The sequence below is a fragment of the Squalius cephalus genome, assembly GCF_949319135.1.
Source record: "Squalius cephalus genome assembly, chromosome: 1".
Lineage (NCBI taxonomy): Eukaryota > Metazoa > Chordata > Actinopteri > Cypriniformes > Leuciscidae > Squalius > Squalius cephalus.
The window spans coordinates 39,773,906-39,845,994 of NC_137122.1; the positions used below are offsets into that span (position 1 = coordinate 39,773,906).

The 72,089-nt window shown below is 39.1% G+C and overlaps 3 protein-coding genes across 4 annotated transcripts; 1 reads left to right on the forward strand and 2 right to left on the reverse strand.

The window, feature by feature from the left end:
• Nucleotides 1–919: 919 nt before the first annotated feature.
• Nucleotides 920–4,723, reverse strand: fzd2 (frizzled class receptor 2). Its single transcript, XM_079879003.1, has one exon. It carries the CDS (start codon nucleotides 4,508–4,510, stop codon nucleotides 2,858–2,860), a length of 1,653 nt encoding a protein of 550 aa, XP_079735129.1. The 5' UTR covers nucleotides 4,511–4,723; the 3' UTR covers nucleotides 920–2,857.
• Nucleotides 4,724–5,591: 868 nt separating this feature from the next.
• moto (minamoto) lies at nucleotides 5,592–22,701 on the forward strand. Of its 2 annotated transcripts, none has more exons than XM_079878794.1 (8): nucleotides 5,592–5,816; nucleotides 6,293–6,406; nucleotides 6,702–6,841; nucleotides 7,992–8,105; nucleotides 16,550–18,284; nucleotides 18,522–18,656; nucleotides 20,130–20,310; nucleotides 21,398–22,701. In XM_079878794.1, exons 1-8 carry the CDS (start codon nucleotides 5,811–5,813, stop codon nucleotides 21,598–21,600), a joined length of 2,628 nt encoding a protein of 875 aa, XP_079734920.1. In that variant the 5' UTR covers nucleotides 5,592–5,810; the 3' UTR covers nucleotides 21,601–22,701. The 2 variants fall into 2 exon arrangements, with proteins under 2 accessions (XP_079734920.1, XP_079734921.1); XM_079878795.1 differs by having other exon boundaries at nucleotides 16,553–18,284.
• A 7-nt stretch (nucleotides 22,702–22,708) lies between these two features.
• Nucleotides 22,709–28,338, reverse strand: ccdc43 (coiled-coil domain containing 43). The gene is made up of 5 exons (XM_079879135.1): nucleotides 28,114–28,338; nucleotides 27,604–27,694; nucleotides 26,951–27,086; nucleotides 26,763–26,806; nucleotides 22,709–26,559 (listed from the first exon to the last, which is right to left on the reverse strand). The coding sequence occupies exons 1-5, from the start codon at nucleotides 28,285–28,287 to the stop codon at nucleotides 26,372–26,374; spliced, it is 633 nt and encodes a 210-aa protein (XP_079735261.1). The 5' UTR covers nucleotides 28,288–28,338; the 3' UTR covers nucleotides 22,709–26,371.
• Nucleotides 28,339–72,089: the final 43,751 nt, after the last annotated feature.

A 72,089-nucleotide genomic window follows, 5' to 3' on the forward strand; every position in this document is an offset into this window, starting at 1 on the left:
CACAGCAGCCGATATAGGCTTTGTAGTTCGATATTATACTATTTGAGGTATCTGCACCCTCCATCATCTCTGTTGGATTGTGTGTGTGTGTTTAAATAAATGTAATGGAGACTGGAGTGTGTATGTGTAAAGCAGCGGTTCTCAGCTGGTGGGCTGTGGCCAAAACATGGTTTATGCTGACTACACTGTGTCTTGTGGTGAATTGTTAGCTGCATTTCAGGGGGTTATATGTCATTGTTTGATTTTTAGAAAACTTTTGTTACTTTTGTACATTAAACAATTTTGGTTTGGTCTTCATTTGATGTCAATTGTAAAGTCCTGAAGCAAGTTTAGTATTACATTTTGTAGCAGACAATATCTTGTGAACATATAGATGAATGTTAAATAATAAAGAAAAAGAAAAATTATCTATACCACCGGCACTATAAAGGCCCTGAGCGTGGACTGTACAGTATCATAATGATATCATGCTTTCAAGATGTATTTGCAGTTATTTTGGATACTTTTTGGATATTTTGAAGCTTAAGCTTATAGCATTACTTGTGCCTTCTCAGCTGATGTAATTAATTTACATGTTATTCTTTAGTTGCTTTTATTAGCAAGCATCTGCTGAGAACATGAATACATGATTACAAAGTTGACATGAAATACTATTAGAACTTTTACGTAATGTTTATGTAATGTTTATATGTATATATATATATATATATATATATATATATATATATATATATATATATATATTAGAATAAATTAATACTTTAATTTTGCTCGGATGCATTATTGTTCAAAAGTGTCAGCAAAGACATTTATAATTTTACATAATAAATGCTGTTCTATTGAACTTTCTGTTCATCAAAGAATCCTGAAAAAGTGTTAGTTATAGGCATTTGCAGCACAACTGCTTTCAAATGTGATATTATTAACATAAAATATTTATTGATCAGCAAATCATCATATTAGAATGGATCATGTGGATGGAGGATCATGTGACACTGAAGACTGGAGTAATGATGCTGAAATTTCAGCTTTTTCATCACAGGAATAAATTACATTTTAAAATATATTACAATAGAAAACAGTTATTTTAAATTGTAATAATATTTCACAAAATTACAGTATTTTTGATCATATAAATGCAGCTTTGGTGAGCATAAGAGACATCTTTCAACAACAACAACAAAAAAAAAATCAAAAAGTTTGATATAGTGTAATATTTAAATGAACTTTCCCTTATACACTCACATAAATGTTAATTCTCACAGGCATTTATTTGATGTATAAATTCTAGGGATACAAACTGGTGAACTTAAGAACGGGGTATGAAGTACACACAGAAATTGGTGCGTGCTAAATGAGTAAGATTTGGCATAAAGGGGGAAGGCAACATTGTATGAAGGGCTGACTTGCTGAGCATGAAATTGGCTGCCCAGGGGCATTAGAAACCTGAGCTCACAAACATACACTCACAGGCTAAAGCAAAGTAGACATGAAAATCAATCAACCTTAAATGGAGACAGAAAGTTAGTGGAATAAAAACCTGCACCGTAGAAAAGCTTTGTATTGATCACAGACCACTACACTCCACCATTTTGGTAAAGCAAGCTGGTTTGTGATGTACACACACACAATCATTTCATCATGTGCTTTCCCTTTTTTCCCACATGCCTCAGCTCTCAGGACCACGCGAGAACCATTTGCTCCTCAACGGCTGCCTACTTCACACCACAATCAAAAAAATACAGCACTCTCTCTCTCTCTGATTCACACACAATCATTCCAAACTCTGGTTTTAGGATAGTGTTTGTGGGACACAGAGTATAAAGATTTGGTAGACAAATGAAGAATATGAATATCAAGACATGTACACTACATATTAGCAGTTAATTAAAGCAATAACTTCTATGACAAAACTATATGCTTAAAGGGATAGTTTATGCAAAAATGAATATTTTGTCAACGTTTACTCACCCTCAGTTCATTTAAAACCTGTATGTCTTTCTTTCTTCATACAATGTAAGTAAATGTAAAACATTAGACCCCACTGACTTCCTTTGGTAAAAAAATAAAATAAAAATAACGCACACACATTTTCAAACCATATATTGTTTTGTGTTCAATAGAAGAAAAAAGTCATACAGGTTTGGAACAACATGATGGTGAGGCTAAAGGCCTTCCTTTAAATCTACAACACACATGATGAGAAGGGGTTTTCTTTCATTTAGGACTAAATAAAGTTTTCAGAGGGAAAAGGAGGAGAAGTATTATGTACAGCAACTTTAATTAGAAACAGAGAGACACACATGAGTATAGAAGTATAGAGTATAGACTAGTGGCTACAAATTCTAAATACAGAAGACTATCAAACTTTGAAAAACACCAAAAGACAGATTTGCATAAATACAAATATATAATAATAATGTTCAAATACAGATTTTTACAAATATGTACATTGTTTTAATTACATTTTGACACAACTGCCTGCCGTATTAGATGACAAGTTTTCAAGCTCTCCTCCCCCCTCGGCTCTCTTTGCTCTGTCGTTTGTTGAATTCCCAGCTGGTATCTCACTTTCCAAGTTGAGTTTTTATGGCCAGCAGCTTATGAGAAAAAACAGAGGTACAACAGAATGGGGGAGGAAAACATTTCTGCACTTGGTATCAAATTGTCTGTGTTTGTTTGGGGAAGCAAAGTGGTTCATGTCCCGTTTCTCTTTCCACTTGAAAGTCTCTGACAGTCTGAAAATAGACAAGTATTATTGCTTTCAAAATACTGACAATCTAAGGCACTTTATCTTTTTCTTATTCGATAACTCAAATGAGTTATTGCAAGAAAACATGGACCACAATCTCCCGTTTCATACGGTGGTTTCCCCTTGCCCGCCACTGGTCAAACGCGTGTAGAACTTCCTCCAAGAGTGCAGCGTCTTTCCCGACCAGATCCAGAACCCCGAAGTGATCCCTACAATGAGAGTCATTAGATACTTGATCATGAAGACGGTGAAGTCGGGGGTCATGTGAGGAGCGGGGTGCATGGGACAGGGGATGGCAAGGCTCTTACAGTTCGTACTGATCCAGCTCTTCTCCCAGTGCTGCCTGAAGGCCTGCTCATAAAAAAAGCAGGCAATGACGATGGTGGCCGGGACGGTGTAGAGAACCGAGAAGACGCCTATGCGGACCATCAAGCGCTCCAGTTTCTCAGTCTTGGTGCCGTCGTGCTTCATGATAGTGCGGATGCGGAACAACGACACGAAACCGGCGAGCAGGAACGAGGTGCCAATGAAGAGGTAGATGAAGAGGGGGGCCAACACAAAGCCCCTCAAGGGATCCAGATTATTCAGGCCCACAAAGCAGACGCCACTTAACAAATCTCCATCAATCTGCCCCATGGCCAGGATGCTAATCGTTTTTACGGCTGGAACGGCCCAGGCAGCCAGGTGAAAGTACTGTGAATTGGCTTCAATAGCCTCATGGCCCCATTTCATACCTGCCGCCAGGAACCAGGTGAGAGACAGGATGACCCACCAGATCGAAGAAGCCATGCTGAAGAAATACAGCATCATGAACAGAATCGTACACCCTTCCTTCTTCGTACCTTGAACTATGGTTTTATAGCTGTCGGGAAAAAAGCTCTCATTGCACATAACTTTATCCCCAAGAAAGTAGCCAGCGATATACGCAATGGACACCATGGTATAGCAGCCAGACAGAAAGATAATAGGACGCTCGGGGTACTTAAAACGTTGCATGTCCACTAAATAAGTGGTTACGGTGAAAAAAGTGGACGCACAGCAAAGAGAGGACCAGATAAGGATCCAAATCCGGGCAAATTCAATCTCCTGGTCCGTGAAGAACATATAGGTCCCATGTGTTCTGGAGGACTCGCACGGAGCACCACAATCCAGCTCGCCCAGGAACTTATAGCTGAGGTAGGACGGCACTTTGAGCACTGACGGGCAGCGGAACGGTTTGTCCGGCGAAGAAAACAGCTGAACGCCCGGCGTTCCTGGAGCGGGCATGTGGACGGGCGCCACCGTGGCCGTGGAGTCGTTCTGGCCCACGCAGATGTGTCCGTCTCCCAGCACTGGGAAAAGCTCGCATCTCAGCCGCTCTGGCCACTGAAAGCCAAACTTGTTCATGAGGGCCTCGCAGCCGTGCTTTGCCCTCTCGCAAATGGAGCGACATGGCGGGATGGCTTTCTCCAAAACTGTGCACACCGGAGCGTACATGGAGCACAGGAAGAATTTAAGTTCAGGCGAGCACTGTACCTTGACCAGCGGGTAAAACTGGTGGACCTCCAGCCCGGCATCCTCTTGGTTGTAGTGTCCGACCAGGTTTGGCATTATGGTTTGGTTATAAGCGATGTCCGTGCACAGGGGGATGGTTATGGGCTGACAGAAGCCGTGGTCGGGGACGGCTATCCCATTATCTCCCTGATACTGTCCAGACGCCACGAAACAGCACGGCAACATCAGTGCCAAAAACAGACACAAACTTCCACTCGCCTGCATTCTCCCGGAAAGTTCCGCCTAACTTTCACTGAATACAATGTGAGTCCACAAACTATGCTTTTGTCGACATATTATTTGATAATCGAAAACAAAAAGTCTCGATAAACTCACGAACTAGTGTAAATCGCATACTCTGCCAGGAATATCTGTTGCGCGCAGGAGCGACTCTGCATGACTTTTCCCCCTTTGTCCGTCAGACTGTTTCAAGCTCCCCCTGGGCTGCCTGTTGCTGACTTTGAAGGGAGTAGGAGAAGGAGGAGGGATTTCGGGGGTCTTGAAACAGGTTTTTACTCTAAACCCCCATCACACAAGGTCTTCAGACCAATTGAATCGCTGAAGACCCATATCAACACCATATGCCATCAGTCATCTGAAAACGAAGAGTATTTTTTATAATTAAAACTATTTTTGTACTAAGTTGGTACTAAGCTAAGTTGGTATAGAGAAATGAGAGAACGTGAACTTGGAAATCATCTTTTCTGCAAAATAAATAAATAAATAAATAAAAAGCATCTATCTATCTATCTATCTATCTATCTATCTATCTATCTATCTATCTATCTATCTATCTATCTATCTATCTATCTATGTTACTGATGGGTAGTGGCGACATCTTGTGGTTTTGTGTTGTTAGTGACATTCATCCTGTGTTATTTCTTTATTTCTTCTTTTTTGCGTTTATGCATTTAATTCAATGTATTTCTTATATTTCACATTTTTTAAATAAGTTTAAAATCAAAAGGTTAGTAATATTGATAACAGCGATAATAATAGTGACATATTGAGGATAGGAATATACAAACAAAGGGATGTAGCATTAATTATAATATATAATTTATATTTATATTAAGAAAATTCTAATTAAGAAAAAAATTAGAAAAGAAAGAAAGCGAGAGAAAAAAAGATCAATTATTGGGACATTCATTCATTTGATAAAAAAAAAAAAAAAAAAAAAAAAATTCTTCTGTGTTCAAGTGCGTTGCTAAGCGTAACTGCAACTCTGCACGCGACCATTACATTGATTCTGATTGGCTAATTGAAGCCGGTTTAGCCAATAGAACTGTCGGCTCGAGACCGCAAAGGCTTCGCGGGTACATCGGTGAAGAGACACGGGCGAGGTTGCTTGATCTTCTCCGAGAAATTTACGTGAAAGAATTTGGCCCGTCGTGAGGTTGACGTCTTTAATTTATTCTCACATTAAATCATCTGATTAATTAGAACAATCGTGAACAATATATATTTATAATTTATATCATTAGTAATTTATAGAGAGGCCCCCTGCCAGCAGAGTTCATTGTCAATGGAGGTAAGTTAAGAGCTTGTTGTTCTGAGGAAAAACTTTTGGCTAGTTCACTTTTTCTGTCTGCTTGTTAAGTTAACTTGGTTACCGACCGAATACAGATATTACGAAGTGTACACATAGACTACCCAATTAAAACATTCATTGGCATAGTAAGAAAAGTAATAGGCAATGATATCGACTCATGTTTAACTGTAAGGAGAACAGATATGTCGTATCATCAGGCGAAAGAAAATCCGCACAAGGCCTCATTTGACTAACGTTAGATTTAATGTACAAAAAGTCACTTGGCGCGTGTTGATAATTATATATAACATGAAAATATATGTTGGGGTGTGTGTGTTATTTGTCTTGTCATTATTGTCCATTTTCATATAACGTTAGTTAATTTTTACCCGTATGCATAATAAAATAATAACTTTCTTCCCTTTACATTAGCACATCATTCAGACATATTCATATAATTTTCTCCTGTGTTTAAGGTTAATAATGCAGTGAAAAACAAAATCAATGTGGATACAAATGGAGCAAGAACGGTCTTTGAACGATTTCATAGTTCAGTTCCAGACTCCTACTTTTCCACCCACAAGCCTCAAGTGAGAAGACCTTCATACTGTCGTTCAAACTGTCAATACATCATAAAGAATTAATACAATTATGATTTTAGAATATTCATTTGCCATTTTACCTTTCTCCTATTCATCAAGTAGTTCCAATGTATAGTAATTGGAACTACTTTTAGCAGTTATTTAGATAAAGATGTCAGATATCTGTCTCCGCCTTAAAAGACCATATGATTTTGAATTTCTTTCCAAAAATTGATGGATATTTTTTTTATCCATTTTTATATGCCTTTTATCAACAAATGCTGTGTTCTTCATTTTTTTACAGCATAATTTCAGTGACAGCAGATTCTTCAATTCGTTCTCGGACTGCACATTGCAAGACTGCGCACCACTACCTTATACAGTTTGGCCAACTCAGGAAGACTGTAAATCAGTGGATTGGCCTCAAGTCATGCCTAATAACAGGTTATTTTTATTTTGACACATATTAATAATACTATATTTGGAACCAACTGTAAGTTATTAACTATATTAACAGTTAAAACTGTAATCCAAAAGGGGTTTGTTGTTAAATTGCAAGCAAGCAAGCCTATTTAATTTACCACTTTTCCAAACAAATCAATGCAGTTCAAAGTGCTTTACATGCAAGAAAGAAACAATAGATACAATAGTTAGTATAAATATATATTTTTTAAAATAAAAATAGACCCATTAAAATACAAGAATAAGAATGAAGTTTATGAGGATTAAAATATAGAACAAGTAACTAAAAATGAAGAAAAATATATAAAGCATTATAAGACATTACAGGAAGGCCAGCCTAAAAAATATGTTTTTAATTTAAATTTAAAACTATTAATATTTTCAGCACATCTTACTTCCTCCTGAAGGTTATTCCAGAGGCGAGGAGCATAACGGCTAAAAGCAGCATCACCAAATGGTATAGTTAAAGAAAATAATCCGAGGATCTGAGAGTCCTTCTAGGTTCATATACTGTAAGCATTTTTGAGAGATAATCTGGAGCAAATTCATGCAATGCAGCTAATAAAAGGTTTTTAAAATCAATACGAACACTAACAGGTAACCAGTGTAACGACTTTAATATAGGTGTAATGTGCTCTCTCTACTTAGTCTTTGCCAATACTCGAGCAGAAGTATTTTGGATTATTTATAGTTTATTAATTGTAGTCTTTGGTTGACCAGAAAAGAGGGCATTACAGTAGTCAAGCCTGCTATTTATAAATGCATGCATTAATTTGTCTGTGTTGCTCAGAGAGAAATGGTCTTATTTTAGCAATGTTCTTTATGTGATAAATTGCTGTTTTGGTAATATTACAATTTAAAATTAAAATCAGATTCAAAGACAACTAAATTTTTCTGAACTTGGCTTGGGTTTAATCCAGTATATTTAGTTTAAGGATCAATTTCTCTTTCTGATCTTTTGATCCAATAATCAAAACTTCTACTTTATCTTGGTTGAGTTGTAAGATTTTGTTTGACATCCAGTCATTTATGTCTTGGATGCAATTTGCAAGTGAATCAGTTTGCCTCAGTGTCATCAGGAGATTCGGCTACATATAAATGTGTATCTAATACTAATGTTTGTCTTGCATAGAAATCTGGTAGATGCCAGTAATTGTGGGAGTGAGGCTGATCTTTATGGATTAGTGTCAGACATCTTGGAAGAACCAGATTCACTGGACCCATACTCCTCATACGTCTCAGAGAAGTAAGTCCCTCTTGATTTGTGTATCAGAATTTAACCTGTAATGCTAATTATTAATAATAAGTGGAAAATTGCTAATTTCTTATTCAAATGACTTTAGTAAACGATGTTTAATATAATTTCTAAGGCTGCCAATGCAATTAACATATTGAGGGAAACTTGTATAACAATATAAACTGACTAGGGTTGTCACTAATGATTATTTTGGTAATCGAGTAATCAGATATTTTTTTTTGTGGTAATAAAAATAGATCTAAGCAAAGACCTGAGCCTTTAAAATGACTTAAAATACATATATAATGACAATGAGGCAATAATATTTGGTTAAAAAAAAGTATCAAAAGCAAGTAATCATATTGTCTATAGAAGAACACTGTTAAAATACAGTGTTTCCCTTAGGATTTTGTGAGATTGTGGTGGGTGGACCTCGGTCCCTCTAGGGGGGTCCCGGGGCATGCCCCACCGTAAGAAAATTGGTCAATCTGGAGCACTTTGAGAGTTCAAAATGAAGAGCTCCAACCCATATTCAGTGTGCAAATTGAACAAAGAAAAGGTCTGTGTACTGACTTGTGCCTGAACTTTAAAGGGGACTCAAACTCTTTTAAATTGTGATATAGTTTCTCAGTCTACATTACACTACATGATACTAATACTAATACTAAGGCCGGCGACACACTGGATGCGTGGCGTGGCGTTTCTGTTGCGTGTCAGCTGCCTGGCGGCTGCGTGGCGTTTTCTGTCTTTGCACACCAGAAACGTGTCTGACGCGGCGCTGCTGCTGCTACGTGACATATAATAAGCCTCATTGGTGATATATTCGACATATGGGGAGAGAGTTGTGGAAGGCCTATAGCCTACTTCATGTTAAACATAAATATATAGCAGCAAAGACAACGTCAGCAGTATTGACGGCAAAATAGGCTACAGAATATTTCGTTATGTATTGACAGGTGCAATATTTAAAAATCGATAATATTTTTTTAATTACATTTATATCTGCATTTATGTCAAAACCTAGAGACTTTCAAACATCAAAATGTCATTTATTAATATGTATTCGTGTCAAAATGACATATAAACATCTTTTCCTTTTCTATTTTGCCTGAAAAGCTTCCAACACGCTTGCGTGTCGTTTTCCGCGCGGCTCTAGCCGCGCCTGAGATGCGCATGGCACACAGGCAGTGTGTAAGCTCTAACGTGTTAACATGGGAGCCGAAATAAAAACGGACACGCCACGCAGCCGAGACGCTCACGCCACGCAGCCAGTGTGTCGCTGGCCTAATAATGTTATAATATTATTTCAATGACAGTAATAGCCATCAGGGGTTTTCCTGGCTCAAAACGAGGCGGTGGTGGTAAAATCCTGATAATTAGAGATGCACCGATTACAATTTTCTAGGCCGATTCCGATTTCCGATTTTTCATTGAGTTTGACCTGCCGATACCGATTTTAGCCGATTTCGATTTCATTTTTCTAACCACTTTACAGCACACACAAATATTTATTTTCTATCTTTTCTTTAATAGAACATTTTACATTTTGCATAGAACATAGATAATTTTTTGAACAGATAATCGTTATAAAATAGAACTATGTAAATTACTCCTGGTGTGGGAAATACACACACACACACACACACACACACACACACACACACATATATATATATATATATATATATATATATATATATATATATATATATATATAGCCTTGCAGTGTAAAGATATTTCTATATTTCTATAATTTCTGGCTAGTTAACTTTTTTTATTTTTTATAATCACAACCATACTTGCAACCAAAACTGAATAATGAAAACAAGTTTAAATGGGTAAATCTTCAACAAATATTTTTGAGTCTTCGTTTTCTTTTCTGACATACTGGAGTTCTTGTTAAAACACACTAGACATACTTATTCTGTGCATTTTGAGCACTTTTTGTGTGAATTCATTTTTAGTTTGTCCATCAAAAGTGTGCTTTCACTTTAATTGAGCGTGAGCAGCGCTGCAAAAATAGACCCGCGCCGAAACCCCCGCTTCACTGCTGCTCACGCGATGCTCCTGCTTGACGCTCACGCACTGCTCCTGCTGCCGGTGTGAATGCACTCATTGATTAACATGCACGCCGAAAAAAATACGCGCTGCTCACATTTGTGGTGTGAAACGGCCGTAATTCACGAGGTTTCCTACATGTGCGTTCCGTGTGCACGTGTGATGCTGATGTTGCGCGATGTTAATCATGCGGCGCCCGAGTGCATTTGACCTGCATAAAATTGGCATATGTCCGACTGACCGGCTGGTCGCGGGTCATGGCCGATCACGTGAAAATCGGCCAATTCCGGTCACCAGCCGATCAATCGGTGCATCTCTACTGATAATGTATTTTAATAATAAGACTATTAAATTTGTATTTTTTGTAGACCATCATATAGCCTACTGCACAGGTGTCAAACTCAGTTCCTGGAGGGCCACAGCCCCACAGAGTTTTGTTCCAACCCTGCTTCAACACACACACACCTGCAGTTTTCAAATAAGCCTGAAGGACTTGATTAGCTGATCAGGTGTGTTTAATTAGGGTTGAAGCTAAACTCTGCAGGGCTGTGGCCCTCCAGGAACTGAGTTTGACACCCCTGGCCTATTGTGTTTCTCACAGTATTTTTGTTGGTTGAGCTCGGTACCTCTAGGGGGGTCCGGGGGCATACTCTCCCGAAAGAAAATTTTGTACATTTTAAGGCGAGACACGGCAGGCAAAAACATCGGGGTTTTTTTTCACTGGTCAATTTTGAGATATTTGTCTTCAATAACATGTCTTCTTTCAGACTTGTGGTGAAAAAAGTCTGAAATACACATTTAGGTCTTTATTTTACTACACCTCGTCTGTTTGCGTCCGTAGATTTCTCAGAAATTCAACAAAAGTTGGCATTCTAAATCATCCTGCTGCTCCGCGATCGCTGTCTGCACCCTGTCATCACATACACCGTTAGAAAGCTCTCTCTCTCTCCTGTACAATGCTGTCGGATCCAAATATGGTCATTTCCTTTTTATCATCAACCAATCGTGAAAGTAAAAGGGGGGATTTAACTCTAAATGCGCAATCTCATTGGCTAATATAAATCTTTAAAGCCCCTTTTCTCAAAATGACTTTTCTCTCATACTCATACCAAGTCCGAAATCTCCACTTCAGTAGCACCAAACATTCCAGTCTTTTACCTATTGTACCTCTGTATATTATTCCTAGCCTGATTTATATAACATTTTATTCCAAAAAACATGGCGAAAATCTATTTTTTAAGGTTATTGACAGTATATTCTGATTTACAGGATAACAAAAGTAGATATCCATAAATCCCTCTGTAATTTTTTTTCCCATCTAACGTGAACACAATGGAAAAAGAATTTTGAACCTGGCTTTATCCAATACACAGATTTCGGTTTTTAAAATATATGCAAATTAGTGCATATTTAATTATATAATGATTAATTTGCATATTTAAACATTAAATTACAGAAAACTTGTAATACATTTTTTCTCATCTTAATGTAGTAATCAACTGGGAAAGTTTCACGGTGATATCTGCTAGTTAAAAATGTTACCCTATTCACCTGTAGTGTCTCGCCTTAAAGATAAATTCATTAATCTGGTGCACTTTGAGTCACCTGAATCCACTGTTAAAAATAAATAATCCATCCGCCAACCGCCCAAACCTATGATATTCTTTGATTTAGATATCTGCATCTGATCATCACATTACAATTATTCAAATTCTCAGAGTTAAGCATGATAATATGGTAACATATCACATTGAAGTAGGCTGATTTAAAAATAACATTTATTTAAATTAAAAGTTCTTCTTTTGGCAAAATTACATTTCCTTAAAGGTGCTCTAAGTGATGTTGGGTGACGTCACTTCTTGTTGACGTTTAAAGTATTGTCAAACAAAACGGAGGCTAGCTAGACCCTCCCTCCTCCTCATCCGCGCACTAACCCCCCAAACCTTTCTTGTCGGTTATTGGCTGGAACAGTTTGTCATCTTTCGTGGTGCAGGTTGGCCCAGTTTGTTTTTGTTACCGTTTGTGGAGCCTGTGGTGTCTACAGAGACCGCGCTTTTTTACAGTGTGTTCAGGTATTATAACAAATAATAGTATAACCAGTATAATCGATAGTATTTTTTTATATTTATAGTTTATATTTGCATTTATGTCAAAACCTAGACACTTTCAAACATCAAAATGACATTTATTAATATGTATTCGTGTCAAAATGACATATAAACATCTTTTCCTATTCTATTTTGCCTGGAAACGCTTCCAACAGGCTTGCGTGAAAAATAGGCATTGGTTCTATTTCTAGCATGCACGCGTTTTCTGTTTTTTCAAATTAGGCGTCCATGTTATTTCCATCTCTTTCGCGGTTTTAAACTAATGAACGCGCGCCCTTTTGTCCGCGCGGTCACAAAAAATGGGAGGCACGCGCCTGTCCGCAACGAGCCTCCGCGCGCACCCCCGATGACGATTTTTACGTCACGCGGACCCTCGCGCCATCGCGGTCGCGGAAAGTATAACAGAGGCTTTAGTAGTGGTCGACCGATATGGGATTTTTAATGGCCGATGCCGATGTCGATATTGAGAAAGCAATCTGGCCGATTGGCCGATATGAGGCCGATACAATACATGTGAATACAGTAAATGAGAGACATAAAGAATATTGGTGAAACTAAATGAACATTTATTGTACATACTATTTATGCAAAATTCTTTTTGCAATAAAAAATATTTACTAAGAAATTAAAATGTAAACAAAAAGGTAAGGTAACACTTCAATAAATAAAGTTTTAGTGCAACTTCTTGTCTGCTTTAATATTTACAGTCATTTTTTCAGTCACATAAATAATGACTACTGCTTACTGCAGGTTACAAATAACATTTATCATTAATGAACCAATCGAAACAATATTCATAAATTAATGACAAAATAGTATGTGAGATTACATACATTTTATGTACAACATAGTTAAATATAAATCTCACATACTTTATTTACACTATTTACTTTAAAATAGTTTAAATAGTTCAACCTTTTTTTAAGGTTGTTTTACTTCAAGTATATTTAAATAATAATGATTTATGTGTTTAGTTTTGCTTGTTTGTTTCTTTAAAACGTTGCAAGCCGTCACATGTATTTGCATGACATACATGAACATATGAAAATGTATACTACACACGATATTACGCCAATCATGGATAAATAAATACAGTAGATAGTGAATAACATTTTCAAGGATTTATTTTCAAACGTAATATTATTACATCGTGTTCTCTTCTCATCCACCTCACGCGACCAACTGATCTGTAATGCACGCGACCCAGCTTTTCCGTGCACGCGAGTCCCTTGGAAAACAGCGTCTAGTTTAAATGTAACCCGAGAACAACGCGCGTATCTGAGGGACAGCCAGTCACAGGATTTTTGACTGTTTGTGAGGTAAAATGTTTTCAGTTTTGTTTGAATTTGTTTATATCACATCTGTGACCCCCACTGGAGCTACCGCTGGGCTGCGGATCTGACATATCATGGTACTGTTTGAATAGACTCTGCTGCACGCCGGAGTGTTTTTGTGTGTAACACAATGTAGCGTCAGGTTAGAAAGCGAATGCGAATGGTCATTTACTGTGTCTGTCAGATGTCTGCTTCACTTCTGAGTGGCTTGTTTTACGGTGCTGGGCGGAGCAGAGCGAGTGTATTCAGTTCATTCACCTCGCTCTGTTCGCGTCAGTGGAAAAAAGCGCTAATGCACAGTCACAAACTGTTTTGAAATATATCGGCCAAACGGAAAGATTTATCGGGCGATACCGATATCTAAAAAATTCCAAATATCGGCCGATATATCGGCCTCGGCGATATATCGGTCGACCACTAGGCTTTAGAGCACCTTTAATAGCCTAAACAGAGGCATTATTGCCAGTCATTGTGTCTAAAATGTAAGTGACTTAATTTTAACTATTTGTTTATTGAACTGTTATGAAATCAGCATCTCTGTTTCAATCGTGATGGTATTAAGGAAAACAGCACTCTGGTCGTGTGATGTTTCTTAACTGTATAATATGTTATAAATAACTGCGCAAGCCTCAACAGCGCAACTTTGTTACCGTCAGTAGGCCTACATTAGTAGGTATATACATTAGTATATCAACTATAGGCTAGGGATGTCACGATACCAAAATTCCAGTAGTCGGTACCGATACCATTAAAAAAAATTCGGTTCTCGGTACCAATTTCGGTACCACAGCAAAATCTGTTGGAACTATTTTTCTATTTTATTTAACTATTTGAAAAAAATATTAAATTCAATTAAATGACTTTATGGCGGTAATCATAAGTAATACATATAAGCATTAAAGGCTACATGCTGTTTAAACGTAAATATTGCTTATAAAAAAATTGCATGGTAAATCTACTGTACAGTAGCCTAATATAATTATTTCTGTCAATTTCTTTGTTAAACCGAACTTTTATTTTGACGGGTTGCCGTGAAGACCTTTTAGTTTCTGTGTGTGTATGATATGACGATAGTTTTTTTCTCAAATTAAACGGTAAAATGCTCATGAAGTGACGAGATGAATTTCATCATGTCATCATATCGTGAGGCAGCAGAGACTGAAAACAGCGCGAGCGTCACTCGTGCTTCAGTGTGTGTGTGTGTGTGTGTGAGGTAAATGAAACCGCACGTCTGCGCCATTCATTCGAAGTACCGGTACTTTGACAACACTACTATAGGCTATCAATCGCCACTTACGTTAAATTAAATAATGTTTTCGGTGATTCCCTAGTAATTATAATTTTTTTTATATTACATTTTTTTTTAATCAGGGCATTTGTCCGGTTGGGCAAGTACAATTATCTTTCACTTGTCCCTTCAAAAAAAAACACGTATCCCGGACAAGCGTTAATGTCAAGCCCTGGCATATGCTTTCCTTGATTGGTTTTCTCTGAAGAGAATTACGTTGTTAAAATCGAAAGTAAAAGAGTAACGCACGTTCATTGCGTTTTACCGTGATGAGAGTAGGGCTGGGTATTGTTCAAAATCTTTCGATCCTGTGCCATTTTCGATACCTCAGTTTCGATACCGGTTCCTAACGATACTTTTTTCGATACCAATTTTATGAAATCCATTTTAACAAGATTACATAACACATTACCTCAGTTTCAGTTTGACTCATGCTCCTTAGCCAGTGCACAAAGGAACAAAAAATGTTTTATAATGAGCTCATGCTCACCAAAGCTGAATTTTTTTTTTTTATAAAAATACAGTAAAACCTGTAATATTGTGAAATAGTATTACAATTTAAAATCTTATCTGAATAGATTTCAAAATGTAATTTATTCCTGTGATGTCAAAGCTGAATTTTCAAAATCATTACTTCAGTGTCACATGATCCTTCAGAAATATGAAAACAGTTTGCTGCTTAATATTTTGGAAACTATGATACATTTTTTTCATGATTCTTTGATGAATAAAAATGTCAAAAGAACAGCATTTATTTAAAAACGAAATATTTTGTAACATTACACATGTTTTAATGTCACTTTTGATAACTTTAATGCATCCTTACTGAAAAAAAAATTCTGACTAACCAACACATTTTTGAATGGCTGTGTACACTCAGTAGGTTATTATTGCAATATAAACACTGTCAGAGTGATCAACAAGGTAGGCTATCTACCAGTCGAAGGCGAAGCAACTTTCTGCTATTATGTTTACTCCGTGGCCGTGCACTGTCAAGGTCTTCATCATATTTGTCGTGGTACCGGTCTTTGCAGCAATTATTTTACCGCAAATACTGCATCGCACGCTGTTGGCATCGAGCCTGGAGAAATGTACCCACACTTTTGATCGACTTTTCCACATCTTCTAAGGTATTATGTGTGTGTGCTCGCGTCTCATGAATATGTGCGCGGAGAGTTTGTCTGTGTGTGCTCGCGTCTCATTGAGTATGTGCGTGAGTTTTGTGTGTGTGCTCGCCCGACCCGCGGATTATGATCCGCGCAGCACTATCGACAAACTATACGGTTTGAGAATGGACACAGGCCGGGAACCCGCAACAGAACCGTCACGGTGGAAAAAGTGTATCTGAGCAATGCATGTGACTGCCTGTCCGAGTTTTGTCGAGAGCCGGAGGCGGCACGAAATTTGACGGAGGCGGCCGCCTTGTAATTCTCTATGCAGGAAAAACCCTGATGACTTTTGGTTGTGTCAAATCATATAAATGACCGTATAGCTTAAAAAATGAGCGTATGTTAAACAATTTATTGTTTTGTGTTAATGTGTTATGTCAGTTTTAGTAATTTTATAATTTAATCCAAACATCCACCAGCTTTCTTTAAGCTTGTTGCATGAACTTGATGCATAACAAAATCTTTATATATATTTTTGTTGTTTAACTGTTTTTAGCAGGCTACCATCTAGTCTGAAAGGTGTCTGGTCTCCAAAGTTAACAAGAGAGGATAGCATGCAGTACTTCAATAATGATGTGCAGATGCCACCCATTTCTGGATTCCCATCAAACCAGACTTGTCCTAAACCCATGACCAATGTCTGTCCTCAGACAGCAGGCAGAGAATCTCATCAGTGGGCTGAACTCCAGAATTACAATGGATTTGATGCTTGTTCACCTCCCTGTAATTTCACCTCCTGTAATGGAGAGGCTGATGCATATTCTCCTCAAGATCTCCCTCGCCCCCCAGGCCTGAACACACCCCCATCGTTAAGCTCTAACCTTTACCAGACCAGGGCAAGTAAACCTGAGCATATTACACCAGAGAAGGATGAAGGATACCGCAGCACCACTAACTGCCTGTCTGATTACAGAAGCACTGTCAACAACTACTGCTGCCCTCCACAAAAAATGGATGACTCCTATTTCAGTTCATCTCATGAATTTTCATCTGTGAGCAAAGATAAAATCAGAAACTCCCAACCTTTCTCTTTGCAGGATGTCAGTAAACTGGCCTTTCTCTTGGCAGAGCAGGATATGAACTACTGCAGAGAATCGAACGGGCTTTTAGCACAGAGGAATCCAGAGGAAATCATGGCAGACCAGAAGAGTCATCCTTTTCAAAGGATGTCAGAGCTTATTACTCAAACACCAAATTTTAAAAGAGATGTGACCCGCAACCATTTGGAGCAAAAAGGATCTAAAGCGGAGGATCTAAAGACTCTTTTACAAAATCATTATAGTCCAAATGAATTTTCAGGGTTTGTGCAACCTAAACCTAAACCTTTTTCACCTACCGTCGTACCTCCAACCTTGCACCCAAACAAAGAAGCCATTCTGATAGGAAGCAGCACAGCTCAAACTGGTGTGAAGCAGTTCCAGCCTGTCCAGTCAAACCATTATCAAATCCAAGCTAACATTTCAGCAAAGACCAACAGCAACAATGGCTCACAGGGGTTTGCAAAGCTCACGTCCACGTCTGGAACGTTTCCATTACATCCTTCTCAACAGTTGTTCCGGGCTGCAGCGAGAGTCCCGGCTGATTTGAGTCAAGGGAATGCAGTAAATCGACATGGTGCAATAGGCCAGGTCAGTTTTGAAAGTTTAAGGAAGAAAGCAGGAAATGTGGACATTACAGATTTTGACCTCCAGCTAGAGAACAACAGGTCGTCGGCGGGCCTCATGGTCGATGGGCATTTTAGTCAGCGATTAAGCATGAAACCCACAGTTCCTGGTTTCCCGAAAGAAGCAGACAAAAAACCAGGACTCCTGCAGAGTCCATACCAGGGGCTGGGCAGTATGTACGGAGGACAAATGAGATACAATGGAGCTAGTTCAAACTCAGCCAAAGCAACACCATCACAGCATTTCCCTTTCCTATATCAGATGGGTGATCCCAGAAAAAGTGCATGCCAACCAGTTAAGTCACAACTCCCACTGCCCTACTGCTCTGCGTCCCTCATCGACAGGAATGAGTGTCAGCCTGCTGAAGATATTTCACCCTTCAGCCCCTATCTACAAGAATATATTGGGCTGAGCCAAGCATCAGGATATGGGTCGTTCTCTGGGTTTCTATCTGCCATGACTTTGCCTAAGTTTGGCAAGGCACTCGGAAGCCCCAACAGTCAACTACACTTTTACCTGGAGGAATGTTACGAGCAGTGGAGGATGCTGGAAAGAGAGAGAAAGAATGTAAGTGTGATGTTCTTGAGACATGAGAGTAGTCATGTATTTCATTCATGAATTTTCAAGTATTATAGCCAAACCAGAGCATTTTTTAAAGAAAATAATTTATGGATTACTTTATCACTGCTTCTATCTTGGTGAATCATGCTTTTAAATTACTAAGTAGTTTGCATACTGAACTATATTTATTTCACAAGCATTATGAGGTAAGAAACTAATGTAATATGGTATTCTTTCTGACAGGCAGAAGCTGTTCTTACAAAGACTTACCCAGGAAAATGTGTGTCCATGATGACCAATAGCGTTTTACCCAAAATGCCTCCAAACCCATCCAGAGTGGACAGGCTCATTGTAGACGAGCTGCGTGAACAGGCCAGGGTCAGCTTTCTGTCCAATATTTTTCATAAAACTAGCTGAGGGTTTTCAAACAGTGGCCCACAAGAGGGTGTTAAGCATGTCTGCCGAAAAAGTGTAAAAATGCAAATAAAATAATAATACATAGATACAAATATTTAATGTAAAATATTATTACTGTTATATTGTACCTTCAAAAATCATGAAATCTTTGAAATCATGAAAGAATAATCACAATGATTTTATTCTGTTGGCATCCATAATTTTATGTTGTCTTCAGGTTTTGCAACAGTATTTCTAACATGGTGGGTAGGAAAAAAGAAACTTTGTCAACTTAATAGAATGTAAATATTTTACACATATGTATATTTTTATTTTATAATGATTTTATATATATTTACTGCACACACACATATATATATATATATATATATATATATGCAAAAATACTGCACGATGTATCATTTTAGCAACGATATCGCGATGTGCGCATCGGGTTCGTAGTTGATCCGTGATCCTTACAAGCTAGCTGTCCCGCGGTTCGGAACGCATGTGATTCACAGATTAATTGCAAAGTTTAACCATCATAGAGTGAGTTTATCATTTTTATGTGTTGTTACATGAAGTTCGTGAACACCGAATTCCCTTCCCTTTCTTATCTATTTGTGCTTGAACGGACATGTGCACGGAAAATTAAGTCGAAATGCCCGTCTCGACGAGTTTCCTCGTAAACTCAGTCAGTTATGAGTTGTAAACAGAAAGAAATCGGATTCTTGTTATTACCGGTATTGGATATTATGTGTATTCGTCTTAAAGTGACAGCAGCCCATATACCCGCAGCTGTTTGTGTCACCACAGTTAATCAAACAACAAAAGAGAAAAGCACTGTTGTGGCTTAAACAAAGATAAACTGAATTAATTATATGAATCATATTTCAATTTATACAGACTATGACTATGAAGACTATGCAGTTTTATTTTACGTTTGATTATTCAATGTCTGTACCTGAATACAGTAATTTACCTGAAAAACACAAAACACTGCTTATTTCATCTGTGTCTTTGTTCTATTGTATTAATCTATGCTTGAAATTCGTTTATAATTTTATATGCAGATGCACTACACTACAAAATTACCCCAATCATCCTAGAATGATTAATTCTTTACAAAAAAAGCCATTCAAATCATCAGTTGAAATTGTTTTTATATCGCGATATATATCACAGAAAAACAAAATATTGCAAAGTCAGTTTTTTCCAATATTGTGCAGCCCTAATATATATATATATCTGAAGACAACAAAAATGTTCTTTACAAGGTGATCATCATATTTGGGGGTACATGGGATGAAAATGTTTTCTTTTTTAACCCTGCTTTTGCCAATTTTTTTATTTTGTGATCATATATTCTAGAGTTAAATGAACATTGATTTAGACTATAGTTACAGATGAGATGTCTCTTCCATATTATAATGCAAAATTGCCTTGTGTTTGTAGGTGGCAGGTTTGCTAGGCAAGATGGAACAGTTGCGGAGTTTTCCGTTTCATGCTAATATCAGCTCAGCATTGGACAGGCATCTCGAGATCATCTACATCACTCAGGCACGCCGCAAGGACGAATTCATCAACGCTAACAGCAGACAGAGGCAGCCGGCGGCCTTCTTTAGAGAGGACAGGGGTTAGTAATGTTGCACTATAACAAAAAGCAGGAAGTACACATCTTGTGTAAACTAGTGTGAAGCCACAAGAAAGTGGAAGATGACAGGGGCTGCAAATGGTATTTCTTACTCAACCTGTTGCTTAGTTAGCGTAGGTTTATCTTGTGCCTATATAATTTGTATTACAAGGTGACAGACATAAAATAATAAAAGTAATGGAAATAAAATAATCCCTGTGCGTTCACACCGCTGCCGGCGAGAGCAGCAAAGTGGCCGGAAGTCATTCATTTTCAATGTGAGCCGGCGGCGAGCTCCGGTGAGAAGCAGCGCAGTGCATCTTGGACGGTGTGGGCGTCGAGGAGAGTCAGGTCAGCTTTATGGTAACGAGCTATGTCGCTGTTTGGAGGCAACCAATCGAAATGTAGAAGTCCTCCGCTTGAGAGGATTCCAGAGAACGCAGTCCTGTAAACTTTGGTTCCGACCACATTAGTTCCCAAGCAAAATAGAGGAGAGGTTGATCATGTGAATTTGATAAGAAGGCGCGCAACACCATTTATAGGCAACATTTTTGCGCTAGAACGCTTGTTTTTCAGCGGGAATGCAAATTAGACTAGCACTTAACCCTGAACACAAAAGCCACGCCACACCACACAAATGGCTTTTAATTGGTTTATTTCGTTAGCAAACTATAATTCACTATAATGTCACTATAATTGTTAAGTTCTTTCCATCGATCAATTTCTTACTTTCAGATTTAAAGGAATCCATTAGGTTAACTTATACCCTGCTTGGTCAGTCTGCACAAATAACGATCAACATGCTTGTTTGCTTTGCGGCCCCTTTAAATAAAGTTTAAAAAAAGACCAAGCATTTTACCTACGTCAGAGCATCCACAAATCTTTCTATGGCATTGTTGGCAGGGCAGCCAGAGCGAATTTTGACGCCATCACCAGTGGCGGTGTGAACGCACAATTATATTATAAAGTATTATGTTCAGTTAATTTGCAGTATTTGCTGATGATGTTTTTGACCCAGAGTAGATTCAACACACACTCTTCCGTAACTCCCCTTAATCACGCTATTTATTTTGTATTTCAAATCTCACAGAGATACTTCTGCTGGCTTCTGCAGTGAAGGACATGTGCAGCAGCACCAGAAAGGCCCGAACTGCTCTCTGGTGTGCATTACAAATGACTTTGCCTAAAACAAGCAGTTACCTAGAGGAGGGACACGTGAAAGGTGCCTGCTCCCCTTTTGGCCCAGACAGTCCTGAGCAGAGCAGCTTGGAGAGAGTACTGACTACCCTGTGATTACTTTCTGGCAGGTATACAGTCTTTGTGTGTGTGTGCGTTTCCGACACAAAGTAACATCGATCTAACCTGTACAAAAAGGCTTAAGAGGTGATAGGATTGCATTTTTTAGAGGAATGAATGAGTTATTTAAGTTATTCCACTATAGTGATACATTAGGCTCAGTTGTGGGCAGCAGATGGAATTCTTAGTTCATTAATATTTATCAGTCTTCTGTGAAAACCACCAATCAGATTATAATCAAATTCTCCAAAATACATGGAATTATGGCAGTAAGATCAATATTGAGCTATTTGTCCAAGGACCCCAGAGGAGCTGCCAGTAAAAACAAGGCGTTTTGAGAGAGTATAAAAAGTTTGATTCAACAGCTGTCAAAGAGAGATGAAATCAGAAGGAACTTTTAACTGGCTAATGGTGATAATGGTACAGAATGCGCAGCAAGAGTAAGGTCTGTGGCTTTGGAGGATAATGGGATATTTTTGCCCAGTTGACAGAAATGTATAAATAGTTACATAGGAAACAAAAAAAGTGTTAACGTTTTTTTGTCAGTTTAATTAGTGTCTCCTACAACCTATACAAAATACTCAGCTAATTTTAGGTCCGCTGATACACACATTCACAAAATCAAAAACAGTATTTATGAACAGCAGGATGTGTTCTAGTTTTCCTGTTATTATTTACCTATTTATTTGTGCATGATCTTCTTGATGTTAGCACTTGGTTTTTAGTGGTCTCACTGAATAAGCAATGATAATCACAATTCTCTTTTAAGTCTGTCTTTTGTTTCCGGAAAATCTGAACGTGATTTTATTTATTTGCAATTTATCTAAATTCTGAATTGAACTCAAGATATCAGTCACTATTTTTCAGTATGTGTATGTGATAAATCTGTCTGCGATGTACCTCATTTGAGGATATATTGAGTTGCTGAGAGTAACATCATTCATAGACTGAAATAAATGATGTGAACAACCTGTTACTGGCAAATGTTAGACTGACATTGTTCATATGACGTGTGCTTGTACTGTTTTGTTTCATTGCCCTTGCTTTTGTTCAAGTTTAACAATTAAAATAACACAGCAGTGAAGTCCCAGAACTCAAAGACTGATGCGTAAAACTACTGTTTATTTAATTAAACATTGATCCAAAATACAATGTTAATCAATTAATGTTGCCCTAATTAAAAAAGCAGATCCCTGTCGTTATAAAATGAAACCACTTGTAAAATAATCCAGTAAAGCTGGTATAATTTTCTGAATTTCTGTTCACTCGGAATAATGTACGTTTTAAAACAGTGTTGCCATCACCTCACTAAAAACAGCTGGTTGGCTAAATAATGAAAGCCATTTGTAAACAAGTCCCTTTCTCTCATTCAGTTCTGAAAATCCTAGGCAAATATATTGTTTCTTTAAATCAAGCAGTTTTGGCTTAACAGAATAAACATTACTGAAGAGTGTACCTCACTTGGTGGTTTCCATCATAAAATCATTTAGACATTAAAGTTTTGAACCCTGAATATGGTCAAGAAACAGATTTGACCTTTACAACATTTAAATTGTATTGATGTAAAGAAAAACATACGAGGTAAGCAAAGCAGTGTTTGGATAGATGAGAACAGATTGTTCAACAGTTTTACCAGTCATCAGTATTCAAGAGTTAGTTCTTATTGCATAAATAGAAGATTCATTGAGAAATGTTAACAGCTTTCAAGCAATCAGCAGTGACACCCAGAGAATACAAACTATAGCTTCTGATGTTCCTTTTGGAAAAACTGAATCTGTGGATAAAAAAAAAAGCATCTACCATATCCTTGCAACATCCCATTTAAAAATCCAATTTGTAAAACCTACATATGACACCAAGTGTATCATATAAAAAGGCAGAACTACATTCTCTGTGACTCAAGTTAACTGGTCACATAGTCAAGAATGAACACGTTCATTTACACAGCTCAATTTATTGTACCAATTTTGAAATATTTTAGCGTACAAAATTTTAAATATTGTTGCTTTGATAAAATAATGCTCAAATCACTTGATCTTTCAAGCTAACAGACAATAAAGGCTTAAAGATATCAGTTTGCTTACAGTGCAGGCCATTGTAGTATCCGAGAGGGCAGTCTACAAGGTGTTGGCACAATATCTAGCAGCTTCAAATGAACAGTTGTCAACTGATATATATGCATAAACATACATAACTTGCATTAGGATCATCTCTTAGGTTCACTGCCCTACAATAAAAAATAAACCACAACGGAGACAGAAACATCCACCACACCAAGGGCCTATACCATGAAGCTGGTATGTTTCAGTTTAGTTTGCGCCAACCCTGGGTTTTAGGCACCATGAAAGTGATTTGGCTTTTAGCAGTGTTCATCGCCATAGTAACTTGCACTCCACGGCTAACCTGGTCCGGGGCAGGTTATGTTCCAGGTAAGAGGTTGCAAAACGAACTTGGACCAATCAGCTCTGAGCAAAGTGACACATGTCTGATGCGATAAAGTCACTCCACCTGTTTCTACTCCAAATTAAAGGTCACTACATAGCAAATGATTTTTAAAGACAAAATCGTCTGGCTTTAATAAATTTGTATGATTTAAATATTATGTAATTATTATACCCTTAATCGATCACACGTGTACAAGTTTAGTTCATCAATTATTATTACGCAGAGTTCAAAAGAAAAAAAATATAAAGGTAATATAAATACGCTTTAGAATCAATAGATGAAGCTATAAAATGACTACATGTGAGCTTAAATGTTCAATTCTCTCTATGCCTTTTTATCAACTGTATAAACTAACTTCACAACGTTTACTTGCACTTATATACAGTAACAAGACTTTTTCTTTTAGTTGTCCTCTTTCATAGATTTTTTCTTCTTGCTGTGTAAATTTGTTTAAATTCTTAGTATTTTAATACTTTTATTTAATAAGTGAATTGAGCTGCTTCTCTCACGAGAAATTAATTTCAGTGAGTTTTGAATGAGTTTCACTCTTTCTCAGCATGTGATTGGCTGTTCGCTACTGATGTCACTCCTAAACTCCTAAACTCAGGATCAAAGCCTGAATTGACAGAGCAAGTTGATGATCAGCATCATGGTACCAACAAAGCCTGGTAGGATCGGTTTGGTTTTGTCAACTCGAAACTAATCCTGCAACCCTGAGTTTGTTCAACTACCATCATGGTACAGGCCCCAAAAGTCCCCCGCTCCTATTCATTGGCAGTAATGTTTCACTGTCTTTGGGTTGTCTCTGAGCCCTCTCCATATATTGCTACATGATAAGAAGGCTTCAGTTGGTTCTGAAAAAGCTTGTGAGCTGAATAAACAGAGATATATTTTTGTGTCTTGAGTAACTTTGTGTTAAAAAAATCACTGGAGTGCTACCAAGAAGCAGCATATGGAAAACATATAAAACAGGTTCACAGGTTATTTGAGTCCCCCGAGGCAATAAGAAGAGGATTTATACTGTTTTTAGATACAAGCATTTTGGTTATCTGCTGGTAAAGGTTAAAGAGTGATTCTCATGGAAACAAGTCCAGGTCACTTTTCACCCTTCAAATTTTATTTTATTTTATTTTATATATATATATATTATATATATATATATATATATGTGTGTGTGTTTTATATAAAGGAACAAATTAGAACGTGGCCACAATTTAGTAAAACGGGAGAATGAATTATGTTGTGCACATGATTACCTTAAAGGGTTAGTTCACCCAAAATGAAAATGTGTTCATTAATTACTCGCCCTCGTTGTTCCAAACCTGTAAGACTTTCTTTCATCTTTGCAACACAAATGAAGATTTTTTTTATGAAATCTGAGACATTGCTGTCCCTCCATTGACAAAGTGTTCCACTGACACAACTACCACTATGACGTTTCAAAAAGTTCATATTGAGATCGCAAAACTAATCCATGTGAATTAAGCAGTTTAGTCAAAAATGTTCTGAAGTGACTCGATCGCTTTATATGATGAACACTGAATTTAGGCTTTTATTCACATATAAATATTCATCAACTCGCATATCAGTTGTGCTCAAGCATGTTTACTTGACGTGCGAGAACCAATTCATTCTCGTGTTACACAGCACGTTTGAGCTTCAGCAACAGGTTTGTTCTCATGTGACACTGAAGACTCCTGTCTTCAGTGTCACATGGTTGTTCAGAAATTCTAATCTCGGTTGAGCTTCTGTTTATGTTCCCTGATGAATGTTTACATGTGAATAAAATCCTAAATTCAAATTCATATGGATTAGTTTTACAATCTCTTTATGAACTTTTTGAAGCGTCAAAAGTGTCAGTTTTGTAGATGTCAATGGAGGGACAGAAATGTCTCATATTGCATCAAAAGTATCTTAATTTGTGAGTGACTGATGACAAAATTAAAATTTTGGGTGAACTAACCCTTTAGAAAGAGGGAACAAATTAGTAAAATCTAGTAGATTTTAGGGTTAAAATGTGACCTGAACATGTTTTTGACGGTTTTGTGCAATTTACCCTTAAACAAGTAGCACAGCAGCCAGCACCTGTAATAAATGAATGGATAACGATACAATTCTCACTCACTTTGCGATTAGTTTTGTACAAACCAAGAAAACAGCTCATTAGGCCTAACATTATCTTTCAATAAACAATATCAGACCCAAAATCGGATATGGATGCATACATTGTTAGTTGGGACAGTGTCTGCTGAGGTCTCTGTTTTTTCTCTTCTAGGTAAATGACCTTGGCCTTATAGTCTGCAAAAGTTTTTCTATTTCCTCTCTATCTCTTGCGCTCTCCCTTCTGAGTGCGTTTCTTCTCTTTGTCCTTGCGCTCCTGCTTGACCAGCTTGTCTTTCTCGCGTTGCATCTTGTCCTGTTCTTTCTTCTTTTGTGCGTCCTCTCTGGCCTCGTCACGCTGCTGTTTGCGGCGGTTTAAAACATCCTCGACATTGGTGTTTTTGAACAGGCCTGGGGCTGGCAGTGAAGGGAACAGTGCATGATAGAGATCTTTAGTCTAAATAATGTAGATCATACTGCAGCTGTTCATACAACAGTACTGGACACTAAACAAGTAATTTAAGCATTATCAGGATATACATATACTATACACTTTGAACATGACCAGAGCAGAGATCTTCTCCTAGAGCGACTGTTTTTATTACAAAGGATACATTTTTCAATGGGTATTCCCATCACGACTTGTTCCTCATCTTCAGTACAAATGTTAAGGAAACTGCTTCACACTGGATCAGCTGAACCGTGAGCTTGAGAGAGATTAAGTGATGATTTGTTCTCAACTGGGTGTCATGGAAATCATAAATCAAGTACAGAATACAACAGATATGTATTGAAAGGATATTCTTCATCATCTGTTACATTAGCATACTGAGCCAGTAGAGCCTCTTTCCTCTTCTTGGATTCCTCTGACGACACCTTCTGTTTGACTACAATCTGTGCCTGCTTCTCTATCAGACTGGCAATGGCCTGAACCTCATCTGAAATTAGAAAAAACTTTTTTTTCCAAACACAGTTTGCATCACTATTATTTTGTATTGTAAAATAATATAGATGGCATTATGAAATGAATGACAACAAAAAAATATTATACAAAGATTCAACAGTGCGCACATCCAACGGGAAAAAAGCTCAATGAGTGTGCTCAGCCATAAAAGAAATTGCAAAGGAAGAGAAAATTGCCACACCACAGCTCAGAAATCTTTCTAATGTGATTTGATACTTACAATTTAAAACAGCTGTGCAACTTTTTGATGCATTTTTTCAGGATTATTTGATGAATAGAGAGTTTAAAAGAACAGCATGCATGCTGAATGTCTTTCCTATCACATCTGCTCAATGTAATGTGTCCTTGCTGAATAAAAGTATTAATATATATTTTTTAAACGTATGCAATTGAGATTATATATAGCATGGAGACACAAATGCACCACACTAGCAGTTTTAAGCTGCTCTATGGGGCCAATGTGATTCAACTTTTCTACTGTCAGCTCTTACCCTCTGCCTGATTCTTCGCTGCAGATCTGCTGCTACACTCAGTCCACTGTTTTAGGATCTGCTGGCAAACCTCCTCAAGTGTGTCTTCTTCCTGTGAGAATTAAGTGACCTCTGTTTACCAATGTAAGTGTAAAACGTTCATGCAAAAGACTGCATTTTAATAGTTGCACTGACTTCCCACCATAACAAAGATCTATGCACAGACCTTACGTAAACCTACATCCAAATATAGTTTCCGATATAAAAGGCAAACGTGAAATTAAGTTACTTATGTTCGATTGTTTTGACTACTTAATACCGGGGAATGGCAACAAGCGTTTGGTCAACTTTCACACTTTAATTGTTCAAATAAACCAATAAAAAATGTACAATACACGAGCGTATTTCGGGTTTATGATAGGTTTGTCGTAACAATATTTAAAGTTGACAATATTCACAACAGCAGAGGCACTCGTGTGAAAGATCTTGACAGCTGAGTTGAGCGTGCAAGTGTCATGCGCGTGCACTGACCAGAAAAGCGGAGAGAATGCCCTGAAGAGCATCCTTCTGCTCTTCATCGTTTTCCTCTTCCTGAAGCACTCCGAGAATATATGCTCCGTAAACTTCTCGGTCTACTTCAAGGGAGTCCAACCGCTCGTTCAACCAGTTTTCAAACTCCTCGGCGATTTGTTTGGGCGCCGCCATCTTGCCTGGCTGGGGTCCTGGTAGTGAGGAGGGATGTCCGCACAGAATGCCAGACACAAATGCGGTACAGCTTTCAAATGAAGCATCGCCACAGATACTTTTCAATGCGAAAGAATTAGCGACCTATTTCATTATTAACATATAATATTTTCTTTTTCTTTTTTTTTTTTTTACATAGATTAGGTTTAGGTTGGTATTCATGAGGACATAAGTGTGAAAACCTTTAAATGCTCATAACTTAGACAGGATTAGGCCATAGTTTAATTAGGGCATTTAAGTAGCTTTTATAAACGTGCCTTATAAAAACCATTACTGGTGTGGTGTGCATCTTGAGACAAAACAATGGCACTGGCATATTTTAAGATGTGCCACTGCATGTTGCTTTCAGTTAAAACAGCTCAAACATTCATTTTAGTCTGTGAAACCGGGGGATCATGTTTTAAACACGTCTTATTTGTATAGGCCTATTGCACACGTCCTGTAGCAACATGAAAACAATCCAGTTGATTTTAAAACCAAAACTCACCACTAGAGGACAGTAGCTGCCAATGTACTACTTTACCTGAGACTGAAGTCACAGGTGCTTGTCCGGATCCAGGTAAAGAACGGTTGGATGCTAGCTATCTTATCTTTTCACTTGGTGGTCTAATGAAGGCATCATATCAATATGCCGAGGCCTACAAACATATTGTATGGTGTGCTTGTGTTTGTTCAATGAACTGTGAAGGCTATGCATGTAGGTCTGCATAAAAGTGTGTTCATGCTTAACACTATATAAAGCCTACTGTCGCATATTTGATACATGAATTTCTAAGGTCTCTAAAATATCAACACAATCAAAACTTTGATGGAAAACCTGTTGTACACAATCTACAACATGCCTTCTGCCCTCTGATTGATAGGTCCTACTTTTTTGTAGCGAAGCAGGTAAAAGGCCTTTTAGGATAACTAAAAATGTCTGTGCTGCTAGACATGCCCTTTTTTTTGGCTATTAAATCTTTAGTGATTTTTATAAATTTCATGTACAAACAACTGATTTTTTTATATGCATTTTATACAAGTAGTCTGTTATACTGTTGTAAAATTCCATTGATTTGTTTAACAGTAGCATATTTTTGTTCATTTTAAAATTAAAATGTATTATTTTTCTCCTCTTTGAGTGTAAACGGCAACACCATATTATCACTAATGTTATATGGGCCATAAAAGCCTAACGGATCAAATACGATACATTTTTTTAAATAAAACATGTATGCAAACTTTTTTTCATTATTATTTTAATATTTTGTCTAAAGGTTCAATAAGCTGATCCATAAAAAAAAAGAAGAAGAAGAAGATTTCTCTGTATATTGTTTTGTAAGTCAGGCTTTACAGGGTTAAATCCGGGCAATTGGTGTTTACAAGTCTCTTGTGTATCCATGCTTACTCTGCTCAACTTCTAGTGGGGAAACCAGTGAGAAAAAAATCCATCAGGCTTTAACAGTATTACTGTAAGGAATAAGTCCATCCATTAACAGCAAACTAACAAATAGGTTGCACACATAAAGGAACATTGTAATGACTTTAGTCTTCCATTGGTTTAGTAAGAAATATGCCCATGTGTTTTTCCTGTTTATTATTATGTTTGTGGCTTATATTGTTCAAACAGCTGAAACTTTTTCATGCCAACTCTGTGATAGTTTTAAAGAGGATATTTTTTTGGAATTGATTTAGATTAATGAGAGTGTAAAGATAAAATGTAAAAAGATACTGCTAGTTAAGGCCATTCCCAGGCATAAGGGTCCAGGGTCGTTGGTCATGATGTTGCTTGTTGCTGTGGGCCTCTATTTTAAGCACTATTTTTATCAAGGGGATGCAGATTGATACAAAGCGACAAGAGCCAGGGGCTGTGGCAGAGCGTGCGGGTGGGCATCTACATGCTCAGGTCCAAAGGCAAACTCTCGTGCTCTCTCCGCCTCTCTTTCAAAGATCTCTATCTCCCACCACCCATCACTGAAGCCCCTCCGGGACCAATACTGTGTCCTCTCTGTCAGTATCCAGGCTATCCACATCTGTATGTGACACAAACCTCCGGCCCACTTCGTGATCAGCGTGTGTTCGTGACCGCTTCCAGGGTGTCCTTAAAATGTATTACAGTCACGTTTAAAAATTTAAGGTGATAAAAGATCTTAAATTTGTTAAAGAGAATAAATGACAGTATGTTTGTGGAGGTTGTAATTTGGAAATAAAAAGGATACATTTCCTGATTATGATTAAATATTTATTTTCCATTCATTTATTTAGTGAAAAACTATCAAAAAATTTGGCTTGATTGTTTTATTCTTTATTGCATTTTAGTTATGCCATGAAATATTTTAATCTTAATTTAAATATTAGAAAATAAAGGGCATACAAATATTGCCAGGTTTTTTTTTTTTTATAAACAATTTTAAGCCCATATATAATATCCAAAACAAATCTGAATTTTTTTTCTTTCAGTTTTTTTTTTATACCTATGTCGACCTTAGAGGGTAGCGCCATATTTATTTTTTTACGGGAATGAAAACGGGGCTGTGAGGGATAGAAGTACAATGAATTTTACTGTTGTTTAACAACAATCCGATTGTTACTTTCAGTAGACAAAAACTCTGTGCAACAGTTTTAAAAGTTGTGCAAATGACGTGATCTTGGACCTTTATAGAGTGCATGCCATTGTAAAGACTCTACGTCTATCCCTCACAGCCTTGTTTTCATCTGCGACTATTAACCTGACTAAGGTCTACTGCAGTAATCACCATTGATAAAGTTTAACTGACCACATTGATAAAGTCTTTAAAATGTTTTCTCTGTAAAAGCCTCACTTTTCTCCTTTAATGACATTCCTGATGCTATTTTTTCATCCTAAAAAAGTCTTGCATTTCATTAAACCTGCAGATACATGCATGTGTTTGTGCATGTAACATGTTAGCCCTGGTGAAAATAATATTTAACTAAACATTTTTAGATTTATACCTTTTTATGTGTGTGTGTTTGCATGCATGTGCTTTCATGTACGTGTGTTAGCTGTGCAACTTCTGGCTATAAAAGACAGTCAGCAGAACAATAGAGATGCAGAAGGTCATATATGTAGCCATTTTCTGGCATATGGAGTGGACGGCAGAGCAGAGGTTATCACTTTTCTTCCTCTGTCTTTCTCAGCGTGACAGCTCTGGCCTACACTATCGCTGTCCTCTTCAGACGCTTGTGTCTTATCTTCAGTTTCACTCCATTCTCCAGGGCTGTCTTCCTCAGAAAGGCAAGCGGCTCCCATTGTTTGGCCATCTTGTCTTATCGCTGTGCCGACCCCTTCTTTGGCTGTTTTCAGTTGTGTTTTTGCTCGTCAGTTGGTCTCGGTAAAACGACAAACTGAGACACAGACAGCGAGAGGAGCCTGTCTAATGGAGTCTCACTCTGAGGAGAGAATAGCAAACAAACAATGGAGGATGGATTGTGTAATTCAGGAAAAGGGCATAGTGGAACACCTCTGAATTTGCATCCTAAATTGAATCAGAGAATAGAATTAGCTCTTCTCCAATTATAGTACATTGAAAATTGTATGGTATATTATTGTTTCTGGTGGGGTTTTGAAATGTGCACCTGTGCACGCTTTTTCAGCTAATGTTTTGCCTTAATCGCTTGCACAAAACAAGAGAGATTACACTTTTGGCTTTATTAATTACAGTGTTCCCAATAATAAAAAAAATTAAAAAGAAAAATGACTTACTAAAAGTCTCTTATGCATTTATCTGATCAAAAATACTATATACAATTATTTTCTATTAATTTATTTGTGATGGCTAGGCTGAATTTTCAGTGTTCAGTGCCACATGATCCTTTAGAAATCAAATGAGTCTAATATGCTGATCTGATGCTCAAGAAACAGTTATTATTATTATCAGTGTTGAAAACAGTTGTGCTGCCTTCCTATATCTGTTTAAATCTATTACTTCCATGTCAAGATTATTTGTATAGTGCTTTTCATACATATTGTTTAGAAAAATATTTGACAAAATTCCCAGTGATTCAGCTAAAGGCTACTGTGACAAGGCAATAAACTTTGTAAGATATTTTGTGAAGGAGATGCCAAATATTATAATGGAGCGCAAATACAAATATGCCCTAGCAATCTCCTTTAAAAAATAATTTTGAAAATCCATATCCTTACCATAATCAAGGTGCCACATTTTTAGATGTATGATATTGAAAAGTTTTAAAAAGCAATTCATTTTATGAAGGTCATTTATTTAGCTAGATGCTAATTTCTTTGTTTACATGCAATCATGCCTTGACTGACTAAGGGGATTTTTGACTTTGAAGAATATTCCATGAAAAGCTGTTCTAGGGCCTAACGAATCTGAGACATACAACATGTCAATCACCAGCAAAGAGTGTAGTTTAAGTATGTAATTTGGTACAGTCTGCAATGCATCAACGCTGGAAGCAAACGACGCGACAAAGCTACAATGTCCCCATTATAATTAACAAAGCTGTCACATCACATACAGTGTAGACAGTTCTGTTGATTATAATTGGAGCACTTTAGTTTTGTCGTGCCACATGGTAGAGTATGAAAGAAGCAAAAAGGTTTGGATGGAAGAAAGAGATGAGGAAGCAATGAAGACCTAATTAGCTTATATTATAAACGTTGATGTGAAGTGCCTATGAGAGATACAGTACAGACACAAGGTCTCTCTCACACACACACACACACATACTCGTGTACAGAGATGATGTCTGGGGTCAAGTGGCTGGGAGGAGTAGTTCGAGTGTGTGCCAGGCAAATCTCAGCTGGCCCTCAGAGGCGAAAAAGTTCACGGCAACTTTCGCTCCCTGCGATCTTGGCACGGTGTCATTAATCCGAATGTGCTGGTGCGTGTAAATACACACGTCCTTCCCTGTAGGCGTGTGCTTGCTCCTCCTTGAATCCACCCGTCCAGCCCTTCTGAAATGTTTCAATTGAATTAAGGCAATTAAATGCAAGATGAATGAGAGACTAGAGAGGAAAGAAAAAAGGGCTAATGAATCTGATGAATATTCAGGTGGCTTCACAGGCTGCTTCTGGTCCAGCGAGAGCTGTCTGTCAGCTCTGATCCGTTTCTTCTCTTTCTCCACAGCAGCACCACAGAAACACAAAGACTGCTTGACAGGTCTCTTTTGTGTGGAAATTTGTATGAAGGGAGGGAGGATCAGGAAAATTAATAAGATAAGGTAATTAATATAGGCTAATTATTATTAAGTCATCGAAAACTCATGGAAATTATATTGAATAAATTGGTCTTATATGCTCTAAATCCACTACCTCCATTAGGCTACTTAGTATTATTATGACCGCCGCTAGCGTAGCTAGCGAAAGCGGTCATATAGGGATTGTCAAAGTTTTTTTTTTTTTTTTTTCCCGTCACCTTACTGAATTTTTCGTCAACGATACCAGGGACACCGAAGCACCGGGGAACATGAAATTTGGTGGGCATGTAGCCCCACTAGACTTCTAAGGAAAAATTTCGTTTGGTCCCCGGGGGCCACTCCCCCCCCGCGCTGGGCCCCCCCAAACCCCAAAAAATGCAGTTTTTCCTAAATAACTACCTGAACCGTGGCACCGAGGATGAAGAAATTTTTATGGTATGTTGGTCTACTAGTCTTTTACGGAAAAATTTCGTTTGGTCCCCGGGGGCCACTTCCCCCCCCGCGCTGGGGCCCCCGTAAATTTTTCGTCAACGATACCAGGGACACCGAAACACCGGGGAACATGAAATTTGGTGGGCATGTAGCCCCACTAGACTTCTACGGAAAAATTTCGTTTGGTCCCCGGGGGCCACTCCCCCCCCGCGCTGGGCCCCCCCAAACCCAAAAAAATGCAGTTTTTCCTAAATAACTACCTGAACCGTGGCACCGAGGATGAAGAAATTTTTATGGTATGTTGGTCTACTAGACTTTTACGGAAAAATTTCGTTTGGTCCCCGGGGGCCACTCCCCCCCCGCGCTGGGGCCCCCGTAAATTTTTCGTCAACAATACCAGGGACACCGAAGCACCGGGGAACATGAAATTTGGTGGGCATGTAGCCCCACTAGACTTCTACGGAAAAATTTCGTTTGGTCCCCGGGGGCCACTCCCCCCCCGCGCTGGGCCCCCCCAAACCCAAAAAATGCAGTTTTTCCTAAATAACTACCTGAACCGTGGCACCGAGGATGAAGAAATTTTTATGGTATGTTGGTCTACTAGACTTTTACGGAAAAATTTCGATTGGTCCCCGGGGGCCACTTCCCCCCTGCGCTGGGGCCCCCGTAAAGTTTTCGTCAACGATACCAGGGACACCGAAACACCGGGGAACATGAAAATTGGTGGGCATGTAGCCCCACTAGACTTCTACTGAAAAATTTCGTTTGGTCCCCGGGGGCCACTCCCCCCCCCCGCGCTGGGCCCCTCCAAACCCAAAAAAATGCAGTTTTTCCTAAATAACTACCTGAACCGTGGCACCGAGGATGAAGAAATTTTTTATGGTATGTTGCTCTTAAGGGCCCACATCAACCTAGCCCATAATCACTCATTTGTGATTTGCGCCCCTCCCATAAAAAATGAAAATGCAATATTATTCTGCTTTAATCGCCCCTATCTTCAGTGGAGATGTTCAGAACTGCACCATATTTCATGTGTATGATTAACTTGACATCCTCTGGGGGTATCCTCTGCTAAGTTTCGTAGAATTTCATCCATGGGGGGGTATAAAATAAATTCATTTATGTGCACATTTAGTGACTGTACACTCATCAGCCTGTAGATGGTGCTGTTGAGCGAAGGGTTGCTGGTTTAGGATGATACTGTCACACACACACATGCAGGAATACAAACAAACGCAAGCATGCACACACACTGACATCCACACGCACAGACACACACCCATACACACACATACAAATCCACATGCACAGACACACACACACACACACACACACACACACAGACACACACATACACAAACACACACACATACACACACACACACACACACACACACACACACACACACACACACACACACAGACAGACATGCACATACTACTACTTTTTTTAGGTATATACATAAACACGCAATACAGCCAAATTACTCCACGTCATTTATTTTTGTGGAAAGCCAGTGCAGGCCTGAGCGGCGGTCATATTTTGTACCGCGATGCGGTACATCTAGTTTGTATAGTGTTTTTTGTCAAATGGTATATATTTTTTTTAAATATTTTTTTTTATCCATTAAATAAGGATAATAATTTTACAAAAATTTACTCCTTACAATTTCTACCTGATAATATATATATATATATATATATATATATATATATATATATATATATATATATATACATACACTGTATATTCATTCAAGTATATTCATTATAAAAATGCTGTTTTAAGATGAAAATTTACAGTATTTGCTTTGTAAAGGTGTTTTATAGATCTAGTGAACAATTAATCTGATGTGCATATTTTCATTTGTAATTATAATTTTTTTGACCTCATCATGTTTAATCAAAATGTCATAACTGGACCTTCTGACAAAAACGGCAGACTTCTCTCTGGTGACGTATATGCAGAACTTCTCCAATCATTCAGTCCAATTAAACCCCGTCCAACAACAACATCCAAGTCATTAGCCAACTCCCTATATTCTGATATTCTATTAAACTCAGACATTCATCACAATAAGAAAGAAAACATCTCTCACTACTTACATTTCATTGTGACTTTAATTTATATGACTCTAGGTCTAAGTCCAATTTTAAATAATTTTAAGTCATCTTGAAGCACCTTTCAAGCTACCCTGTTCGCAGCCGATTGATGATGATGATGATGAAGCACCTTTGGAGAACCACTGCTTTAACTGATATCACTTTAAAATGTCTATTTCTTAGCACAGTCTTATGTTATCTAGTGGCGTTTTCATGTTTAATGTTGACAGGATGTGAAGATATTTGTATTTGGCTATTTTTATTTAACTTTTTATACATTTTTTTTATTCATGAAAATGTATTTTAGTTTAGTCCCCCCCGGGGCTGATGATTCGATGCCAGTAAGACCCTCGGCCTACACGTTGTTAGGAATGCCTCAGCCAGGTCACTGAACTAGTTTTGACCTCTTTTGAGCTGAGCGCTCAAACTTTTCCCAGCCTCCGTTCTGGCCGGCTGTCGCTGTGCCAGCTCTCGTGGTTGATGCAGAGAAGGGGTGGAGATGGTGTTGGCTCGGGAGCTGGAAGGTGATGACGACGGTCACTTAGCAAGAGAGGACATCTCCAGACGGCGATGAGGCAGAGGGCAAATATTTAGCCCAGCCACTTCAGGAGGAGATCCAGGAAGGTAGAGAGGCAGCAGCGTCTTTGCCAAGCCCAGAGACGTGACTTCAACTCGGGATGGAGACCCCCCCCCCCCCCCCCCGCTGAATTTTCTACCCCCGTATTCAGGGTCACGGATCTCATCTCTGGACTAATATCTCAAGCAGTCCACAGATGGGGAATTAAATTGGAGAGCTGGCTCGGTATCAGCCGAAGGATGAATGGATGGACGGATGGATGGAGCGCAGGGTGGCAGAGGGAGGGAAGGTTGCAGAGAGGGAAAGGAGGAGATAGATAAGAGGGGCCTTTGCCGGTGATAGATGAGGAAAGCAGACGGGAACAGTGTTGGCTGAAGTAGGAGGAAAGCGAAGAGAAGCACGCCTCTTTTCACTCAACTCAAGCCTGACTACAAGAAGCATATGCCATATACATGCAGTTCCTGTCCCCCTTATTGCATAACAGTACTGTAGCTGTACATGATGTGGCAAACAGACAACAAAGCAATGGCCAATTAGTAGTACACTGATAAAAACGGTTGAGAAAAGCAGTTCAGTTACAGTTGACCTTAGTCAGGGTGCTGTATTTAATTTTTGATCAAAAACGAGACTGTAAGGGACACAAGTACAGTGTGTTCAATGGATTGTACTGTTGTTTAAAACATACCATTTGTATAATTGACGAAACACCTTTCCAAAAAACCTTCTGTACAGATAAAAACTTCTGTTATTAGTTTTGATCAGTGTGATCAAATGTGTACAGTATATGAAATACCCGTTTGTGATATCAAGCTGAATAACGGACTATTTTTGGACAGGTAAAATAACACCAGACACCAGAAGCCATTCAAGTTACAAATGGATGTGCTTGCTCTTATGTTAAAAATAAATTAGATATACACTTATGTGCGTTAATTTTTCATAAGGGCTTTAAAAGGTTTGTTTTATAATGAGATGCTATTATAGAGTGTTGGAATTATTTCATTGCGTTTATTGTTAGTGTGTAAAAGACAAGGCCATGATGATCACTCTTTTTCTCTGCAAGTCTCCATCTCTCAGTCCCTTACACACAAATACCCGTGCAATGCCAGCTGTTTGCATTCGGTGCCTCAAATATTTGCTCAGCCTGTTGTCTTTGTCTGCACCCAACACTCCAGCTGCACATTGCACATGGCAGTCTCTTCCCTTTCATGCATATTTTTTCTGTCCGTCTCCATTCTCTCTCTCTTTTCCCATTCATTTATTCATTCATTCATTTGTTCATTCATTCATTCATTCATTCATTCATTCATTCATTCATTCATTCATTCATTCATTCATTCATTCATTCATTCATTCATTCATTCATTCATTCATTCATTCCCCCTCTCTATTATGCCTCATTGAATATGGGAGTTTTGATTATTTAGAGAAACCATACATTTGGGTGCCATTCAACTGTGTGATGTGGCAGTTTCTCAACCTTTTGTTCAGGGGTCACAAAATATCAAAACTGCATCTGTTTGTGTAATAAAACTAATATGATGTTAAGGATATGCTTAATGTAATGAAAGTTATTTGCCTTTTTTTGCCCCTGTGTTCAGAAAACATAAAGAGAGATCCTCCAGTAATCTCTTAGAGATTTATATAAGGCCTAAGATGAAAGATAGAGGTCTGAAGGCCCACTAAATAGTATGTGCGCCTTCCATAAGAGTTTTTTTTTTTTTTTGATTGTGTGTTTTTAGTCAAATCAGAGGGATGGCAGCCCTTAGCATTTACTTAATCTGAATCAAATCAGATTTTAAATCAAGTCGCCTATATTCACATGACCCTGAAGTGTCTCTGTAAAATCTTCTCAGAAATGTTAAATCAGATTTGAGAGGTTCTAAAAAAGCCTGCGTGTGAGAGACAGATAGTCACGTATGTTTTGACCCACACACCTGTCTGCTCTGAACACACCTGTTCTCTGTGCAGCTGCCACTCACCACTGCGGGCAGCCAGTCCCGTAACACCTGTGTGCCAACCTTCCAGTTCAACTTGCCCAATAGGAGGCAGGCAGTCTGTCAAAGGGCGGGTGTTAACTCCCCTGTCATTCTGTGATTGGGCACTTTGACAGTCACCCTGACCCTATAGTGGCTCTGAACACTGTGCATACAAATCACTGTCTAATAAGCCTACACAGCAAAAAAAATAAAAAAAATAAAGAAAGAAATAATTCTTCCTCAGTATTTTTGTCTTGTTTTCTAGTTCAAATATCTAAACATTCTTCAAACAAGATACATTTACTTGTCAAGCAAAATTACATAAGATAATAAGTATTGTTTTCTGAAATAATTCTAAAAAAAATTTAAAAACAAGAAAAAAACATCTGCCAATCGGGTAATAAAATGAATATTATTGTTTATTTTTCTGACCCCACTGGCAGATTGTTTTCTTCTAGTTTTATCCAGTAACTCTTTAACTCATTAAGTTTTTTTTTAGAAAATAAGACTTAATATCTTATGTTATTTTGCTTCTCAAGTAAATGTATCATGATTTAAAATTTTTGAGATATTTGTACTGAAAACAATACAAAAACACTAAGAAAGTAAGTCAGAGGATTCACCTTGACACACAGATTTCATAAAACTTCCAGGACTTTAGTGGAATGACTGAAGACAAGAGGCGGAAAGTGCCAAATTAGCATTCTTCGGCTTGTAACAATATGAAGAACCCTTTTTATAAGGTTCCATAAAGAACCATGCTTTGAAAGTGCTATACAGGAGGACCTTAAATGTGTTATAAATAACCTTTTCAACCATATTTATTTTCATTAATATTAGTATATTAGTCGCTTCATTATTAATATAAAATTTTTGTCCTTTATCTGCCTGGTCTTATATCTTGTTGCCTCTATTTGGGTTTTACATAAAAAAAAAATGTTGTGTCAGTTAGGTACATTTATTTTTTATTGACATGGCAGATTGTAGCAAAACTGACAATGCTAACAACAGTTGTTAGCTGAATACATTAATAACAATTGATATTGAACACGAGATGAAATGAAGACCAAGTTCCAGTGAAATATCTTCACAATCCTCTATGATGTCTTTACGTCCTTCATTATGTGTATTCTGAGTGGCAATTTCTCTCTGCAGACGATGAGGTTATGATACGGGACAGCACCTGAAATACACAATTGAGTTTAGAGTTACATTGTGTCTCTTCCATTTGATTTTGTAAAAAAAATGATGTTCATGAAGGCCAAAATTAGCAAAAATGGACAGTATGAGCCCTTTACCATGTTAAAAGGAAAAAGTGATGAAGTCATGGGATAGCTTTAATGTTTTTTGTGACTGGGTGTGTTTAGGCATAAGTCATAATTTAAAAAAAAATCTAACAATATGGATCATAAATTCGGAAAATCTATAAATTTTTAAAGTTAAAATTTATAGACATTTTAAGAAAGAAATCATTTACCTGTTGAGAGTTTGTTGACAGCCTGTGTAGTTGTACAGCTGCATGAGCTCCAGAAAACCAGTAGTGTGGTGGCTTTGACAGTTACAGATTTGAAAAACAAAAGGCGGGAATAAAGAACCCTAAACTTCGACACAAAGGACCATATAAAGGGTTCTTCAGGACGATTTCTTTACGATTTATTGAACTCTTACTACATGTAAAGAACCTAAAGAACCATCTCTTTTTTTTTAAGTGTAGCCTACTATTAAACTTCAGAAATTTGGATGCAGCCATGTCTCTCCCCCACTCCTGCAGTGTAAGGTCCTAACAGGTGTGATCATCCAGTACTTGCATATTCAGTAATTGCACACCTGGATGCCGCCAGCATTCATTCTCTTGTGTGATGTGATCTTCCTTCAGGCTCATGTCAGAGGGCATCTGTTTTGACATCTAAATCACAGGCACTTAGTTCTACACTAACACTGCCTGGAACCAGAACCAGAGTAACCGGGGAAGTTTTTCGCTGCTCAGGTTCTAATTGTTCCCCTGAGGGAAGACTGTGGCGTTCGTGCAGTGAAGATATGGATGTTCCGACACTAGAACCTCACACGCCAGTGCTCAGCTGTCAGGCCAGGGGAACATGTTGGATTTGGATTGGATAATTTGATCTGAAATGTGAGACGCAGCAGTGGAGGGGAAGCCTTATTTATAGATTTCGCCGAGTGGTCTTAGAGGCTGGGAGGGAAGACTGGGATGGCAGGAGAAGGAGGGAGAATTGGTGTCATGAATATGAAAGAGAGATAGGAAGGGTATGATATGCAGACATGTTCGGATAATACAGCCGGTAGTTAGGGAAGACAGTTTGAGTGGTGATCTCAGACAGTGTTTGTGAGCGTGTGCGAACCAAATGTCCTTCGCTCTCACTTGTTTTTCTTCCCTCGATCCTTCTTTCTCGACGCCATGTTTTTCCATCGAAGTTTTCATAGCCGTGTGTTAAAAGTTATTTACTATACTATTTCAGCTTACTCTGCACTTTTCATGAATACGGTACACCTTGGTGTCCCATTACTTTTTTTTTATGAAGCCATAGAGGCACAAATTCCATGCTTTTGTTGTTTTTGTGAAAACGATTACATGCATTAGATAAATTATCTAATATAAAATGAATCTAGCATGAATTCTAGCTAAGCAAATCAAATATTTGTAAGTCTCGTTTGAAATTATGATTTTTTTTTCTCTCACATTTATGTATTTATTTGGCCTGTCCCAGCTCAGAGGTAATGACATTCCTTGACATTTGAATGCCTTTTTATCAGTGTTTACAAATATTATTGTGATGACTATATTTGTAAATGTCAAAACAACATTTGGTCCCTTGTTAGCTAGCTCCATACTGAATGATATTTTAATTTATGGTAATTTGTTTTGTTTTGTTTTGTTTTGACCGATCCAGAGTTTGACAATCTGTTGAAAAAGAAAAAAACATATATTTCATATTTTAAGAGCTTCAGTCCCATTTTGTACCCTATTCAAAGAAAGTGACTTTTTTTGTTAGTGTGGGAATGAGGAACGGTCAGCTCGATATGTTTGTGAGTGGAGTGAGATTGAATCTAATGATGTGGTTTATTGCTGCCATCTCAGTGTAACGTCCTCTGAAAGCCTGAAGACATCTAGAGAGACGGATAGCGATCGGAGACAATCATACACACAGACGGCGCTATAAAGGTCTTTTCAGCCAGCTCCCATCTCTGCGCTTCTTGTGTGACGCACTGAGGCAGTTGTGGTGTGGCAGGGCACATCATCCACACTTCTTCAGTATTTTAAGCTCTCCACTTTTCTCTCAACACCAGTATGCACCATGAGCTTTTATCACTGACCTTCCCAAATTCTCCAGCCTGGTCAGCACAGCCCAACGTCTCATCCAGCCACTTAATCCCAACTGTATGATGTCTTTATATGAGACTTCTCCTCATCTTCACCTCCTGTGTATCCTTTACCTGCTTTCTTGCTTTGTGAGAATATTTCATCCTCAAACCTGGGTCATAACAAGAGACACGTTTTTTATATCTTGACTGTCCATAATACGTTATGGTTTTAAATGTTACAGTTAAGTGTTCAAAAGTTATAGGACCCCACCATCTCGGCCCATATAAGGCATACATAACAGTATGAATCTACTAACAGCCCATCTAAACAACAACAACAACAAAACACTGCAAATTGAAATCTGATCTTTCTTTTCAGGTTAAGTAGCCAGAGAGTGTCATCCCATTGTAAATTTAAAAGAAAGTATCACCAATTATGTTCATATTCATCACATTTATTTGTAGAAGCAAATAAAAGGTTTACTGAGATTTGCAGGCCCTGTTTACATCTGGTATAAACATCCCATCTCTGATCAAGTGGTCAGTTGAAACAGATCTCTTTTTACATCTGGTAGTAACATGCATCTCTAATGCGTGTCCTGTGAACAATTATGAGTGGACTTCGAGGGGAGCGCAAAAAAAAGTTAGCTTAAAATATATTTCCAAATTTGGTAAAACTTTATTTCGATATAGTCCACCACTAAGTAAATTTGCAACTATGCCAACTACCAGTCATAAAAGTAATCATTATTATGTAATCATAGTGGAAGCAAAATGACAAAAAAAAAAAAAAAACAACAACAACAAATTACACAGCCATGTTATCTTTGCAAGCACAGACTATTTAGTTTAATCAGTCTCTCTTTTTTATTATATAATTAGCATCAAACAAAAGATATAGTTATTATTCACAGTGATTAAAGATTATTAAACGAAAAGATTGAAAAATGATTGCACAACCATCAAATAGATGGCGATATGCACTAAGTATGTAAATCAGCATTAAACAAAAGAAGAATAAAGTAGTATGGCGCGCCCGTTAGTGTCCGTTTCAATGGTAACTCGTCGATTAGACGCTCTGTTGAGAATGTCTGGTGTGTTTAACCATGAACGTAGGCTACTCCCGGACGCGTTTTTTTGGAACCAGCAAACGTCGAGTAAGCAAGGTTTTGTTTAATCAACCGAGATGCAGGATATGTTTTACGGTAAGATAAACTTGCTTTCTGGAATACATGCCATGTCTGATTGATTCTACTAACACTAACTGTAATCCTAACCTTAATCTAACAGTCAACTAATACTCTGACTAATAGTTATAGTTAGTTGACATAGTTGTTGCAAATTAATGATAGTTAGTTGACATGTAGTTTAGTTACATACAAAGTTACTTAATGTTAGTAGCAAGTCTAAAGTGGACTATCAAAATAAAATGTAACCCCAAATTTTAATCTAAAATTTGAATACAAAAACGTGACGTATTTGCGCAGTTATTTTATTGAACTTGAAGTATCTGTTAACTTCACGTGTGCTTCACATGCTAGTGCATGCTGTTGCTGTTGTAATCTTGTGCGTGTATTGACTTTTCCAATTTTTCTCATCACACGGTTGTTTCCCTTAAAAGCTGCATGTAATTGGCACATGATCCTTGTTTTAGTGCAATGGATGATTGCCTGGTGAGAAGGTGGTCTTTCTCTGTTATCTGAGATGTCAGGATGAATTAGCTTGTAGCCTACGAACATCATGCATTAGTTGTGGAATCTCTAAATATGGTTTTGATCAGATCACAGAACATTTTGGACCTCATTTACACCTGAATTTAGCATTAGTGGTTGACTGATATGTATTAATGTTTATTTTATTTTATTATTTAACATTCTAAAATTATTAGAAATTAATATTAAATAATATTATATTTTACTTGATTTTTATTTTTTTTGTAAAATAAGCTGATTTATACTTTAGATAGTTATTTTTTTGATTAATCCTATTATAACCCTATTGCCTTTTTCACAAATACAGAATTTGTTAAAAAACCCGAAAAAACAAAAAAACACTAAAACCAATGGCACAATCAGTAATCTGCTATAAGTCTGCACTGTCAAACTCTTAAGGTTTTGCTGATAATTTTAAAAACATGCCATATTTAATATTGACCAGTTATTATTGGATCATCGTCCACCCCACAAAAATATGCCTTTGATGCTATTAATCCAAAGCAATTTACACTAATTGCTGGGATAGTACCTTGTACTGTAGATCAAACTCAGGCTATACATCTTGCTCGAGGGCAAAACTGGTGAAAGTGGACTTAAGTGCCTAGATGTGTTGTGTTCATCAGCGATTCAAATGCGTCTTTTGTGTTACCAAACCAGGCCTTAAACCAATATACCAGTAGTGGTTCTGTGTAAACAACAAGCTTATTTTTGTCATCCTCTTCACTTCACACAACACAACACACTCACACTCGCCGCCTTTGAGCTTCTGTCCTAATTAGTCGGAATTAAGATGAATGTCTGGCCTTCCCACCATTGATTGCCATTGATCGAACCCTCATCCCAATGCCCCCACCTGCCCAGGGCTCCACCGCATCCAACACATCATTTATATCAATCCTTACTGTTTTTCCCTTTCTATCACTTTCTTTTACTCTTTACTCTCCCTCTGTAATGCAGTGCTGCATAGTGGTCTGTATTTGCTCAGTATGCACAGTGGTTGGTGGATAGAGGGGGAACAGTATTGCTACCGGCAGTTCAATTTGTTTCTAAAATTGTGTAGAGGGAAACAAGCTGAATGTGTGTGTCTTTGGGGGATTTTTATTTGTGTGCCTGTGTGCTTGCGATGCGGTTTACCTCCATAAAGATAAGGTGAACCCTCAAATCATTTTGTCGCCATGTAGTTTATGTTATTCTGTGAATGTCTAGCAGGAGTAAAGGCGGGAGGAAGGATGATGAAATATTAAAGCTCATCTCCTCCTGTTGACATTAAGAGTTAGTGGACTGGGGCTCCCTAAAGTAGCACAGAAGACACACAGAGCCAAAGGTCAGCTATGGATATAGTTAGACAGAAATGTGTGTGTGTGTGTGTGTGTGGGGTTTGTGGCTGGCTGAGTGGGTGGGTAAATGCAGAATGACTGTGTGTAAAATAAAAAAGGGGGTCACTGGGTGGAGAAAGTGATGTGAGATAAACTGATTTAGTGACACTTGAGTTGGACAGTGAGAGAGAGGAGGCACAAAACATTAGGTATGATGTCTGACCAACAATGATAAAGAACCCATTAAAATCTATAGTAAGTTAGATAGCTCCAAGTAAGATTTCATGGGTTCTTTAACATTAGTTAACTTCAAGTTAGAACTAATTTTTTTTTTCACACATATTTATTAATTTTTAAACATTACAAAACAAAATTTACATCAAACAAAAGAACGAGAAAAAAAAAAAAAAAAATTAAATAAATAAATCAATCAGATAAAAAAATAATATGGCTTACCACAGTAAATCAGTTTAAGAAATAAATGAGATGGAGAGAGGTATAATCATACAAACAATATATCTTTACATATTTTTGCACCAATGTGCCACACATTTAAACCTCATTAAACAAACCCTCTAATAAGAATAGAGGATATATCTAAGCCCATATATATCAGAAATGGGTCCCACCTTCTATAAAAGAGGACATCTTTATTATAAGACGCACAGGTTAGATAATCTAATGAAACATATTCCAATATAACCCTGTGCCATAGTGACCTAGAAGGGGCTTTATCAACTAAGTTAGAACTAATTTTAAAGAACTCATGAAATCTAATGTTGGTTAGCTCTAAGGTTCTTTAATGTTATAGTTGTTTAGTTCCAAATAAGATTTCATGGGTTCTTTAATGTTATTTAGCTCCTAGTTAGATTTCTAGTTAGAGTAACTAACCAACTAATGTTAAGGAATGAACGTTGGTTTGCTCCAAGTTTATTTAACATTAAGTAGTTTGTTAGTTCCAAGTTAGATTTCAATCCCTCGGTTTCACAGACAAAGCTTGAGCCTAGTCCTAAAATGCATGTTTAAATGAAAACTGCATGTTTAACTGTTTTAACTGAAAGCAACTTGCAGTGATGTATCATAAAATATGTCAGTGCCATTGTTTTGTCTCAAGATGCAGACCAGTAAGGTATGTTTATAAAAGCTACATCAATGTCCTAATTGAACGAAGGCCTAATATCCTGGCGTAATCTAAATCCTGTCTGTGAAACCAGGCCATGGGTTTCTTAACTAACTAGGACATCCATGACACCAGATTCGGTTTTTGGCTGATAGTGCACATACCATAGCACATATAGTGTAGTGTGCTCCTAAACTTTGGCCAATCCAAAGTCTCATTGGATTAAATACTTCTTAGGTCAGATTGGGAACAAAACAATGGAAGTTTAGTGTCCTTTCATGCTTTATTTCACCCTCATTCCTCACTATCCTTTGGTACGCCATTGACACATCCTCCGGGTAATGCATCCTCTCCAGAGTGAGGTTTGTCTTGGATATGCAAGAGGAAGATGCAATGCCATGCTACACTAAATTATGTGGGCCTTTGTTGATCAGTCACAGACAGCTCACTAATTCATGCGGTATACTATCTGCTTCAGTCAGTTTATGCTAAGCTGCACTTTGGCTTTGTTTTGTCTCATTTCACTGTGAGCCTGGTGGCCTGACGTGAACCGGGGATAAACTTTTTTCCCAGGCCTTGGAGCTCCTGTCAAATTTCAAACCGCTTGAGTTTGTCGTTGCATGTGCATAGCCCAGAGGACCCAGAAGTTGTGGCTAGGTTACATTCTCTCTCTCTCTCTCTCTCTCTCTCTCTCTCTCTCTCTCTCTCTCTCTCTCTCTCTCTCTCTCTCTCTCTCTCTCTCTCTCTCTCTCTCTCTCTCTCTCTCTCTCTCTCTATCTCTCTCTCTCATTTTACCTCCTGCTCGCTCACTTTCTGTTTGACTTCCTCTCTGTCTATGCCACCTGCTCTCTGGTCCCAAGACCCTGTTGGGGACAGATTTGTCTTCCACTGGCCTCATGCAACCCGCTGTGAGAAGAGAACCATTGAGAGATCACTTAAACAAAGTGGGCCTAAAGAAAAAGATAGATAGAGAGACAGAAAGCAGCAGAGAGAGATGTTGTAGATCCTACAATAGAAATGGTGTACATCCCAACTGTCTTTTTTAAATTGATTTCTTTTACACAATTTAATTTCTTTGTATAGCTCTTTACACTACATACTGTAATGTTTCAAACAGCTTCACAGAAAATGCATGTTTCAATCAGTTAGCATTCCCGTTATCTGTTAACATACCTATTCATCTCAATGGCAGTTGTGGAAGTATGTGATTTGAAATCTGCCATGTTTGTGAATGCTGATTTTGAATGGCCAATAATAGAGAAAGTTACTGCAGTGGTTCTCAACCAGGGGGCCGGCCCAGGACCCACTATGAGCCCTCAGCATACTTCTAAAGTGGGTCACGGAATGACTTGAAATTATTAAAATGAGCATATTATTATTAATACAAATGCTAAAAATGCTAATAAACTCAAGAAATCATATTTCTTTTGTAATATTTCCCCTCAATAACTATTGTTTCTGTTTGTGTCCTAGTTTCTGGGGGTTTTGAAAATTTCGTTGGACAATGGGGGGCCTTTGAGTCAAAAAGGTTGAGAACGCCCTGGTTGCGCAACCCACCGTTCTCTGAAGGAGGCGTAGTCGACGTCGACTGAATGGGGATCACGCTTAGGGAGCCTGTCTTCTTCGTACTACTATTTAATCAAGCCAATTCAACATTGCCGTGCGTGATTACACGCTCCGCCCCGCAGCGTGGGTATAAACACAGAAGTGGACGCACGCACCAGTTGCTTTTTCGCTGAGGAGCCGAGCTGCCCCCGGAGTTAGCGGTGGTCCAGCAGTAGTAGCGAGGGGACTACGTCCTCCGTTCCCTCCTTCAGGGAACGGTGGGTTGCATACGCAACCAGGACGTTCCCTTTCAGTCGAGAACGTCAGACGTAGTCGACGACGACTGAATGGGGATCTATTGAAAACGCCACTAGCGCTGCCACCTTCCATTGCCTAGTCAGAAGCTTCCTGATCCCCCCGCGATTTAAGGCGGAGAAGGGACAGGGCTTTAGGGCAGGGAAGTCGCTGCTATTCCTACAGGACCACTGGGAAAGCGTTCCCTGTACATGGAAGGAAGGGACGCTGCGGAAGCCACATCCTGCTCACAGGGAGGTAACATGTGGAGAATACACATGGACTGGGCGAATTGACGGGCAGTACAACATATGGAATGTCACTGGGGAGGCTCCAGCCTATAACCGGGGGGAGCTACTTACCAGACAGTGACGGCAGAAAGCTCTGCCAAGGGAAGAGACGGGCTCGCCGTAGGGAGCCGTATCGTGGAAGAATACACATATGGGATCACCTTGGGGATCGCAACATATGGACCCAGCCTAGCACAAGTTCCACCAGTGCATACGAGTGGTAGGCCTGGCTTCGGATGCTCCGCCGCGTCCGTGCCGGAGGGTATGGAGGAACTCAACAGGGTTCGTTTAAGAGGGAACTCTACTGGAGTAAGAATTGCACACGTATCCAATCCATAGGAGGGGAATGGCACAGCAAGCCGACACTTCGAACCGAGCTCAAGTGAAACTGGCTTCATGAGAAGGGAGCCCACGAGAAGCAGCGGTTCGACTATATAGGTGTCACCCAGCCCCCAACTCTAGAATATCTGTCAGCGAGGCACTCTGTGTCAACGCCTAGGCGGGAGCACACATTCACTTCAGAGGAGCTCACCACCTAAGTGGACATGTGCATCTCAGGATTTTCACCAAGATGAAGGCAGCCACCATTCAGTGGGCCAACCTCGCTTGGAAACAGCCTTCCCTTTCTGCTGATTTCCTTAACAGACAAGAGCTGGTCTGAGGTCCTAAGGCTTGCGTTCTGTGCACGTATAACCGCAATGAAGCGGACGGACAGAGGAAGCCAGGGCTGGGTCTGCCTCCTCCGGGGCAGCGCTTGCAGGCTCACCACCTGGTCCCACCTTTAGGGAGAGGTAGGAACCTTGGGCACATATCCAGGCTGGGGTCTCAGGTAGTGAGAGTTAGCCAGCCCGAATTACAGGCACAACTCGTTTACCCGAAAGCGAGCAAGTCCCTTCCCTCTAGTACAGACCATGCGAGCAGGAGAACTGTTTCTTTAAAAACAGAATTTTTAACTCACTGCTCAGGGGTGGTCTGTGCAGTGCAGTAGCACCAGAGATAAGGCCCAAGAGGATAAAGAGGGGCGCAAGGATTTTCTTGCTCCCTCAGGAACCTGACGATCAGGACGTGCTTCCCATGCTACTGCATCATGATGTGCGTCAAAGAAAAAATAGAGGCAACATCATTTTGAGGGTGGAGGACACAGCCCTCACTCCAACCCATCTTGTAGGAAAGAGAGCACTGAAATGACCGAACGCCTTCAGGATCTCCTCACGGAGAGAAGACTCACTCAATGAATAGGTTCCACGTCTATTTGGCGTAAGCAACACTTCCTCTTAGGGGTGCTCTCGCAGAAGTGAGGGTGGTTCAGGAGCATCTCTGCTCAACACCTGAGTGTGATGAAATTCACTGAGCTTCAGGAGCATCTCTGCTCAACACCTCAGTGTGATGAAAATCACTGAACTTCAGCAGGCGCCAAACGACAATGAATCGCATAGCCGCTTTTTTAGAAGGCTTGCAGGGGGACGCATTTCTGCGGGGCCCCGGGGCCAGCTGAGAGCCAGTGTCTGTCCAAGGGTTGTCCGCTCGGACAGAAATAACACAACTGGCAGAGGAACAAATCCGGAGAGGCAAACAGATGTAACTGTGCGGCCTCGAAGTGGTCTCTGCCCAACTGGACCGCCTGGGGATGGAGTCTCCACTCTCCCTGGCCATAGGCTGTCGTGAGGCTCGTCGGCAGCACGATTGAGCAGGCCGGAAGAAATAGTGGAATGAAGCGACCTCAGAAGCTTCTGACTCCAAGGAGGAGATGACGGGCGAGTTGTGACATGCGAGGGAATCTTAGCGCAATGGTCGCAATGCTGTATTTTCAGACCAGTATCAGCTCGCTGAGCAGCAGTGGTTCAAAGCGAGGTGAACTGCAACAACTCGAGGCAATGAATGCCAATGCAGTCGTAGGTCGCCCAGGCCTCCGTTAAAGCACGCCCTTTGTACATGGCCCCTCAGTCGGTGTTAGTGGATCTCGTTCTAGGAGCGGTTGGCTCGGAGAAACGAAAGGTCTGATCACGGGCTGAAGGTTTGGCGGCAGGCTGGGGTGATCTGTTGTCACACAGGGCATGCTGCTCTACCACGGTCATCTCGGGACTCGACCATGAAGCCAGTGCTGAAGCGGCCTTCATATGGAGGAAGCCATATGGCTGCGTCTGCCATATTTCCCAGGAGCCTCTGAAAATTCTTTCAGTGGGACCCTTTCTCACTTCTGTATAGCACCAACTGGACACACTCTCTTCTTGAAGAGGCATGTTGGACCGAGTCCATCTCCATACCGGAAAAGAGATACTCAGCCCGTGGGCGAGTTTACTCTCTCCCAGTTGACCTGAAGACCCAACTGGCTATGGAGCACTCGAAGGGTAGGACTCTGTACTGATACTTCGAGCCCTCAAACGCAACACACAGGATAGCCTGTGGTGCGGAAGGCTAGAGATCTGAAGTACATGTCATTCAGGTCAAACGCTGCAGACCAAGCTTTGGGGCGGGGCATTCTGAAAAATGCCTCTCTGTGTAGCAACTTGGACGGAGGCTTTCGAGAAAGGGCCTGTTTCAAGTGACACAGGGCCAAGATGGTCACAACCCACCACATACTAGGTACATGAAGAACGAGTTTATAAAAACTGGCCTTCATATCGGCTGGAGGGAGTGGCTATATCGCGTCATTCGCCAGTAGGCGACAGCGCACAAGACAGGAGCACTGCTCAACACTTGGTGTGATGAATATCACTGAACTTGAGCGGGCGCCGAGTAGGCTTGGCACGATAGTCGGTGTTACCGGTGTTACACGGTGTTCAGTCGCATCACCGGTTTCATCACTTGCCCACCGCAGCACCGCAAATTTTTTTTTAAAGCAATTACGCAGTATCCGTATTTTCTGTCACCAGTTGACTAGCGTTGTATGATCACGCTCAACCATTCAAGCTCGACAAAACAAGAGACCGCGCTGTAAGTCCTGCCTATTACACACACACACGGAAAAGACGGGCATCAGTATCGAGTTCTCTTTTCGGCCTTGAACAAAACATAACACGCATAAATTATGCCAAAATGTCCGTTTTGTCGAGTGTCCTCATAAGAGCAAATGATTTAAATAATATCATAAATGAATGTAGAGATTTGTGAGAAAATGGGACATTAATGAAGTGTCATTAATGTTAAACATAGTCACCCCCACAAGATCCCTACTGAAACCAGATATGGTGAACATTTTAGGTTTCCTAGTAAAGCCTTTTATTGACTTTAGCTGTTTTTATTTGGTTCCACAGTGTTTAGGCCTATAGCGTTACTGATTTATTTATTTTTTTAAACTTTTTGTAATTCATTTAATTTATTTTGCAAGCATGATACCATGCCTCCAAGCTTTATTATTATTATTATCGTATTCGTTAATTAATGTTCTGTTTCTTTCTTTTTTTTTTTTTTGGTTCCACAGTTTGAGCTGATTTCATTTTTTTTATTAAACGTTGTGTAAGTTAGCCTATATTTGTTATTTTTATATAGCATGGTGTATTCTTATTCTTTTTAATAAACGTTCTATGTTTAATATAAGCGTTTTTTATTAATAATAACGAACCCACAATTCAAACACTGTGGTTGAATCCGAAATCGTGCCCTATACCCTCAAATAGGGCGTTATTGTTCTCAACATGATCTCAAGCAGTGAAAAATAGAGGACACTGACAACGCGCTGAAAGACAGGACAGAGCAGGTAATATTTAATATGAAACAAAGTCTCAACTTTCAAATTTGGTCAGTCAAACAAAAATAAAATAGGCCTACCGTTTTTTGGCTCTTTAATGTGTCGTGACAGATTGCCTCAGTTAAAGCCAAGTTCAAATCCACCGAAGTTAATCAATAACTCTTCTGACTGCTTTGTCGCACAAAAATGGTGGAATTTGATTGGTCAGATCGCATGTCAATCAAACTCAATACGAATGATGAATTGGCGCCATGTAAAAAAAAAAATTACATCACTCTAACACCCCCCACCCCCACGGTGAAACCGGTAATACCGGTGTTGTCACAAGTTGATTAACTGGTGGGAGAATATTATCACCGTTACATCTCTAGCGCCGAGCGATAATGAATCGCATAGCCGAGTCTGATGGTCACAGTCTGGTCCGGACTGGTTGGGAAGCTCTTTCCGCTTCTACGAACCAGGCCCAGAAGAACACAGATGTACCCGAGGTGGTGACAGCGAGGTGGAGGACAGGGACCCGGTTCGGAAGGCCTGGGGGCGGCCCAAAGCGGGGTCTGAGTGTGCGGTGCAACACTTACCTGTCTCCATGGGGCAACAGGGGATGCATGAGAAGGCGGATGACCGGGTCCTCGAATGCACCATGGTGAACAAGAGGGGGCTGAGGGGTGCAAGGCTGTCCTACAGGGTCGCACACCGCCAGCCTCGCCCTCTTGGGGACCAGGGACGGAGGAATTTGCTCTCTTAACAATTCGGGTACCACTAGACTCCGGGGAGCCAGTGGCGGAACACTAACCATCTGAAGAGCTCGTCCTCCCATCCCTGGGTGGCCTGTCTCAGGGACGCTACGTCTGACACTTGCCCCCTGGCTTGGCAGTGCCTGAGACAGACCGGGCGGCCTGCGCAGCTCTCCACCGTGTCGCCGAACAACCCAACCTGGGAAATTGGCAACAATGGCGCTCCTGGACCACTAGGGTGGACATCGCTAGATCGATCACGCACGCTGCGACGCTCACTCATGAGCGCATGGTCTCGTGCATGTCCATGAGTGTCTTGGCCTGATAGACCTGCAACAACGCCATGGCATGCAAAGAGGAGGCGGCTTGCCCTTAAGGTTTGTTGGCTCTGACGTCAAACCTGACGCAAGCTCACAGGGGAGACAAGGATCCCCCAGATGCAGAGGCCGTTGGACACAGGTGTGTCGCAACAGACCGCTCCACTGGAGGGATAGCCTCATAACCCTTCACTGCTCCTCCCTCAAGGGTAGCGAGGGGGGAAGAACCACTCCAGTTTTCAGCAGTAAAAGGTGCCGTCCACGACCTAGTAAGCTCTCCATGCACTTCGGGAAAGAAGGGCACTGGGGCGGCAGGCTGAGAACCAGCACGGCCCGCCCCGAGATACCAATCATCCAACCGAGACTGAGCGGGACACGGTGGAGGTTTCCACTGTTAAGACAGCAGTTGAGAGCTTGAGAAGCTCGCGATCACCGCTGCACTCGCGTGCAGTGCATCCACTTCTGTGTTTATACCCGCGCTGCGGGGCGGAGCGTGTAATCATGTACGCCAATGTTGAATTGGCTTGATTAAATAGTAGTACGAAGAAGACAGGCTCCCTAAGCGTGACTACGTCTGACATTCTTGACTAAAAGGGAACCACTGAGTTAATTGGGCCTTGCAAAACATTGAGAAATGACATACAGTAGGCCAAATATAGTCCCTATGAGCTAATATGCTGCAGCTCAGACAAAATAGTGTTTCTACAAAAGTATTTCTAAAGTGGTTGATGGATGTAAATCTTAAATTACCTCATAATTACTCCCTCCTCCCTTTTCCTGTGATTCTCTAGACGTTTTCATCCGGTAGAGCGGAGGATGACTCCAGATGCCTTGTAAATATTGCCCAGGGTGTCATGCTGTGATTGTGCCAGATCACCGTTATTTTTCTGCTGATGACTTTCTCTAATGAGTCTCCGGAGACAGACAGTGATCTGAACCGCCCCACTGATACTACGGACAGATAAGAAGAATAGTGCTTAAAACGGCTCTTTGTTCACTCTAATGGTATAAGTGCACACACCTGTGTTTGTGTACGTGGGTGGTTGAGACAAATTGCAGGACTGGTTCAAATGTTAATTAGACCTTACAGACCTTTTCAAAATAATAGCCAATGTGACATTGTTAACTTTTTTAATCCAATCATTATGTTTAGAAAATGAATTGGGTCATAGTCATTTTAAAAGTATTAAAAATGCATTTACTGATTCATCATTTACTCACCCATGATGTTCCAAACCTGACATTTGTTCATCTGTGAAAAGCAAAAAGAGATACACTAGCATAGGGTGACCATACGTCCTCTTTTTCCAGGACATGTCCGGCCGGGATTTCGAGATCGCCCAAAATTTCCGGGATTCGGCTTTTGCTTTCTATTGTCGCCATTTATTTTGTTTACATGCACACCTTTTGATTCAATAGGACTGAATTAATTCCGATTGGTGAATCTGAATGTAGTGTTTACATGAACGCTAAACAAGTGATCGATTGATGTGCGTTTTAGCATTGCTAAGAAAATTCCTGTGTTTTCGTCTCGGTCAGGATCCGTGTGAAGCAGAATGCATGACATGCAAAGCTGGCACGTACGTGTCAGTGTCAAATAATGTAATAATGTAAACATAATGAATGGTGACTGTAGAAAGCAAAAGCCGAATCCCGGACATTTTGGGCGATCTCGAAATCCTGGCCAGACATGTCCTGGAAAAACAAGACGTATGGTCACCCTACACTAGCAGAATGTTCATGCTGTTTTTGTTGTTGTTGCTTTTAATGAAACTGAAAGGGTGTCTCATACAGTCAGGCTATAAATACATGAAAAAAACTAAAAAAACTAAAATCAACATAAAAATAGTCCATATTACTTTTTGATCTATGATGAAATTTAAGACATTATGATAATCTCTTGTCCTCTTATTTACACTTCTACTTAAACTTGGCATGTTACAAGATAAGCGAGAACCACCAAACCTAGCGCAACACGTCTTGGTGTGCCAGAGTCAGGGAATAATTTTGAGCGGGCACATGGTTTTGATTTCTTTAAATAAAGTTGTTGTTGTTGTTCTTGAATGAATCAGTGTTGTTTAGAGGTAAAAATTAATGACGGTGAGCCTGTGGATTTTAGAAAGACATTGCATTATTGTGACCATCCTTTAATTTTGCTTACCAGAAGAGAAAAAATTTGGGTTCTACAAGAAAGACTCGGGAGGCAAAATGACGTAACAAAACATTAATTTATTAACAGGCCAGCAAGCAAGTATTATGTTATGAGGTTCTTTTGGCGTAGGCCCCGTCCGTAGCTCACAATCAGAGGGTACGGAATCTGTATCCTGCCTGAAGACGAAGGCAGGGGCACAGCTGACCCCTTGGGAGGTATGGGAAGGGACCATCCTGGTGGTGGGGAGCGTGGAGTTGAATGTTGGCGTCAGCATCTGCGAACTCAGACATGAGTAAGTACCGATCTTTTATACTACAAATATTAGAACACGATTGGTTAGATGTGAAGGTAATAAGTGACGTAAAAAATGAGTCTTCCTGGCAGAACTTATGCTAGCTTTCATTTTGGAGCAGAGGTCGCGTTAGACTTTCACATTGTCCGTCATTTAATTTTCATATTTTAATAAGACTTCTAATAGCTTTTGTTTTCATTCACATTTTAATCGTGAATTTACAGGATGAGCATATAGGCTTGATTATTCATTTATTTATTTATGAACAGATGAACAAATACTGCGTGAAATTTCATGCCAACACGATGCAGATGAATGTTTTCTGCACTGACAGCGGAGACGATTAAAACACAACCTTTTGTGCCTGAACATGCAGATATAAAATACGCAACATATTATATAATTCGACTACAATAAAAAACATAGCGCACATTTTTTTTAACTGAACTAAATTCAATCGATGCTCCGTAAGCCTATCTGCTTGAACTCAAATCTTCCTCCTGGTCCGCATCGACTTAAACTGGGTGCTCGCCTGTGCGTAATCAAACGCATCAAGAGAAACTGATGCAGAGGCAACTGTCATTAAATTTAGCATCTTTGCCTCGGAAAGACGACTTCTCGTGACAGTTTTAATTTTGTTCTGGAGGCTGAAACCGCGCTCTGCTGCCACACTGGAGACCGGAATTACTAGCGCCACTTCAGCCAAAGTTTTGTAATAGGGAAACATTTCTCTCAAGGACGTGATCAGAAGTTTGCCGTGACATTTTTGCAACTGTATGCAGCGGTGACAAAGACGAGACAATACAAGATATTTGTTAATTAATATGCGCACTCGCCACCAAGTGGAGAGGAGTGAGAATTACAGTTACAAATTATAATAGATTGCCCTCAGCGTAATCTGTCAAAATGACGGATGGCCTTAAGATTTTTCTGTCACTACTAAAAAAAATCCGTCAATGACGGAAAATATTTGGTTAACGTGACCTCTATTTTGGAGTGACATGAGGGTGAGTAAATCAGAATTTTCAATTTTTGGGGTAAACTATCCCTTTAACTAAGATACAAAATAGTGGCAAAACTATAGGATGGTGCATTCTAAGATTTTTTCTCTCTCGCTTTGCTGTATGTGAAACACTTCATTGCACATGCTAAAGAAAAATAGCATGCATGACAACACATTCAGTGTGAAAGAATTTGAATGCTAATGCACATAGCAATCAAAAATATCACAACATGTAGTGAGTAAACAAGAGCTGTTGACTATAAATTGTTAATAATTGTATAAAATGACTGATGTGGTTAGACTGAAGTGCAGATTTCAGGGTGCCCGTGTCATTAAATTTTGCCAGATCAGTGATTTTGGCCAGAGAGGTGATGTAATTTCCTGAATAATGCTACAGTTCATTTGCTTCCTGCCTGTAGCCCAGAGTCGGAACTGTGATAATTATATATCTCAATATCAGGCCAAAACAAGTTGAAGTGAGACTTGTTGACACTGTCAGGATGTGACAGTGTTTCGCACTGCGTAGGCTGAGAGATGGAGGGAGGGACTTCAAAAGAGTCCTTTAAAGGAATATTCTGGGTTTAGTACAAGTTAAAGCAACTCAATTTAGTTTTGTGGTTTTTTTTTTTTTTGCTATTTTGGAGTCCCTTGCAGTTAAAGTAGAAAATATTAGAGGTGTAAATCAGACGGTTCATCACGATACGATATTATATCGATTCTCATATCCAGCGATTATAATATTTGCCGATACCTCAAAAAATTATGTGATTGATATTATGGATACACAACCAGTTACGTTTTTATTATTTCACAAATGCAACCAAAATATGTAACATGAACTTTGCTCTGAGATTCATTTGCATGCTATCATGAGATGGGACTGTTAGATGACTTTTGACATCTTGGACAAAATAACACTTCAAAAATAACACTGGCAGGGAGGTCCACTCTGCTGTTGGTTGTAAGTTTTTTTTTTTCCCATTAGCTCCGAGACTACGAGAACTACAACTACAACTAACGGTGAGACAGTAGTTTTCACAGTCACTTTGTCTTTTTCTCTTTTTAGATGCCTTGGTCAATGTTCTCTTTGCCCTCTGCCATGAAATCCGTGCTGATAATACTCCTTCACTAAAGCTATGTTGGTGTGACGTACTGTTTGTGTGACAAACTGAAGTAAAGCAATCCGCTCATTTGAAAGCAGAAATGTGAAGCTTAATTATTACTTGTTTGAGCTGTAAAGCTGTTTAAATAATTATTTAGCCATTTTAGGGTTTGTGCCATTGTGTCATGGCAATGAAGTTGGGTTAGTGTGGTAATCAACATTGTCACAATTGGTGTTGAATGAGCTTAAAGGAAAGTTCAGCCAAAAATAACAATTCTATCATTATTTACTCTCCCTCATGTCTTTCCAAACCTGTATGCCTTTCTTTCCTTTATGGAACTCAAAAGAAGTTATTTTGCAAAATGTGTCTGACAGTGTTTTTTGTCCATACATTGGAAATCAATGGTCCAACATTTGTAAAAATATAACGACATGAGGGTGAGTAAATTGACAGTTTTTCATTTTTGGGTAACCTATCTCTTTAACTTGTACTGAACCCAAAATATTCCTTTAAAGTATTTTACAAATGAAATGCCTCATCCCAAACCTTTTATGTGATATTTTTTACATCTGTAGACATACACATCTCACATTTAAAGCCCAGATGTTCCAAAGAACCCTCTGAATTCTGAATAATCATTTGTTATTGTCTGGCAGTCACTGCTTTGTATAAACAGAGTTGGCGACGTGTCCCTCCAGGCGGGTCAGGAGGGGCGCTCTCATGCGACCTGCCAGTGAAAATCCCTGTGAGCGTAGTGTCAGGAAAATCGTGCTTACACTGAAAGGTTTTCATGCGTGTGGATTTGAGGGGAAAAAGGGGTCAAAGCAGTACCCTTGACAGTGATGTGATGAGGGCGACAGTCCCACTTTACTAGACTCACACACACTCTGATTTATTTCTCTTTTCACAAGTTTCTCTCTCTGATTGGGCAGGTCTCAGTGGGTAAAGCGACATCAGTTGCGGCTGATTAAAATAGACGATGCTTATCATACTGTGGTATTGCCTTGTAATTTATGTCTGATTGCTTGCAATCTCCACCAATATATCTTTCCCATCATCAGTGTCTCTATGTGTTTTTAATCTTTTCAGGTCTCCCTTTGCTCTGCCCATTAATAATCATCTCCGTGTGTGTGTGTGTGCACGCATTAAGCAGGTATGCTCAAATTGCTGTATAATTGTAAAATGTATTCATATAGGAGTCTGACATTTACATGGTTATTCAAATTCATGTTAAACAACAGCTTAAACACCCTCAAGCATTAAAAACAAGAGTTGCACTTCTATATGTGTGGCTCACACTATCAAAAAAAGGTTTAGGTTATATTTCATTCAATCAAAAAAGGAAATAAGAAATGATATTCTGCTTAAAGAAAGTGAAGTACTTTTTCGACAACATATATAACATCATATCGACATTACTATAATGTCAAAAAAAAAAAATTCATGTGAAAAATCAGGATGCCTTATGGTAATGGGGTAAATATTCATACATATCTTAAAAAAAATATGTCAGAATGCAAATAGCCTAATGGTCCTACATGTATATTTTCTTAATGCAAAAAAAAAAAAAGGGTTACTTAGGGTTACTTTTGGGTTGAAATATGACCCTGACATTTCTTGACAGGCTTTGTGATGTGTAATTGTGCATCCGTATTGTATACCTCCCTACGAGAACAGAGCTTTAGGGTTTGAAGAAACTAGTGCCACGCTCCGTGTCCGTCCGCTTGCAGAGTGTCAGGATAAAGTGTTTGAGACATTGGGTGAATGAGTTTGATCCTGGTCCCTCGCTGCTCTGATCTCTCTCTATCTGTTGCGGCAGGCCTGGCTAATGGAAGCCGACCTCTGAACATGCCACCTATCTACTTCCATTCACGCTGGTGTGGCCAGGGAATGGATCTTAATTTACCCTTGTGTCCCTTCTTGTGTCCTCTCTATACCAGTGCTGGCACAAACCTTATCATGCTATTTTAAGGGCCACAATCCATTTAGAGCATTGTAAAGTTGCAGGAAGAGGTAACCCAAAAATGAAAATGTTCTCACCCTCATGTCATTCTGAACTTACTTTCTTCTGTGAAACACACAATGAGATTTTGTCGTTGTTGTTATTTATAGTTAATGCAATTTTAAAAGCAAAAACAGTGACTTAAAAGTAATCTGTTAGAATTGTGTGCTGTTTTCTGAAGAGTGAAGTAAGCTGTTATTCGCTGTGACCAGATTGTTGGGTCAGTGAGTTGATGGTTGATCCACAAAACCTGAATTTGTTCATGGTTCAGTCAAAATTGACAATTAAATTTTTTTTTTTATAGAATATTGCAGTATTTTAAAAAAAATAATAATTTCTGGTAATTTGTACCCCCGTAATCTTTAACCAAAATGACTTCACCTCCCTCTTGCAACGACATCTCTTCTCTTTTCTGGGTGATGACAGGACAACTCACTCACAACATCTAATCAGTAGCAAAAAAACAACGATCCAAACATCCCAATCAATTCCAGAGAAGCTGTTTCACTCAGATATACAGTTCATCACAATAGGGAAGGAAAGACTTTTACAACTTCTGTTTCATAAGAAAACCTGAATAAATATTAGTGTGACTTATTAATAGTGCAGTTTCAGAGGATAATGTCAAAAGCTAAAATTATCTAGAGCTCATGATTATCATTTTTCTTTTTTTTTTCTTCATGGTCAAGATGGTGAGCCTGCAGATTTAGGAAAAACATCTGTTACCAGAAATTACCTGATGACTCAAAATGGCTTTTGTTGTTGTGGATTTGTTTACATTTATATAAATGAAGTTGTAGTCACTCTAGACCGAGGCAGCAGCATAGCACACCTGCGTCCTTCATCCACTATGTCCCAATGGGACATAAACAGCAAATGTCAAGCAACACATTCCACCTGCACTGTTTCAGTGCATTTCACAGAAGAAAAGATAAGTCCCCAAGTCCCACACCAACCACCTTCTCGCTGCTAAGACAACGAAATTTTCGATGAATCGGCCCTAGATGGGTGGTTACTTATCTGTGAACTTGCCAAAACAATGGCTGGCCACCCACAGCTGTTTTACAAGGAGGTCTGCAGGCATGACATGATCACTCTGGACATTAGCATAGCGCTGGAAGGTGTTGCAGTTGAGTAGAGCGGTATCCTCACACAACAGCTAAGGAGGGGTGAAGAGACGCCCACTTTACTGAGTACAAATGCTACAGTACAAGCGGGGTGACATGAATATTCCCTTTTTCGTGATGATCATGTTTCTACTTTCTGAATAAAAATTAGTTTTGATATTTTTGGGGGTATAAAGTCAAAAATGGCAAGGTAACACAATCCTGGAAATAAAGAAAAAAAAGTCTCATTAAAAAAAAGAAAAAAAAAAAGAAAACATTATTAAAGTATACTGCCATAATCCTTATATATATATATATATATACTGTATATATATATATATATATATATATATATATATATATATATATATATATATATATATATATATATATTATATATATATAATTTTAGAGTCATTTAATTAAAACTTTTATTAAAAATGATATAAAACTACAGCATAAAAATACTGTACATTTTGTATTTATGTAAATATTTTTAAGGTAAAAATTACAATTACTCTTTACCTTGAAAATATATTTGATTTTAGAGTCATTCAATTTAAACTTTTCTTGAAAATGGTATAAAACTTTTTCAAAATCATATAAAACCAACATGAATCCAAAGATGACCTTTAACTTTGCACATAAACCAGTGTGGGTGTTCAACCAAATTTTTTAAAAGATTTTTCCTTTTCTTTGTCATTGTTCATGGACACACATAGAAATGTTTGCCTATTTTTAAACTATCCTGTCTACTAATGTATTAATGAAGATATCACATTTTCCTCTGATCAACTTATGTGATCGATATTATGGATACACAACCAGTTATGTTTTTTTTATTTCACAAATGCAACCAAAATATGTAATATGAACATTGCTCTGAGATTTATTTGCATGTTATCCTGAGACGGGACTGTTAGATGACTTTTGACATCCTGGACAAAATACGAAACTCTGTGAGATAGGGTCAATAAGATGTTTTAGGCTATGTCGCCGTCTTTCAAAAATAACACTGGCAGGGAGGTCCACTCTGCTGTTGGATGTAAGTTTTTTTTTCCAATTAGAACTTTTTCAAAATCATATAAAACCAACATGAATACAAAGATGACCTTTAACTTTGCACATAAACCAGTGTGGGTGTTCAACAAAATTTTTGAAAGATTTTTCCTTTTCTTTGTCATTGTTCATGGACACATGTAGAAATGTTTGTGCCTATTTTTAAACTATCCTGTCTACTAATGTATTAATGAAGATATCACATTTTCCTCTGATCAACTCCACTACACAAACTGGCAATCTGATTTTGTTCTCTAAAGCCTGAGCTGACCATAGCCCATGCCGATCGAATCAACCTGAAACCTGTCTCTCTAACTCTCCACTCTCTCTAAACTTGCTTGTCGGGTTTCATTGGATTTGCTCCAGTCTGTTTTTATTGTAAATGGCTTCGGTCGAACGTCGAACTGCTGTTGTCCGTGGGGAACGTGCGAGCAGACAATGAAGAAATCTTGCTCAAATTCAGAGCTGGTGCCACTTCCCCAGTCACACCGGTTTGTTTGTGTTTGATTGAGCGAAGGAGGATTTGCACGAAGCAGAGCTTGGAGAGCAAGAGAAGCAATTGAAGGAATATTAAAGATACATAAATTATGAGAAAAGAGGGTGTGTGGAGAGAGATCATTTTTATAGGGAGTTTCCAGCCAATAAATCATTTGTACACTATGTTTTATGGATATAAAGATTTGTAATCTATCTGCGTCTGTTCAGTTGTCTGTGTGTGTATGCATATGCATGCACATTTATGTTTTCCTTTAGTTTGTCCACTTCTATTGGCGAGCCCAGCACAATGCATTGATTTCCTATTGGTCGATATGAGGCAGAGTTAAATAGCAATAGGAAGGAGTTCAGGGCAAACACACAATTTTTTCCTCCTCGTTTGTCTGTTTTCTTTCTTTCTTCCCTCTAGTAATCAGTTTCATAAGCATGAAGGATGACCTTTCAGAGTCTAAGAACCAACAAGCTGAAATTATGGTGAGCAGCACAAGATGGACCAGCCTCTAGCGAATGAATAAAGCAGGGAGAAAGTATGGAGAGAGAGAGAGAGGGGTGGAAGGAACAGTGTTTGATTATTCATGATGAAATAACTTGCCGAGACAGAGAGAACGAGAGAGATTGGGAGTTAGGGCATACAGGAGACCAGCGGATGCAGAGTGCTCCAATGTCTTGTGGGATAGCTCCACGTCTGCCTTGTAGGCCATTTTTCTCCTCTGTCACATTCTCAGATGTGACAACAGCCTCCTGGCCATTATGTCCCACCAGTCCTCTTCTGACAGTTAACCAGACACACATGCACATCCACGTTAACACTTTAAACTTTATTTCTTCCTCTCTTTTCTCGCCTCAGCTGTCTCCGCTTTTGTTCTTTAAAGGTGCAACGGAAAAATTAAAATTAGAATGTACTAGCCCTCAAGTCAGTCCATACTGTATGACTTATTTTCCACTGTGGAACACATTTTGTGTTTTTGTTTTTTAATTGCATTTTAATTTGTATTATTTCATTTTTTATATATACATTTTGCAACTATTTTCAAAATGAAAGTGAACAAGGGCTGACACAAAGCACCATAAAAAGCACACTTAAAGTGATTCACATGACTGTCCAAGTCTTCTGAAACATTTGATAGCTTTTGGAACATGTAGCCTAATTTAATTGTTATTCACTGAAAATTGTTAAATTTGCCATAGCGCTTCTCTCATGTTCATTAGAGAAGTAGCAATATCTACAAAGCCCCACACATGACATGCACATTTTTTTTTTAAATCATGGCCACACATTAAGAATTCATTCCTACAATTTATTAATTAGTTACCTTGTAAATCATGGCAGACATCCCACCCTGTGCGCATTCCCCACCAATAAAAAGAATAACATATTATAGCCTATACTATTATCTTAAAGGGGTGGTATAATGCCCTTTTCACAAGATGTAAAATAAGTCTCTGATGTCCCCAGAGTGTGTGTGTGAAGTTTCAGCTCAAAATACCCCACAGATATTTTTATATAGCATGTTAAAGTTGTCACTTTTTGAGGGTGAGCAAAAATGCCTCGTTTTGTTTCTGTTCCTTTAAATGCAAATGAGCTGCTGCTCCCGGCACAGGGGGCGGAGCTTCAAGAGCTCATGTCCTTTTACCTCACACACACATGCACTGAAAATTTCAAAAACTTTTAGCCTTTTATGTTCAAACCGGAGTCAGACAAAGATGGAGAGACTCAAGAAGAAGTGACAACATGTAGACAACATTTCTGAATGGTTAGTTGATGAATTTATGTAGCTTGTCATGATAATCTATAAATCGTGTTCCGGGGGCGGGGTTTATGTAAATTTTAGGGTTGGTGATGTCACTAACCCAGGAGGAATGTTGTGTAGTTCTTAAAAAGCGATTTCTGTAAAAGCAAATATCTCCCTTTGCTTTGAACTTTGAGCGTTGTAACTTTGCAGATGTTGTTTATGCTCAAACAGCAACATTACACACTGAATAAAGTTAGAAAAGTCAAATCATAATCAACCACCCCTTTAAATTATATTGCATTCGCGTGAGCCACAGGTTCGTTCATTCAATGATATTTGTGCGGCGAAAGTGGTGTATAGAGTGTCATGAAGTAAGAGGGGAGGGACTCAATGAAATCGGAATGAAAACACATGTTAGTACCAGGTGTAAAACGGTAATGTGTTTTGGCTGAGCTATTGATCGGATCAGCGAAAATGCATCTTAATACCGGGTGGAAACAGGGATTCTAGTTTGCTCGATTACCGGTGTATTGTGAATAATTTGCAGACATCAGGGAGCCACTATCCTGCTAATATGAGGAAGACTCCCGGAACTTCCTGGAGAGGTGGGATGTCTGTTGTGGCCACGGTTTAAGTAAATAAGGGAACTAATTAATTGGCTACAATTTAAATAAAACAAGGGAATGAATTAAGTCATGTGAATGAATTCTTAATTTGGGGCTCTGTAAATATCCGATTCATTATTTAATTCTTTTTGAGTCAAATCTTTTCAGCAAGTCACTTGATTCTGATTGTGTTTCATTCTGATTCTGAATGACTGACTCACTAATTAAACTGATCAATTTCAAAGTTCATCATTTGTTTTTAAGCCAGAAAGCTCCAGTACCTGCAATAATGTCTAGCACATCCTTTAAAAAATGTCTTCATACTATGAGGGTGAGCAAATAATGACAGAATTGTAATTGTTTTGGTTGAGCTAATCCTTTAACCTTCTGCTTTATCTCCGTACAGAAATGCTAATATATTTCCTTCCTGTTTTCCCCACAGTATGGGGGAAATTTACCCCCTCCCCCTCCCCCTCATATCCTTTTCTTCCTTTCTCCATTTCCCTTTCTCAGTTCTTCTCCTCTCTAACGCTCCCATGGCTCCTTTTTCTATTTTTTTCTCTCCCAGCTCGCTGTCTGTCCACTTGGGGGCCTCCTGCTTATATCATATCTGAGTGTGTGAGTGTAAAACCGTGTGGGTGTGTGCGTTTCAGAGAGATCTGGAGAGTGTGCTAATGTTAAGAGGTAAAGTGTGTTTTTTGAAATAAGGATGTGTTATTCAGTGCATTTCATTGTAATTTTACTCTGTGATCAATACAAATGAGAGCCGAGACTTGGCAGGCCACAGATCAGAAAGAGTCATCATTTCAGGATATGAAATCATCTCTCACTCAACTGAAAACTACAGATTGATGGATGGATGGATGGATAGATGGATGTTGGGGGAGAGGCAGAGGTGTGTGTTTGTGTGTGTGTCTGTGTGTGTGAGTTATCGTTCTCTGCAAACTGTTCAAGAAGTCTCTTTTGTCTTTGTCAGATCAGAGTGATTAATTTGTCTCTCTTTCTCTTTTCCCATCCCTCCCTCTCGGTTTGACGCTTCTGTCACTTTGCCCTGCTCGACCCCGCCATCAGTCATTCATCCCAATCCCCACTCCTGTTGACCTTTCACCTCACCCTCAAACCTCTTCATCAGTCACACACCTGATAGCGTGGCTAGACTCCCACTGACATAAACCTGACTCCTGTTCAATATTTATTTCCTTTTTCCCTCTTTCATACTATTCTAATGTGCGCCGGCAGGTCAGAGAGGCTATTTCTATACCCTGTCCTGCTTCGCAGAGTGTGTGTATATATATATACACATCTTCTTCTTCAAGTCTTGTTACAATTTAAAATAACTGTTTTTTTTATTTTAATATATTCTGAAATGTAATTTATTCCTGTGATGTAAATCACATTTTCTTTAGTAATCTCACAAATCTTACCATTCAATTTACAATTTATCCATTTCCATAGTATTCTGCAGATTGTCCCCACAATCAGTGCAGAAATATGAAAAAGTCAGTTCTATCTGTTTTTCGAACAGATTTTATTTTAAATGCAAACTCCTGCCACGGTATGTCACTTATTTTTTTGTGAGTCTTTAGCTCAGTCATGTGGTTTGTGTGTTTGTCAGCAAGAATTCCCCAGGATTCGGTTTTGTTAACTTGTGTGCATAAATGTGAATGTGTTTCTCTTAGACAAAAGTGTTTGTATGTGTGTCCCTTACTGGCCGCCATTACGGTTGAAACCCTGTCAGCAAGCAGCAGATTTCATATAGGCATTTGAATCCTGGGCCAAAGAGAAATCTTAGCATGATGGAGCCATATCACTGAACAAAGAAAGGAAGATAGAGGAATGATAACCCCCCTCTGATGAGTGTAGGGACTGGGTGATTCGTGGAGTCCTCTGACTTTATTTATTTAACTGTGCTCATCTTCCTTCCTCTGTTCACAATTCACACTGGACTTTATCATAAGGTACGAAATCAGCATTATATTTAGCTTTACAGCCATGTGCTTAGGGTTATTTTAAGGGTAGTCAATCGATTTAACGTTTTCATTGAATTAATTACATGAAATGCAGATTATTTAATCAAATGAATAACAGTTAATCTTATATAATCATTCAAAGACAAATAAAGATAATTCAAAGAAATTACAGTATTGTGGCAGATGTTAAATGGCTATAGAAGTAAATGTATTGTTTGTTTTATTTTTATATCCTATTTCCAAATTTCTCATTAATGAAAGTTAATAAAACATATGGATATCAAATATCAATTAAGTTAATGGGTTAGTTTGACAATGTAGTTATTTTTATCATAAAGTCTGAAGAAAATGTTTTAGTGTATACAGTATATGGTAAATTCATAAAAATTTTTTTTTAAAAAAATCCTTGATTTGAAGTTTTGAGACGGGTGTTAATTTTGAGTTCCAGTGCCAGACAGATGATGATACGTCTGACAGACTCTCTCTGGAATCAAGACAATTTTATTACTGTATGAAGCCAAGAACAAGAGATTTGACCCCCTAAAACTTGCCTTCTCATGTCTCTTTATTAAAAGATTTGCTTCTTAGTTTTTATTTGAACAGTGATTTGTAAGAGCTGCTTGACACCCTCCATCCTCTTCCTTGCTTCCAGCAGTTCTCTTTCTTTGAGATTGTTCCTCCCACAACTCTTTGTCTCTCATAGCAAAAACATACTTTTTCCACTTTCACAGCTGTTTTCCCAGCCTGTCTCTCCCTCCCCAAACTCTCTTTCTGTCTTTTTCATTCGTATCTCTCTTCCGTTTTTGGTTTCTGTCATGCATCAAAAGAGCATGACGTTTGTGACGAGAGTGGTCCCAGAGACCCCTCCCACATGAGGACCCCGCTGGAACATCAGATTTCTCATTCAACTCTTATCTGCCCTATTTCGGCTCCTTTCCATGGCAACGGTTGCCGAGAGAGTGAGCGGGCGCCAGGTCTCAAGCGAAGCCCAGCCTTGTCTTAGACAGATGTCTTCGGCAAAAAAAGAAGGCATAAAGAAAACAGAAAAGAGACACGGCTTGAAAGAAGAGCAATGATAGTCCTGAGACTGCACAGATGCCAGGATCTTTAAATATGGGCCGCGTGATGGGTGTGGTAGTTATATGATGTCCATTATGTGCCTGACCTCAGTTCTGGTGTCTAAAAAGTGTTTAATGTGTAGTGGTTTCTGGCACACTTGCATTGTTTGTTTATAATGCCTATGAGAGAGTGGGAGATGTGAGGAAACGGTGCTTCTAGCCGCTCTATGTTAACTTCAGAGCAAAGAGAAACAGACTGACAGCTGAGAGCTTGTCCATCCAGTTTGTGAGAAGGACTCCTCCCAGGACATAACCCACATTTACTGCTATTTTTACATAAATACCTCACTTTAACACTCAAGTAAAAATATGTGCGCACAGACACTGTTTAAAAGTGTACTTACGCGACCCTGCATCCTAAAAAAAAACCCGTAATCAATGCAACAAGTATTTATTCATTTATTTTGTAATATGTTTAATATTTTAGATTTTTTACCTGAAAGTTATATAATTAATTTTAAGAAAATGAATGCACATTATTACCCACAAGTCCTTGCGTTACAGAGGATCATTTATTTATTTAATTTTAATTTTAGTATAATTAGTATGTATGAACCTGATGAGCCTAATCAGTTAAGTCACTTTTAAGAAAATAGATGTATCTAACCTGTATCTAAGTATAATGTGTTTGCTTATTATTGTCAAAAAATAGCTAAGCAATGTAAATATTACTGTGCCTTTAACTAATTTAATTTCCTCTTTTTCAGTTTATTTTCACTTGCCCCTGTTGTGGTATCAAGGTGCCCATTACTGGTGTACTGTGTTACTTCATATTCAAACGTATGCATGTACTTTGTTTCATACATTTGTGTACTTTCCCATCACGAGCAGAGTACTTGTAGAGTCAGTGTTATGTGCATTGTGATAACGCATTCTACATGTCGAATCAAACTCAGGCTTTTGCACTGGATAAGTGGACTAATACAGCGCATTTCCATATCATTTCAATCCTTCATCCCTTCATCTGTTCACAGACCTTGGGTCTTTCCTTCCGCCTCTCTCTTTCTCGTCTTCTCTTCCTTTTGGGAATGTGTGTAGGATTACATGTGTTAAACTCAGTCACAGTCTGCCAGACAGAGTGAAACGCCTCTGCAACTGTTGCCTTTATTACACCTGCTCTGGAGACTGAGTGCTCACCACGATATAAGATTGAGGGATAGACAGAGAGAACACAGACTGAAAGGCTGTTTGGTTTGATTCTTTCTCGAAAGTTACTTTCTCTGACTTTATTCATAAACCTGGTGAGCTGCTGGGGTGTTTAATAAGGCAGATATCTTCTAGGGCAGCACACTAAGTATGATGGAGATTGATTTGGAACGCTCTACAGGAAGCAACTCTCTCTCTCTATTGATTCCAGAGTTGCTGTTAGCATGTTGCTACTGTAAGTAAATGATGAATAAGTTTTACAGACACTACTGTTTAAAAGGGTGTGGTCAGTAAGTTTTTTAAATGTTTTTGAAAGAAGTCTCCTATGCTCACCGTATGCTCACTCTTATGCTTATGCTTGATCATTACAGTAAAAAGTAGTATTGTGAAATATTAGCTACAGTTTAAAATGAAAGTTTTTAATATCTTTTAAAGGGGACATATCATGCTAAATCCACTTTTTTAGCCCTTAAATGCATTTAGTTGTATATTTGGAGTGTTTAGAAGTACAGAAAAGTTGAAATTATTCTCTTCAGGTGCTTCGTTGATATCTTTATATTCTGTTTTGGCCTTATTTTTCAACCTGTTCCGATTTTTCTGTTATCTATGACGTTTTGTGAACTATTACGTCACAGTATTTGCAGCGGAACTGCCAAATAAGGACATTGACTTCCAGCCCAACACTTCGAGCGATCCGCCATTTTTATTTCTCGCTGCAATTTTGTAGTCCAAGCTAAAAGATGCAGAAGTTACGAGAGGGTAAGTTCAAATGTTCGGTTGTTGGATGTAGTAACCCACACGCTTCATTACACCGTCTAATGTAGATGAACTGCCGCGCTTGTGACAGGGGGCATGTTTAACTGAAAGAACGAGCAGAGAGAGAGAGACCCAGTCGCGCGCACTCTCTCTCTCTTCGGAGCCAGGCGGAACTGTAAACAAGACTTCACCGTCTCCAAACTAGACGCTGTCTTGCTCTCTCTCCCTCGCACATATTAATCAAAATAAATCGACACGGTGGTAAAAGGTCGGAAGACCAAAGTTTCATGTGTAAATACAGTAACACCATTGCGATACATCCATATGAAGACATTGTTCTGCAGGTTCGTCGTCTTCATTTTCATCTCGCTCCGGCTCCGACTCTGGCTCGAACATGTAAGGCTGGCTGGACAAGTCTTCCGTTGTTGACATTTTGTTAATAACGTGTGAATAAAAAGTTTATGTGCCGCTAGATAATCGTATCTCTGCTATCAAACTACAAAAATGGCCGAACGGGGTGGAGTTGAACCTCTGCATCCTGGAGAGGGGGCGGGGTATGAAGTGTCTCAATTGTATTTAAAGAGACCGCACCAAAACGAGTTGCTCTCAGACGCACGTCAGAAAAGGGGTAGAAAAGGGGCCTGTGGAGCTATAATAATGAGGAATTCAGACCCAAGCATTGCAGTTCCGATTTATATAGACTACAAATGTATGATTTATATGTAAAAAGGAACGATTTAAAAGCATGATATGTCTCCTTTAACATGTAATTTATTCCTGTGATGGCAAAGCTGAATTTTCAGCATCATTACTCCAGTCTTCAGAGTCACACTATCCTTCAGAAATCATTATGATATGATGATGTGCTGCTCAACAAACATTTTTTATCATTATCAATGGTGAAACAGCTGTGCTGCTTCATATTTTTGTTGAAACCATGATACTCCTTAAAGGATGATGAATAGACATTTTAGAAATACAACAGAACAAAACAGAAATACACAAATATACAGTATGCCTATAAATTAAATCCACATACATAAATATACATAAAAGCAACAACAACCCCCCCCCCCCCAAAAAAAAAAAACGATATACATAGTGGCAGAGATGAATGATTTGCAGAAAGAAAGTGTCTATCAGAATAAAGGTGACCAGAGAGTTAAACTACTAAGTAAAGTATAGTCTTGTTTACCTTCAATCACATCATTGTTTTTTCTCCTATCCTATTCTTTCATATCAGTTAACGTTTAGGAATGGATATTAAGCTATCATGAATTCGGTTACAGTGCAGAATAGTTGTTATCTTTGTTCTGTTAATTAAGGCAGTGGAGCGCTCCAAACAAACAATATCCATGAAATATGACAAGAATTAAATGGAAACCACAAGTTAATGAGAGCCTTCTTCGCAGCCGTTAACCCAGAGAAAAGAATCCTTTTTTGATTTAAAGTCGGGTTTACAGAGGAATCATCGTTAATAAGGAATAGACAGGGGTCAGGATCAAGCGTCAGTTCCAAAAGTTGTCATAAAATAGTAGAGACTTAAGTCCAGAAATTGAAGATTCGCAAAATACATTAAATATAGGATAAATATTTTTATAATACATTATGATTTTTTTTTTACTTATTGCAATGCATTATGGGATTGCCTTCACCAAAAAGCTAGCTGAAATGAGGTGTCTTAGGAGGCCACACAAAATTATTCCGCCTATAGCTTTCGGAACAGGCTTCGCGTCGGGAGCGTGCTGTGATGCCTTAACATGCTGCCTAGGGAGACGGTTTGCTAGGTTTTGGAACAGAGTATCTATATCTCACTCTCTCTGCTCTGTCTTGTTGCAAGCTTTTAGAGCAGATGAGTGAGAGCTGTTTTTAAGGGGCCCAGGGACTGAGGGAAGCACAGGCGATGAGAGCGAAAGAACAGATCAAAAGAGAGCGAGAGAAAGGGATCCAGCAAGACAGCAATGTTCTGTTACGATAAGAGAATCGTTTAGTTGTGATGATTTCAGGATAGTCTCAGAAATCCGGACGTCTCATCAATTAAACACATGACCACAAGAAAGGGTAACTTTTCCCTGACAGTTTCGAGCCGGGGACTTCCAGAACACCAATCCGTCCTTTTCAGCCCCCCCCCCCCCCCCCCCCCCCCTCACCCCCTCACTCCCTTACTCCCAACATGCTTTCCTCTCGGTCCCAGTTTCCTGGTGCTGCTATTCCGGTTATCATGTGTGTTTGAAGCCTTGTGCCAGGTGCCTCTGGCCTAGATGCATGAAGAGGCAGACAGCCTAGGGGAAAGAAGTGGGGGACCAGGTTGGGACATGGCTTTGGATGGATGAATGGGAAGGAGGAAGGCACAGAGGAGGCAGGGTGCTGGATCCACCTCTGAGAGCTGCCCTAACTGGGGCAGATACACTTAATTTGCTCTTCCTGTTGACTCCAACCACACATTTCCTCAGTTGAATTCTCTCTTTCACTTTCTTTCTGGACTGAACTCACTGTGGATACTTGTGGTCTGTTGGATGTGGCTCATGTTGCCGTGGGATGTGACTGCTAAGCTGTTGGCTGGCTTGATGACCGTAACATGGATAGCGTGTCCATGACTGAGCTGTCGTTTGGCCACCGTCCCGTATGC

What these genes read in the sequence shown, in the direction of transcription:
- fzd2 (XM_079879003.1), bottom strand. Translation starts at nt 4,510, where the DNA reads ATGCAGGCGAGTGGAAGTTTGTGTCTGTTTTTGGCACTGATGTTGCCG.
- moto (XM_079878794.1), top strand. An exon ending in TTTCCACCCACAAGCCTCAA is followed by an intron (nt 6,407 to 6,701) that starts GTGAGAAGACCT and finishes ATTTTTTTACAG; the next exon opens with CATAATTTCAGTGACAGCAG. An exon ending in CAAGTCATGCCTAATAACAG is followed by an intron (nt 6,842 to 7,991) that starts GTTATTTTTATT and finishes TGTCTTGCATAG; the next exon opens with AAATCTGGTAGATGCCAGTA.
- ccdc43 (XM_079879135.1), bottom strand. Translation starts at nt 28,287, where the DNA reads ATGGCGGCGCCCAAACAAATCGCCGAGGAGTTTGAAAACTGGTTGAAC. An exon ending in AATGTAACAGATGATGAAGA is followed by an intron (nt 26,807 to 26,950) that starts ATATCCTTTCAA and finishes TAACATTTGTAC; the next exon opens with TGAAGATGAGGAACAAGTCG. An exon ending in GGGAATACCCATTGAAAAAT is followed by an intron (nt 26,560 to 26,762) that starts GTATCCTTTGTA and finishes TGCCAGCCCCAG; the next exon opens with GCCTGTTCAAAAACACCAAT.